A 72,089-nucleotide genomic window follows, 5' to 3' on the forward strand; every position below is an offset into this window, starting at 1 on the left:
TTCTTCTCAACAACATGTAATGGATTGTTGTATGAGCTTACTGCAGGCTCAATAATGCCCTCGTCAAGCATAGATTGTATTTCTTTTCTAACACGGTCTCTATAATGTGCCGGAATTACGTATGGTCTAACACAAAATTTAGTATGGTCACGAACACGAAATTGGTATTGAAATCCCTTGAATGTTCCTGTTTTGTGAGTAAAAACTGTGGAATGTGCTTGCAAAATCTCAAGAAGGTCTTGCCTATCAGTGTCATTTCAATTCTCAATTGTTTGAATTTTATTCTGAATTAACTCATTAGTATCAAATATGTCGTAGATATCATCCCTGTCAGTACTTGCAGAGTGGTTGTTAGTGTCAAGTTCCGTCGAAAATTCCGAACTGTTGTCTAACAGGAGGTAAAGCCGATTAATTTCTTCGTCATGGTTTGAGAGACAATCTTCAAATTTCAAAGCTATTGACTTCTTTCTCTAGACTTATTTCAGCATCGTGAATGTTTAAGATTGCTTTGTATTCATTCAAAAAGTCTGCTCCCAATACAATTTCCGTCGGCAATAATGGAACAATAAGAAAGTTCATAGAGAAGCTGCGGCTTTGACAAAAGAATTCTAAGTTGGTTTGTTGGGGTACATATACATATTTTCCAAAGATTGGACCTTGTAATTTAATCTTACGTAACGGAAGTGTGGGGCAATCGTTCGATACGTTGCATTTGCTAAAAGTTGTTTCACTAATTACTGAAATGGGACTTCCTGAATCAAGTACTGCCGTAAATTTTACGTCATTTACTGTAATGTGAGTCACAGGATATGCAATGTTGTTACGTTTTACGTCATCTTCCTGGAGTAAGATGTCCCTAATGTCTTCCATTTTTACGTAATTACTAGCTACGGCAGCTGCGTCGTCAGTTTCATAAGTACGTTTTGTGGCTGCCAGTGGTATGAGTCATTGCCTATTGTCACTTTGATGGCGCGGTCCTTATTGGGATTTGGAGACCTAACGTCTACAAATTCACCTTGTCGAGAGGGCTCTGCCCTGTTTGAATCTCGCCAGTTCTGATGCAATTCAGGTCTGTCGTTACTATCATATCGTCTGTCGTAATGTAGGTAGATTCCATAGTTTCTTTGTTGTCGGTCACGTGGTGCAGAATTTCTCCCTGAATCGTAACTGCACGCAGGACCGTTGCATCTATTCTGTCTCCCTTGATAATAATTATTTTGGTTCCCATATTGCCTGTTTCTCTGACTGTCTCTGTGATAGTCACTACCACGGAGAAGTGATCTTTCCCTGCAATTATTACTACTCTGCCAACGGTTGTCGTACGGGTGGTGTTTTGGTCACGATGTGTGTTGTGAGAATAGCCTTGTCGTGTCCAGTTATTATTTCTTTCATCGCGGAATTGCGACGGATGTGACCTGTAATTGTTGTGTTCCTGTTTTCGCGTTCCACGATTGTCAGTGTCAATTTCTAATTCTTGTAAGGGTCCATGAAAAGCTTCAATGTCGTCTTTGCAATGTCCTGCCAAAATAATATGTCGTAAATGTTCAGGTAATTTGATTAAGCAAATCCGGATGAGTTCTGACGGGCTGTATGAGTTTGACAGGTACTGATTCTTGTGTAACATGTCTCCAAAATATTTCACAAGACTGGAAAATTCAGATTGTTCGAAATGTTTCGTCATTATGATGCTATGTTTTACTCGGTCTTGTGTAGCTTGAGATCAATATGTTTAGAGAAAGGCATGTAAAATTCTCCGTCACTGTGACAATCGTGAATGACCGAACGCATTCTTTCAGCTGGTTCATTCTCTAAGTAGCCACACATAAATTCTAATCTGTGCTCTAATGCCCAGTTGGGAGGAAACCAATGAGAGAATTGATGGAGCTACGCTTGTGGATGAATGTAGTTGCCAGAATTCTTAAATGTTTTGAACTTATGTGTAGTAATGAACAGCTTATAGTCAAAATCATCGTGTCGGCGAGTAGCATATCGGTCATTGTTACGTCGTGTCGGCGGTTCCATCTCAAAATTCGGTGCACCTTGCCAATTTCTTTCATAATTTCCGAAATGCCCTGTGTTATTATTTTGTGGCTTTTCCGTATTTCTAAGTCCCTCTTCCCATGTTGGAGCGCGAGTGTCCTCTGAAATATGTAATTTTTGTATTACTTGTGCCAACTGATCTTGTTCTTCCCGGATTTCTCTTTTGTGTTGTGTATTAATTTGATTCTGATTTTGTTTGAATTTCTTAATTTGTTCATACTCTTCTGTGTCAGTGATGGCTACAGGTTTTGTGTCATTCAGATCATCATCTACCTTTCCAGATACGTTAGTGAACTGATCCGAAAGTTCAGCTACTTTCTCCGATAGTGTACTTATTTCCTCAGTGTGTTTTTATGAACCAAGTTTCAGAGTGTCCATTTGTGTTGAAATTGTATCTACTGTTTCGTTGTTTAAGTTTTCCTGAGTTTTTGCAAGTTGCACAACCGAATAGGTAGATGCAACTGAGTCAATTTTAGCTTGCAAGGTCTCATGATTTTCATGAACAATAGTTTGCAGCTCTTTTATGGCTGCTTCGTGATTCTGTAATGTATATTCATGATGCGAAAAAATAGGTTGGAAATGCTCACAAATTTGTGTTTTTACGTCACTACAGACTTTTTGACATTTCGATTCGATTTTATGTAACTCAGTATTTAAATCTTCATGTGTTTGTTCAAGCGTATATTCCACTGAGTCTAACTTTTGAAGCTTTTGTTCCATTGCGTCTAACTGTTGCTGTGTTTGTCTCTGGTGTTGTTCCATTGTGTCTGACTTTTGAAGATTTTATTCCATTGTGTCTAACTTTTGAAGATTTTGTTCCATTGTGTCTAACTTTTGTAGCCTTTGTCCTATTTGTTGCATTAACTGTAATAACAATGCACTGGTGTCTGAAACATGTTCCTCAGTTTCAAGATTTTAAACATGGCTGCAACAGCAAGTGTTGAAATTCTTCATGATAAAGGATGACAAACAAAAACAGTTGCAGGACAAAAATTTATTAAAATGGGTAATATGATTCCTTTCTATGCTCGTTCTGTTGATGATATAATATTTCAAGGGAGTGACCAAGATGTACTATAACTGTTTCATGTTTTCAACAGTTTTAGCGAGAAAATGAAATTCACAAATGAGATACAAAACAATGAGAGAGAACTCCATTTTCTTGACTTGAAACTTAAGTTATTGAGTAACACTATTAGCTTCGACATTTTTCGTAAAGAAACTTTTTCTGATAATATTATTCCAGTAGATTCTTGTCATCCTCAAACTCACAAAATCGCCTTCTTTCATTCTGCAGTTCATCGTGCTGTGAGCACACCTTTAGCACAGAGTTGTTTAGAAAAGAAATATCTTTATTAAAATCAATAGCTACTAACAATGGATACGACTCTAAATTAATTGACCAAATTGTTAAGAAAAAAACAGCTGTACAATGTTCAACATTAGGAGATAACAGGGCGAAAAAGAATGAGGGTAATAACTTTATTTCTATTCCATTTTTGGGGAACGTTTCATATAAGATAAGAAGACTTTTACAGAAACAATACGGTTACAGAGTTGCCTTTTCCGTAAATAATAGCCTGAAACAAAGAGTAACTCATACTATTGGAGCACGGGAAGAACTTGGCACTAAGTCCGGTGAATACAAAATTACTTGTAACGACTGCCCAAACTATTACATTGGACAGACAGGTAGACCCATTAACGTTAGGTATAAAGAACACATGTTAGGTAAAAATGGGGAAAGTGTATATAATTCCACGTTTGCCGAGCATCTATGGCTCTTACAGCATACGCCACGTGAATTCGACGACGTAGAGTTGCTTCATGAAGCGAATAAAGGTCTCAAACAGGACTTGCTCAAAGAATTAGAGATTTTCAAGCATCTGTCTCTAAAAGATGGTTTTGTTCTTAATGAACAGGTGCAGCTTAGAAACAAAAATTTTTTAGACAGTTTCAAACCCCTCCTTGCCTTAATGTAATATAGTCTGGCTGACTAGAAGTTAGTTTTCTTGCTTGTTGATGCCGGTGAAATGCGCCTTTTCTGTCTTGTTGGGATTTTACGTATTTTTGATGTTTGTTGTTTGTGATTTTCGATGTGTATGTGTGGTTAATTGACTAGTATGTTTTTATTCACAACGACAAATGGTTTCGTTTTATCATAACATTTTGGTTGTTTTCGCTAGTATGTATTTCACCGCCTACGTTACGCGAGATTCTCGCGCATTACACAAGTGTCCTCTTTCGTCAGATGTTCCATAGCGCAAGCTTTATCTGTTTGACACTAGGACACAGGTAAATTGGTTCTATATTTTCTATTTTACATAAATGTTTTTAAATGGTCTGATATGTTTTATTTATTAAGACAGAAAGTTTGAATTAACACAACTTTTAATAATTTTTGATGCGCTTATGTATGTATTCGTGGATTTTAATATGCGCGAGTGTCTGGCACATACAAGTGCCCTCTCTCGGCGAAACCATCTGCCCTAGTGCTTTCACACTCTTGTCTCGATAGTCCATAGGTGAAGTAATGATGCTAAACTGATCGCTTTGACCCTGTGCCCGTAGTCATGTTGTACAAATGGAGAAGATGTCTTAATTATTGACGACGCCTTTGGCTCAATTGTTTTATTAATCTCCATTGCATGATGTAATTTTAGTAAGTAACTAAGGATTTTGTGCCTGTATTACTCTGGTAATTTCGCTGTTACTTATGCCATTGTGTTTCTCGCTTCCGATGCTAAGGCTTTTCTAATGAAAGTGTCTTCCTGTTCAGGATTTTTTATCTCTGATGAAGGTATATTTATATGTACCGAAACATTGGTCAAGAATTTTAAAAAAATTTTATCCTGCAACTGTTTTTGGTTGTCATCCTTTATCGTGAAGATGTTCCTCAGTGCTTTTCGGCAGTGAAGTTGCACTGGCAACATTCACATTTTGACAAGCAGAAATTGTGTCTTGACTTATTTGAGAAAACGGTGAGGACCCAAAACCTGAATCTGCAGTATTTGGAAGATTGTGTTCTGTCATTCCCGATTCCTGAGGCGGGCTGTTGCCGACGGATCGAACGATAATCCTTCCCTGTTCACTAATTGTTTCACTATCTACACCATTGTTTGCCGCCCGCTCCATTTCCCTATGCACAATTACCAAATTGAACATTATTTAATTCATTACACAGTGGTGCTAACACACTGCTTTCGTCTTCACTGTCATTTCTCAGTTTACTTTGGAGCCTAGTATTACGTTTATCACACGCCATATTGTCACAATATTTCACACGATAACACAGAAAAGCACAATTTGAGGAGCAAAAATAAAAAAACACATTAACATAGCACTGTAAATAATATCTAGTTAATCGCATGCACAGCTGCGAAATACTTGGTACAAATCTACATGCATGCCGCAACTGTTTTACTGTACAACAATGAAAGACTGCAACTACAAAGGAAATTCTCTCTACAATTACGCGAAAGCAATAAACAATAGCTACACTAATTACACAAACTACAAGAAAAAAATCAGAAGATTCCAGTGAGGTATCCTCAGCTAAGGATCGACATACAAAACGTCCCCTTTGAACAATTATACATGACTGTGCTTAAACTGTCACACAATATTTTTAGCGCAACGCAATCTGACTTTCAATAATCCCTACAAAAGAATGGCCCTGACTAACATTAACCTATACCTTTCACAAATCACTTACCTCACAAAAATCTTTGTTACTCGAACTACTGCAATACAGCGAGAGCCACTACTGCCAGCTAAATAAAAGATTCTAACTACTGAAGGCACTAACTAGTGATGGGCATAGTTAGCAAATCAAAGATTTTGATAGAGAATAAACAATGTATTTACCTTAATAGTGTTCAAAAGTCATAATATATATATCAGTCCATGACATCCATTCTTACAAATGTACTGTTTCTGATGGACACACGTCCAGATCATCCGCTCTCTAAATTCCGTCATCTCTCTCCCCACATCCACCACTGCTGGCGGATCACCTCCAACTGCGCAACGCTACGTGCTGTTAACAGCCAACTGCCCAACGCTACAATGGAAAGTATTACAACAATGCCACCCAGCCACAGACTGCACACAGCACAGCCAATGATTGTCATACAGTCCGCTACGTGGCATTACCAATATAAAAACAGCCCACTTACAACAGGTACAGCTGTCCATGCAGGTTCAACACGGTACCACAGTTCATCAAAAGTAGTGTCTGACGTATTGTGATGAGCCAGTTCCTCGGCCACCATTGACCAGACGTTTTCAATTTGTGAGTGATCTGGAGATTGTTGTGGCCAGGGCAACAGTCGAAAATTTTCTGTATCCAGAAAGGCCCGTACAGGACCTGCAATATGCGGTCGTGCATTATCATGCTGAAATGTAGGGTTTCGCAGGGATCGAATGATGGGTAGACCCACGGGTCGTAACTCGACTGAAATGTAACGTCCACTGTTCAAAGATCCGCCAGTGCAAACAAGAGGTGACCGAGACGTGTAACCAATGGCACCCCATACCATCACGCCAAGTGAAACGCCAGTATCGCGCTGACCAATACACGCTTCCAATGTGCGTTCACCGCGATGTCGCAAAACACGGATGCGACCATCATGATGCTGTAAACAGAACCTGGATTCATCCGAAAAAATGACGTTTTGCCATTCGTGCACCCAGGTTCGTCTTTGAGTAAACCATCGCAGGCAGTGCTGTCTGTGATGTAGTATCAAGGGTAACTGCAGCCATGGTGTCCAAACTGATAGTCCATGCTGCTGCAAACCTCGTCGAACTGTCCGTACATATGGTTGTTGTCTTGCAAACGTCCCCTTCTGTTGACTCAGGGATCAAGACGTGGCTGCACGATCCGTTACAGCATGTGGATAAGATGCCTGTCACCTCGACTGCTAGTGATACGAGGCCGTTGGGATCCAGCACGGCGTTCCGTCTTAGCCTCCTGAATCCACCGATTCCATGTTCTGCTAACAGTCATTGGATATCGACCTACGCGAGCAGCAATATCGCGATACGAAAAACCGCAATTGCGATCGACTACAATCCGACCTTTATCAAAATCGGAAACGTGATGGTACACATTCCTCCTCCTTACACGAGACATGACAACAACGTTTGACCAGGCAACGCCGGTCAACTGCTGTTTGTGTATGAGAAATGGGTTGGAAACTTTCCTCATGTCAGCATGTTGTAGGTGTTACCACCAGCTCCAACCTTGTGTGAATGCTCTGAAAAGCTAATCATTTACATATCACAGCATCTTTTTCCTGTCCGTTAAATTTCGCGTCTGTAGCACGTCATCGTCGTGATGTAGCAGTTTTAATGGCCAGTAGTGGACTTAAACCTAGCTAACCTAGGGACATCACATATATCTATGCCCGAGACAGGATTCGAACCTGCGATTGTAGCTGTCGCGCGGTTCCAAAATGTAGCGCCTAGTACTGCTCGGCCACTCCGGCCGGCAAATCTCTGGAGAATGTGCAATTAGTTTCTAGTGGACACACTCACCATGCGTGAGTATTCAGTGAACCTTGTCTAGCAAGAATTCTTCTAATGAATGAAGTAGTTTGGAGGACAGCTACGCATTCAAGATCCTATAACGGTGTATGTCGAATGGCTTACATAAATGTTGGAAGGCTTACTCTGTCCGTCAAACCTCCGAGACACTCTTGTTAGTAAGACGCCGACTCTTACGTCTTGGACATAAAAGAATCTTGGTTTAAAGACAAGCGTACTCCAGCTCAAGATAAACATGACTTACGATGTGTGTCTTAAATTCCTCATGTAATCTACGAATTGTTTGGCAGGAAAAAATGGTTATCTACACAGGAAGCCCTACATTACACTCAAGCAAGCTGTCATCGTGAATGACGTCTTGCATGAGTTGCAGTATACATGTTATCGCGTGACGTAACAGTCTGCGTCTTAAGAAGAACAGTAGCTAGAAGGCGAAAATATACAGTTTGTCTTAAGAAACTTATGTAAACCTTTACCTGTTACAGACAAGAGTGGAGCACGCAATAGACAAGCGGTTTCAAAAATATTAAAATTATTGTTAATGGTCTAATGACACAGAAAAATTATATTACCAACTTATTAGTGTATGTTGTGAAACGTCCCCTTAGAAAAATTAGTGAATTACAGCGCTGATAAACCTCTTACATTATTTGCTGTTCAAACAACTGAGCAGAACTGAACGTACTCAGACATTACTCTCTTTACTTATTCTGATCAACACTAAACTGACGACCAATATTTTTAGCGCAACGCAATCTGACTTTTAATAATCCCTACAAAAGAATGGCCCTGACTAACAACAACCTATACTTTTCATAAATCACTTACAAAAATCGTCGTTACTCGAACTACTGCAGTACAGTGAGCGCAACTACTGCCAGCTAAATAAAAGATTCTAACTACTGAAGGCACTAACTACTGATAGGCATAGTTAGCAAATGAAAGACTTTGATAGAGAACAAACAATGTATTTACCTTAATAATGTTCAAAGGACATCATATATATGTATCAGTTCATGATATCCAATAATTCAAATTTACTCTTTCTAATGGACACACGTCTAGATCATCCGCTCTCAAAACTCCGCCATCTCTCTCCCCACATCCACCACTGCTGGCGGGGCGGCTCACCTCCAACTGCACAAAGCTGCGTACTGTTAACAGCCAATTGCCCAACACTACAATAGCAAATTTCAACAATGCGAACCAGCCGCAGGCTGCACACAGCACAGTCAGTGATTTCCATACAGAGCGCTACGTGGCGTTACCAATATGAAAACCTAAACAGCCTGCTTACAGTTGCTCGTACGTTACTGTCTCTGATACCTGCAATACAATGAAGATACAACGTGCACCTATTATAGTGCGTTGTTCCATCGTGGATATCTTATCCACCTTCGATTGCTCTGCATTATGGACACTCTAGGCGGCGACTTCCACATTCAAGTCCGTTTGGTATCCTCCAGTGGGGAGCAATATGCGGGGATAATTTCATAAGTAATGCAAAAGTTAGATCTTTCAACATCAACGAGTATGTTTCAGTTTAATTCTTGAGTAAGAAGTAAGTATTTTGTTTCGTTCACAGTGTCCTGACTTTTTAAGTATCCTGTTGCCGAAATAGAAACTTCTCGGGTGTTGCATACTGAGACTCATGAATATAAAAGATCGTACATTAATATCGAAATTCTACGAGGCATAAACACGACATAAGTCGACATTGGTCGAAATGAAGGTTGTAGGGAACTGACAATGGATTGTGGTACAGTTTATCGCTGGTGTAATCATTTTTATATTGGTAGCGTGGGAGTAAGCAGTGATCAGGAAGGCTGTAAACATCAACAGAGGAAGGAACTGTAAAACTTAAAACAGATGTTTGTGAAGAGAATCGTCATGCGACATATGAAGAACATTTAATGAAAAGTCGCTGCAGTTGCTTTTCTTTAGAACTTCATGAAGTTCACGCGACCGATTTAGGTCTTCACATTAAGCCGTTATAAAGTGCATCTCAAACTGTTACGTATTAATACATAATATGATGGCCATATACATATGTTTCTTTTCTAAAACGGAGATGAGAGACAATGCTTATACAGAGTGGTCCATTGATCGTGACCGGGCCAAATATCTCACGAAATAAGCGTCAAATGGAAAAACTACAAAGAACGAAACTTGTCTACCTTGAAGGGGGAAACCAGATGGCGCTATGGTTGGCCCGCTAGTTGGCGCTGCCATACGTCAAATGGATATCAACTGCGTTTTTTAAAATAGGACCCCCCATTTTAATTACATATTCGTGTAGTACGTAAAGAAATATGAATGTTTTAGTTGGACCACTTTTTTCGCTTTGTGATACATGGCGCTGTAATAGTCACAAACATATGGCTCACAATTTTAGACGAACAGTTGGTAACAAGTAGGTTTTTAAAATTAAAATACAGAACGTAAGTACGTATGAACATTTTATTTCGGTTGTTCCAATGTGATACATGTACCTTTGAAAACTTATCATTTCTGAGAACGCATGCTGTTACAGCGTGATTACCTGTAAATACCACATTAATGCAATACATGCTCGAAATGATGCCCGTCAACCTCAATGCGTTTGGCAATACGTGTAACGACAGTCCTCTCAACAGCGAGTAGTTCGCCTTCCGTAATGTCCAATGAATACCCGTTTATCATCTGCGTTTCTTCTTGGTGTAGCAATTTTAATGGCCAGTAGTGTAAATAAATAATAATATGGCACATAATTCTAAATTTTTATCTGGGTGTAGCAGCTGCACACCTAAATTGTTGAAATTAAATAAAAAGCATATGCACTGATATTGTGGAGGGATAGTGGAAAGAGGAAGTGGGGAAGTTGTGAGAGGAGGATGAGGAACTGAGAATAGGGGGGTGGACGTTGAAGGGTAAGCTTGATGGCGAGGTGGGGGAGAGAAGGAAGGACAAAGTTGAGGTAATCTGCCCCTTTAGATACGTTCCATTCGAAAACACTTTTATTCTTAATTACTATTCACATGATAATTTGGGTGCTGAACATAAATCTATACTTAGTACGCAAATACAACAAATAAAATAGAAAATACAGCACTTTTTTCAATTTTAAAGATTTAACAGTATTATTGATGAACATAATTTTTCATTTAACATCAAGGTGTTTCGCATGTTTGTATGAAATTTTAATTTATGTTCACATGGCCTGTAATTAAAAATGAAAAGATGTTATTTTTATTCCAAATTTTCATTTAGTAGTAAACATGTAATGCAAATAAAATTAAAAATAAAGTTGCTACCAGTGAGATTCAAACTAGCGACATCACATCATCAGATTGAGCCACTACGTATTGAGCTACTGTTGACTATATTAATAGCGTCGATATGACTTTTAATTAACACAGGCAATCTTCTAAGAATCGAAGGCGGTCGTCTGAGTTTATCTGATTTTAGAATTGTGTCGTACTGCTTGACGAGATTAATGTTCGAACATTGACCGACAAATTTTTAGATTTGAAGAGAATCGAAGAGAGCCAGTGTGTATGGCGCCCCTGTCAGGTGAAAACTCACATTTACACTCCAGGTGTAAAAGCTATGCAATCTACTATGTGACCGATGTGCGAACAGAACAGATACGGAGTGCGTAACATATCCGAAAATACGTAACTCAGGTACATTTCCACAAGCCTTGAAAACAGTATTCCAACACTGGAAAGCAGTGTGACGATATGAATGGAAGGATGCCCGTGTAAGGCACGTGGCATCGCAGGTTATCAGCGAGCCACGTACGATTCACCTATGGTCACTTTTCACCTCCATCGTCCGCTCGCATCCTCATTGACAGAGCTCTCATTCGGATGTCACGGGCAGACAGCAGATAAACCTCAAACTCCAACTCGTCGCGTATTCGCGGTGCTTACAAGCAGATCCCCATGGGAGGTGGTGTGAAAAGTGTTTAAAAAAAAGCCGTCAAAACAACTGAAATACGCATTCCGTGAAGACACACTGCGGTAATTTACCTACTTTTCCGGGTCATTTCGTTTAGTGACGTAGGTTTCTAATACATCAAGGGATTCCCTATGTTTTCCTGTAGCGTTTCCGTGCAGGATTTTAAAATTTTCATTCTGTTAATAATACTGAAGTTTTTTTTTATTACTGTGGTGCCCCAAAGCTGATTTTTTGTTTTTGATATTAACATCGAAGGAACCACCAGTTTGTACTTCTTACTCTTTCTCGCAATCTTGATACCACTCCAACTGCTGCGAACGCATGTGTCCTAGGTGTAATGTTACGCTGTAGTTTTAATTTTAGATTACTCGTTACCTTAAAAGCCAATCGCACGTTATTCTTATGTAGAATGTGTTCAGTTTTATCTGATGCAGCCCTCCTGTACCGTTCCAACAATTTTCTTTTTCTTTTCATTGACTTTATTTTGTTGAGATTTACTGAATTGCTCCCCTCTTTATTTTATTACATATGTGGTATTCTACTAAAAATATCAAGTTCTGCATTGTTGTCAGAGGTTTTAAATGCCCTGTTCTGCTTCAGTACTCTCATGGTGTCAGAGAATAACTGAATAACACTCCAGAAACACAACGGATACGACGGAGAGGTACAGTTGAGTACATGGTTTCGCCTCAGCATCTAACACCTGTTAGTCTCTTCAGTGTGAAATCCCGAAGGACGAAGATTATTGAAAGAGGCCAAAAATACTGAAGGCTCTACAAGAATACGTCAAATAGTCTAGAAGAGCCATCGTACCAGTCACAACGGCAGTTTTCTCAGAGGGCGACAATGCCATTATTTCGTTTCTGATGGTGGTCACTTGGATTACGTACGATCGCACAACAATGTCCCTGCACTTCATTTTTTCCAAAGACTTAAAGTATCAAAGGGTGATTGAAGGTCCTGAATCCTCCTTGAACTGCAGGAAACGTTGACGAACTACGCAACAGGTGAATAAAAAATTTACTACAAACAATATTTTGTAGCTGGAATGAAATAATTTATTGTGTCCTCACCATTTCCAACCACAAAGATGATATTTACAAAACAAATAGTATAAAAAGTTACACAAACAAATAACGGGAAAGACGGTTGAGAGTAACCAGTGAGATATCTTTTATTACTTCCTCTGAACTAGTTTCAGTTGTATACCAGTAGTAGACATCAGAACCGCGGACCATGCACTGTACTGAAGAGGCACCTTGGTTTCTTCACATCGGCGAACTTCATATTTGGACATCATGTACGCCAGACCGATCTTAGCCTGAAGAAGACCCAGCCGCATACCTGGAAGACAAATATTAGTCCAGCCGTATGAGTCACATTTTGATTTCCAGTAGTCTCGTGTATAACTAATCACGCTAAGGTTATTTTTAAAAATGGTTCAAATGGCTATAGGCACTATGGAACTTAACATCTGAGGTCACCAGTCCCCTAAACTTAGAACTACTTAAACCTAACTAACCTAAGGACATCACACACATCCATGCCCAAGGCAGGATTCGAACCTGCGGCCGTAGCAGCAGCTTGGTTCCGGACTGAAGCGCCTAGAACCATTCGGCCACCGCTGCCGGCGGTTATTTTCCAAAGGAAACATACATAAAGGGAAATAAGCGACTTCAAAATTACGATTATTACAAAACGAAACACAATTGTCTAAGAAAACGTAACCGGCGTTGGTTATCAAACAACTCTTTAGATGAAGCAGTTGTTAATAAAGAAATGCGTCACTTCAAAAGTGCTGCAAACTAACTATCGTAAATTTTTCGCATAACTTGTCTGCCGTACTCATAGTAAGAATCTGAGGACTTACCTATACAGTTCCGAGGGCCTTCACCAAACGGCATGTACACATATGGATGTCTCGCCGCTTTCTGCTCTTCTGAGAACCTCTCGGGATCGAAACGTTGTGGCTCTGGGTAATACTCGGGGTCGTGGTGGAGGGCGTATATCGGGATGAACACAGGCGTTCCTTTCTCAATAAGAGGCCCACCATCGGGAAGCTGGAAGTCGCGTGCGCATCTTCGGTCAGTGCCAGCTCCCGGTGGGTGTTTTCTGAGGGTCTCTGTGGAACGAAATGAATGTGTATAGGAAATGAAGTAACTGACACACTCAATAGCGATTACAAAATTATAATTTTCAAGATTTTCAGCGACTTCGCTAAAATGAAAACGAAGCGCTACAAATATTCATTTCCAAAATGTCTTTCTTACAGTTGCATTAAATTGTTTTATTTTGAAACTTTTCGGCCATCGGATGAAGCATGAACTACAGGTATCTCAGTTCTAGACCGGTTCGTTCTACGATGGGCGTTCAATAAGTGACGCTAAACATTTTTTTTTATTTTTTTTCTGACAGCAAGTTGGTTTTCTTCAGGATTCCAATACACCATATTATTCCCGACTGTTTTGACTATAAAATCCTATTTTTCAACATAATTTCCGTTCAATGCGACCGCCTTAGACCGGTATTACACTATCAACTTTATTTTGTCCAATATCTTTGTCAAATATCTTTGTCAAAGAAATTTGATGGTGTAATAGGGAACTTTGTCAAATGTCGTCAAATATTTGATCAAATCTAGGGACTCACTGTAGATTTGCTCAAAGAAGTCGCTTGTCTTCTGTTCACTGCAATGTGACGTGTTATCACGTGGTGCGCTAGCATCGCTGCAGCATTCTTTCATCTGTATTGCTTTCCTAACCATTGCCAGTAAATACAATTGGTGTGCACCGACAACCACAAAATTAAGAGAGATTTACGAAGCTGATGATGCGCTTTACAACTTGAGGCGCCCTGGATACAAAAACTATCTCCTGCAGCAAGGTATCAGAGTGTTACAGTGAGCCTGTCTTCTGCAGATATAGCAGTTCTTAAGTGAGTATTGTGCTTTGAGATATGAGGAATCACTTCACGGAGCACATACAGAAATATATGCTCATCCATTCTTAAGTAATTGATGTACGACTTGACGTCCTCCACTATCTTCTTCTTGTTCTTGTTCTTCTTCTTCTTCTTCTTCTTCTTGCGTTACGGCCTCTGTAGGACCACGGGTAGCCCCTTCGTGGACTGCATTTTCCTCTTCTTCTCCCGGAACCTCTTCATTCTTTCTCTTCTTCTCTCCCGCTCTTCTTCCGTGATCTTCAGTTTCCGCTTCTCCTGTCGGCTCCATGGTGACACTCTAATCTTTTCCTGTATTCTTCTCTGTCATAGATCTCCGGCATATTGGTCAGTGTATATTAGTTCCTCCAATTTTCCTTTCCTTCGACCTTGATCCCCAATTCCAACCAGTCCTTCCGAAGTTCAACAACCCTCCTGTTTTCTGTCTTTCCCCTTGTCCTCCCTGTTGTTTGCCACACTCTCTTTTCGTCGTTCTGTCCATACCCATCCTAACTACATGTCCAGAAAATCTTGCTCTTTTTAGTCTGATTTCCCCAGATATTGCTCTCATGTTCTGCTACAATTCTTCCCTAGGTCTCCGGATCCACCTCTTTTGGGACCTAGTATTTTCCTCTCTTCTTTCTCTAGTTGTTCTGCCCCATTTCTTCCTAGTGTCATCGTCTCAGCAGCATATAATACTGCATTCCTCACCGTTGCCTTGTAGTGGTGTATCTTTGCCTCTGTGGATATATTCTTTTTATTGTATATCTCTCTCGTCATGCAGAAGGCTGACCTCATCTTCTTTATCCTCTCTGTTATTTCCTCCTTGCTCCTGTTCCTTCCTGTTATAAATTCTCCCAGATATTTAAATTTGTCTACCATTTGTGCCTTCCGGTGTTTCCCAGTCTGCAGTGGTATTTAATGTCTTTGTTCAAATGGCTCTGAGCACTGTGGGACTTAACTTCTGAGGTCATCAGTCCCCTAGAACTTAGAACTGCTTCAACCTAACTAACCTAACGACATCACACACATCCATGCCCGAGGCAGGATTCGAACCTGCGACCGTAGCGGTCGCGCGGCTCCAGACTGTAGCGCCTAGAACCACTCGGCCACCTCGGTCGGCAATGTCATTGTCTTGTTATAGGCGATTCTCAGTCCCATCTTTCTGGCTACCTTACTTAAATTGTCGAATTGTGTCTTTGCGTCTTCTTCCGTTTCACTTACTATTGCTATGTCGTGTGCAAAGGCTAGGCAGTCCACTTGAGCCCTGTTGTCCTTTTTGTCGCTCACATGGGTCTTTGGTATACGCATTTCCTCGTATATTGCTCTCCACTGCCTGATCACTTCGTCCAGTGCTATATTGAACAACAATGGTGACAATCCATCTTCCTGTTTAGCACCAGTCTTGATCTCAAATTCTTCTGACAGTGCTCCTCTGAATCTCACCCTTGCTTTTGTGTCTGTCAGAATTTCTTTTATGAGTTCTTGTGTAGTTCCATCAAGTCCTCTGTTCTTCAGGATTCTAACAAACAAGAGTCTGCCAGTCGATGGAGTCATATGCCGTTGTGAAGTCCACGAAGGTTATTACTGTCTTTTTGTTTTTTAAGGCCCTATGTTCTATCAGTTGCTTCAGGATAAATATCTGTTCTATACAGCCTCTTCCCTTCCTGAATCCTGCTTGGTAGTCGCCAACTGTACTTTCTACTTGTTCTTCTACTCTCTTGAGCAATAGCTTTGACAGCACCTTGTATCCGACCTGTAGTAGCGATATTCCTCTGTAGTTGTTTGCATCTCTCTTGTCCCCCTTCTTATGTATTGGTATTACAATTGCATTTTTCCATCCTTCTGGCAACTTTTTTGTTCTCCAGATCTGGTGAATTATGTTTGTCATGTTGTATACTGCTTTGTTGCCTCCCCACTTTATCATCTCGGCTGCTATACCATCTTCTCCAGTTGCCTTATTATTCTTCAGATCGCTTATGGCATGTGCGACTTCATCCCTGGTTGGAAGACGTGTTCTCTCCTTCTATGTCAGTCCCCAGTTCCAGCTCTTGTTCAAGTGGTTCACAGTTTAGCAAGTCGTGAAAGTGCTCTGCAAAAATCCGACAGTTCTCCTTTGCACTAACAGCCAGCTCCCCTTTATTATCTCTTGTAAACAGTTCTCTACCCTTGTATCCAATCAGACTCTTTTTGAATTTCCCGAAAAAGTGTCGACTGTTGTTTTTCCTGAAGTTGGTCTCAATCTCGTCCAGTTCCTGCTTTATCTTCTGTCTTCTTGTCCATCTTATTGTCCGGGCCGCTTCCTTTCTTGCTCCTAAGAAAACTTCCCATTTTTCCGGGCCCTTCTTGCTGCTCCAGTCTCTCCAGGCTTTCCTGCGAGTCTCTGCCGCTTCCTCACATTCCTTGTTACACCTCCAGTGCTTCCGTTTCTTTTCTTCCTTTCCCCATAGTTCAGTCTGTTTCGCCATATTTGGCTTCATGTGGTGCCATTCATTGAATGATTCAATTCCTTCCTCATATCTGGATCGATTGTGTCTTAATATGTCTCTGTCTACCTTTATGTACTCTGTTCTTCTATTCGTCTGTGGCAGTCTGTCCCTGTTTGGAATCCAAAGGCACTTAACTTTTGTAAGATAGTGATCCGATTCTATTCTTGTGTTCTTCCTGACCTTGGTGTTCATGATCTGTTTAGCATTTGTCCAGCTGATTGGTATGTGGTCAATTTGGAATTCCTCCACTATAAGCTCACATAACAGGTTTTGTTGAATGGTTTTATCGTGTCGTCGTCAAACTCACGGCTTCACCCAGGTACGTTTCCTTTTTTTTTTTTTTTTTTTCCTCGCTTCTCTTCCGCATGTGCACACAGTGCAACTGGGGCACATGCAACTGCTGCAGTTAATAACAAGTTGTTGTTGTCAGCCGTCTTGAACTTTGACGAAGAATATGATGACCGTGTAATACCCCTTTTTAGCGCCACGTCAAAGATCTTTGTCAAATATATTTGACGAATATTTGATCATATCTTTGATCAAAACTTTGATAAAGAAATTTGATAGTGTAATACCGACCTTACGCCCACCTTAATGAGGGGGCCCGCATGGTACCACCGTCGGAGCCAGTGTCGCCGCGTCCTTACGATCAACCTCGTGACCCATAAGGAATTCGGCACGGATGGTTTTTCGTTGCTGCTTAGGCTGTTGTGTTAAGCGACGTGGAATTCAGCTGGCATGCACTTCTGAGTACCCAAATAGCGAACGAATGTGCCAGCAGTACCAACAAACGTGTCCAGTTGAGCAGCGAGGTGTTTAATTCCGATCCGTCGATCACCTCGATTCCCGCTTTTCACGAGCGATTACCTTTGCCGTTAAGCTATCTGAGCACACTTAAATGCCAGATCAAAACTTCCACATGTCGTCAATCATGCACTCGTACATCCATTATGAATATTCTTGTACAGGGGAAACATTTTAATTGAAAGCCGCTTGCTCGGTGCCGACGGATAAATACGACAGTGCCTGTGTTGTTCAGCAGTATGATGCAATGTTCATTCGGACTTGCAATTCTTCTGAACAACACAGTACTTCTGAACAACACAGGCACTATACTTGTAGTATGGAATGAGAGTGTCCGCACGTTCCAACATTGCAGGAGTCACAGCTGTGTGCCATCAGCCGGTGTTCGCTGCAATGTCTCCGGAGACATTCTGCAAGCGCTTATGAACACCTGCGATGCTCTGGTTTTCCGCCAAAAGAAACTGTGTCAGCTCTCTGCTTAGAACGCATGCCCTTCATACAGGCCATTTTGAAGGCTACGTGCACGGATGGCTACATGAACCTACAGGGGCTGCGGCGGTAAAATTCCATGATGACGCACAAGAAAGTCCGCATTATTTCAACCGAAACTGGCCGAGAAAAGTATGTGTGACACTGGCAATTGAATGCCCGTCGCAGTTATAAAACCGTGCTCGGTTTCGAACTAATGAATCTCGCACAAATTCTAATTCTACAGAACCAAAGGCGGAAATCAAGCGTATTGTTAAACATAATCTGTATTTGCTGTATCGAAAAAAAGTACGAATTCCATCCTCCCACAGAGGTTTAATTAACTTATTACAGAAACTCACCAAATGTTCATTTCCACAATCACTGCCCAATTAAACAGCTCTGCTTGATCTAAGTTTTTTCATGTATTTTGTTGTGATGAAATGTGTTATACATTTTCGCTGTTTCACTTTGCTTTAGTACACTACCTCGACGTTGCTATTACGAGTTGAACAAAATTAGATCATTACCATCTGCCTCGTAACATACCCTTTAAAGTGTGAAGTTCGGTAACAACTGTTCTAGGTTGCTTAGCTGCGAGATATTAGACATTAAGTCTCTTTCTCTGTTTTCCCCTGCTTCTGTATAATCAGTTAAGTATGTCATCAGCAGTTAATCAATTAACACCTCTTCATGGAACTCTGAATTCTGTGGAAACTGATACAATTTTGAAACACTTTCTAAAATATCACGAGTTCTTTATCAACAAGGGAAACAGCTACTGCCCCCCCCCCCCCACCCCCAGTTTTGTTAACCAATGTTTGTTCGTTATGCTACTTCCAGTAACCACGCTAATTCTAGTAACAGCGTTCGACTATACACCTTCTGTTTTATAGAAACCGTTAACGTCCCGTTGACATCAAGATAATATCGAAAACGATCATTTGCTGAAATCGGCTAGGAAGGCTATTCGTATGACATACCATTGTTTTTAATCTGGCCTGCTAACTGAATCTACAGACAGTGTATATCAGGTTTCCCGATGGAGATATGAACCTCGTTCACTGCGGACTACTTCAACAACCTCGTTGCGCTTCAGGTTCATACTTCACTAACACAATACCTGTGTCAGTTACAGTGATCAGGAGAGAATCTAGCAGATCTGTCATATAATATGCAATGTAGTAGATAGTATGACGACGCTAAAATGTACCCCACGGTAAAAATCACTGTGTTTCCATGCAACGACGCCTGCTTCCATCAAGTTGACAGTTATTTGACATTCTTAAAAACATTGGAAATATTATTAGCCATTGGTGTAGGATTGTTTTGAAGAAATCTACCGTCCTCGTTAATTAAGCTAAGATCGAGCTACTCTGATGAAAAATGGTAGGGATGTGAGGTTATAAATATTTGTGTCCCTTTTTTTCCTTTCTTGCTCCTTCTTTTAACACGCTAAGCGTGCCGCCAGTCCAGTGGAACTGACAGTGTACTTTTCATTTGGACGAAGGCAGTGCATGCGAACGGCAGAACCGGGGTTAAAAAACCAATGTCGAAATTTTAATGTTTATTAAACCATTCAGTACGAAGATGGGGTTTAGATTTGCACTTAGCAAGCACCTTTTAGTTCATTTTCTAAGTGGATTGCGCCCGAATGTTTTTATGTGTGTCTCGTAACATTCATAACAACATCTACAGATTTTATGTGCCTTTTCTCCCTCTGTTTCCGATTAATGTTTCCTTATTTTTGTATCGATATTCACTGGAGTTCCTCCACGTGCATACCGTGTGATCGTATCTGCCAACTGCTTCTAGAACATTGTGTCTGACGTTTTCCGTCCCGTCACATCTTAGAATACATACATCGCTAGCACACCAGCGGCCTTCAGAAAATGATCGAATGCTACCTTACGATACAATTTTACTCTCGTTCTTAATGGACTGTTATATACACTCATCTGATCAGAAAGGGTCAAAAGCAGTTTTTCCCTTATTACAATCTGTAACAATTTTTGGTATTCGATAAACCCCTCCTTTGGTTGTCTAGTTTCACATTTCACTAGCATAATTGATGTAAAGACCAGAAACGTCTCTTTTTGTCCTTACATTTCAGGACTGTAATTCCTTGACTGTCCTCTTTTGCAATCTCTTCGCCGAGTTTCTATTTCGTCGTTACAATTTCTTTGGGCCCTCTTTTGAGGTTTAGTCGAAGGGTACAAACCAAATGCGTGTTCTTTGTTATGAGTTTGTTTGCCAGATCTGCACTGGTATACCAATTATCGGTACATAATGTATGGACTTTATTGAATATATCTTGACATATGTTCATCACGACATTTGTTGGTATGTTATTTTGTTTATCAAGTACTTTGAAAGTGTAAATTCGAAAACTGTAGCAGTGTCCATTATCGCAACACAGTTTAAATATGCTGATTCTATATTTGTGTCTGTTTTGTTTCAAATATTCCTGGACATAATTCGTGCTCGTCGATACATAATATTTCAAGAGGATCGCAAAAGTCTTAAAATTTTGGTTCATTTCATCCACAATGAACTGAACTTTTGAGAGACGATCTAAAACGTCAAAGTTTGAATTACCTGCGAAGTACAGCATTCTCAGCGAAATTTCGAAACGACCTCTAATCATTTCGCGGGCATATCTGAGTAAACAGTGCATCCTGGGACCAACATAAATGGAGGTTGCATATATCCCATCTACAAGATCAATCCAAACAACCGTTTAATTTCGTTTTTGTTTGTCGGGACCCACTGATTCAAACGTTTGGAAATCATTGTCGCTTATGTAGTACAAATATTTCTTTGTTTGTTGATTTGTTTGAGTATTCATCTGTGATAAAAGGTAGACATAAATCATCAATTTTGATACACTTTTGCACATTTTCATCCCTCACTTTGGCTCCATAGGTAGTCGTAAAACATACAAAATTCGGCTGATTGCCTAGAGGATCAAATGACATACTTTGATCATTTACTGAGCCATCAGATGAGTTCTCACTTTCGTATGATGGCAGCATCGTACTGCGACGTATACATGGTACAATTAACGCACATAAGAAATCACGGTCTTCTCCTTTCAACGTTCTTGCTACTATGAGGAACAAAATTTTCTGAATGTAATTGCTGTGAAACTAGTCCCAATGTACATGAATGTGACTTTCTCTAAATGGCCGGTCCCGCGAGGCTGTCTTATTGTCATACCACGACTTTTTATACTTCAACTATGGATTGCGGTTATCGCAGATAGAATCGGTTTTCGATTATATCGATTTTTTCCACGCCAGTTTAACCTGATTGTCAAAACCACTCAGAATAACCGGTTTCTGAAATAATCGCCTTTCGGTTTTTTATTCGCACAATTTCCTGTAATAAACTTAGAACTTTAAGAAAGATTGAAAAAAATTCGACTCCCTCTCTTTCAAAATACATAGACTCAAAATGTTAAATTAAATAGAGAAATAAACAAAAACTAAGTCCGTCCACCGTTCACTGTTTTTTTATGAAAGTGACAAGTGGTTGAATACTGAAAAAAATCACCAGTATTCTCCTACTGATTCTAAATTTTTGAAGCTCTGCTGAAAAATCATGATGTAATTGGGGACCATACCACTGTTTTGGCGTTACGTATAGTGAGTAATAAAGGGTGAAAACTGGGGTTGAAGAAATCTGTTTTTGGTGTTAATTCGTCCGTTTTCAGGGGCTACTAGTAAATAAAGGCGTACTTTGAGGACACAGGCAGCAGCGGAGCTACTTTCTGTTCTTATTGTATAGTATTGTAAGTAGGCTGTTTAGGTTTTTATGTTGGTAACGTCACGTAGCGCTCTGTATGAGAATCACTGGCTGTGCTGTGTGCAGTCTGTGGCTCGTTGGCATTGTTGGAATATTCGCTATTGTAGTGTTGGGCAGTTGGAGGTGATATGACTTTCGAACACTATGAAGGTAAATAAATTGTTTGTTCTCTGTCAAAATCTTTCATTTCCTAACTATGCCTATCAGTAGTTAGTGCCTTCAGTAGTTAGAATCCTTTATTTAGCTGGCAGTATTGGCGCTCGCTGTATCGCAGTAGTTCGAGTAACGAAGATTTTTGTGAGGTAAGTGATTCATGAAAGATATAGGTTATTGTTAGTCACGGCCATTCTTTTGTGGGGATTATTGAAAGTCAGATTGCATTGTGCTAAAAATATTGTGTCAGTTTAGTGATGATCAGAATAAGTAAAGAGAGAAATGTCTGATTACGTTCAGTTTTGCTCAGCTGTTTGAAAATCAAATAACGTAAGGGGTTTACCAGCACAGTCATTTTTAAATTTTTTCTAAGGGGAGGTTTCATATGTCTGACGGACACACGTCCAGATCGTCCGCTCCCAAACCTCTGCCATCTCTCTTCCCACATCCATCACTGCTGGCGGCCCACCGCCAAGTGGCCAACACTACAATATTCCATGCCAACAAGCCACATACTGCACACAGCACAGTCAGTGATTTTCATACAGAGTTCTACGTGACGTTACCAACATAAAAACCTAAACAGCCTACTTTCAGTATTAATGAGTTATAGTTAGTTTTTAATTTATTACTGTTGCCGTAATATCTTCCCTCTATTATTATTTCGCAGGCCACGGTGGTCTAGTGGTTCTAGGAGCTCAGTCCGGAACCGCGCGACTGCTACGGTCGCAGGTTCGAATCCTGCCTCGGGCATCGTTGTGTGTGATGTCCTTAGGTTAGTTAGGTTTAAGTAGTTCTAAGTTCTAGGGGACTGATGACCACAGATGTTAAGTCCCATAGTGCTCAGAGCCATTTGATCAATTTATTATTATTTCATAGAAATGGCAGACAAATCTTTAATATTTTAAAGCAACCGAAGCATTGTACTTCTCTGCTACGTCACGTCGGAGAAATACTTCCACACTAGGGTTGGTGCCATTCTGCAATACAATGGATGTCCAGCAACGACAGCGAGAAGCTACCGTATACACCATGTGGGGCCAAGTCTTGCACAGTGCACCTACATACGTACCTTAAGCCACAACACACGGCAACACGGACACTATTGTCTCAGCAATGCTGTACAAATTTTTATGCCATGTGATCGTTGTTCGTTTCTGTCGGCATTGTTATTAAAGTAGCACTGATTGCATTTTCCATTTTCTGCAATAACGCAATATTTCAAACCAATGTAAATTTTACAAATAATAACTACTTCATTTTCAAAAAGAGGTTCCTTAAAAACGAAAAACTTTAGGGCTCTCAGAAATTACGATTTTTTACACAGTTATCAGTAAAAAATAAAATAAATCTGAGACCAAACAAATACCGAAAATACCGTTTATTCCAGAACGAAAATCCCGGTATCGGTTTAACCGGTCATTTTTTTCCAAACTTAATTCCAACTGAACAACCCTGAGATGGAATATATTACATTTTGTTGACTTATCCAGCACGGCGGCAGTTCAGATGGTTCAAATACGTAGCTCTAAGCACTATGGGTCGTAACGTCTGAGTTCATCAGTCCCCTACACTTAGAACTACTTAAACCTAGCTAACCTAAGGACATCACACACAACCATGTCCGAGGCAAGATTCGAACCTGCGACCGTAGCGGTCGCGCGGTTCCGGACTGAAGCGCCTAGAACCGCCAAGCCACAACGGCCGGCATGCTTGATTCATTCAAATAGTAAAATCTTGTTGTCGAGGGATTTTTTTCCACGGTAAGGCCTGTCTCCTAGGCGGTAATTACTGAGCAGTCGTCGGATGGGTTGCTGGCAGCAGGCGCAGCATGACACATCCCTTTATACCCCAACTCAACACAAGTGATCGCCGTCAAGCAGCACTAACGCCTCAGCGAAAAGCCCAGTGAAATCAGTTCCGCACTCAACGTGTTGATTTCTGTTTGTCTGGGCACGTACCGCGCGTTGCCAGCTGTCTATAACTCTTTGCACTCCAATAAGGCACTTGGTAACTCATGCGAGCAGCAGAAACGACAAACGTCGGAACAAGGTTACGACTTCTGACCGATGTTTACTTGTTTCAGATAGCTACCAACGTCACTCCAGCAAATAACCTTTATACACTGGCACTGTCGCCTCTATTTGTGTGCCGTTAACTCCACGTGTCACGCCTGGTTTTCTACAGAAAAGCAAACGCCAATCTTAATTCGCCTACCTACGTAGTCAAACTATGTTTGTAGCGAGGTAAACTTCTCAGTACACGGCGAATTCCCTCGATTTGTGTTGTCTCAGGTAGCCTCCATGAGGAAACTGCCTCGAGTTCTTCAAGCAGTGCGCAAGTAGTAGTTACACTGGGGAGAAAATACGAAACACCAACATTCGCAGTTAAGATGACAGGTTTTCTTACGAAGTGATTGGCGACTAATGTCGGATTTCAGGAGTGAGTATTTAACTGGCTATGGTCAAAAATATGAAAAATGTTTGGGCCGTTAGCTATTCAGATGATTTCTTTGATAATTAAAGATTGTTTGGCCTCAGGACCACGAGACAAACAAAATTTATCCGAAATCTGCGGAAAAAATTAATATTCTTGTCAACATTTGTAAAACTCTAATTCCTCTAGCTCAATCCACACCCTACAGGGAGAGAGGAAGAGTCTTAGTTTTAGCGAATAAAAATTTACGAAGCAAATAAGTTTTTTATCTGTCCGTGACCATTTTGCACGCAAAAACGAGAACATGGATTTTTTTAATCACAGCGCGAACTATCAAGAATCAAAAGAAATGTTTAAGCAAAACGTAAGTAGTTTTTTTATATAGAATCTGATTCTACAATAAGAAAAGGGGGATCCCATTTGAAATTTTGAAGTCCAACCACCCCAGCCTCATTTTAGCACCAGCAGATGCCCCCCTCGAAAATAATCAACTTCGGATTCTACACATTTTTTTCATGTGAAGCTTATTTTTCGAGCTATTCTGGTTTGTCAACTTAAAATTTACGCCCTGTATATATAGACAATGAAAAAAGCGCCCCTTTTCACGTAAATAATCTACAAAGACGTCTATGTAATGAAGCTTTCTGATCAGTACTCAAACATCGACATGTGTCATTTTCTAGCAATTCTAATTAATTCATTCGGTATAGGGAGGTCTGTTTGGGCGTCCGTATCTTGTACACAACTTAACTCTGCCACTAAATTTAACGGCAGCATACAATGAGCTACAGAGATAAAATTATTTTAGGGTAGTTCCGTGGAATCTGTTGTGGTCCTACAAATATAGATTGCCTGTGTGAAAATGAAAAGAAGGCAGTCACTTTAGTTGTGTCGGTTTATGTTGTGCTGGTCTGCAGAAACTCACCTGCGACGACCTTGTCCAGATACTTCATGCTGGAAATGGCTTCGTACGTCAACTGTCCTCCGTGCTCTTTCAGCGTCGCGTCCACCTCCTCGTGCAGTCGCTTCTGTACGTCTTGATTGAGAGCCAACTCATACAGCGCGAAACTCATGGTTGTCGACGATGTTTCGAATCCTGCGGCGTAAAACAGGATCGACTGTGCTGTCACGTCGTCGATCGTAAATTCTGTGAAACGAAATCGTGCCATTAGTTCAATTACTGTATTTGATAATAGTTAGTTCATCCCACTAACGTTGTGTTCTACCAACGAAGTACCGCATTATGTCGTAGGATGAGAAAGGCTCATTGGTTGCTAGACGGTTTTGTTAGAGGAGAAGCAGCTGGGATCTCACTCAATTTTTCTATGGAGCTGGCCACTCAGGAAAGCCTGTGAGTAAGTCTAAATTTGCAGAATGTATATGTTTCTTCTTGCCAGTTTTTTCATTGTAATTTTTATGATATTTAGGGACTGTGTATTTTCTAAAATCCAATAATCATCACGTGGTAACTTACGTTTATCGTTGTGTCTTAAAACAGAGCAGCACAAGTCGGTGCTCTATAATAAGACATTAACTGACAATGTTTTCATCAGATAAGAACCAATAGCCGTTAAGTACTTTAGAAAATGCAGCTTAAGCATCCTCTGTTTTATTTAATTTGGCGTGGTTAAAATGCATTTTCTGAATTAACTGACAGTAATTCTAGCAAACATTTTGTTTGTCTGCTGAACGACGACCTGTCAAAATTAATGGTAGATTTCCTTGGTTACGGAGGTAGATCCGTGGTTTTGAGTGTTGTGGATGTCGGTAATTACCGTCTCTTAAGATCTTACTACAAAAGATGTATTTTACAGACGTTATATTGTGAGTAACTCTTTTCCGCTGGTCTTAGCTACATTTCGGGTAGGACGGTTTTTGAAAATGAGTAACTTTGAATTTTTACAATCAAGAATGAATCTACATAAACACTCCACAAAACAGCGTACAGTGCATGGCGAAGAGTACTGAATACTGCTACTATTGATTCTCTCTGCTGTTCCATTCTCGTAATGAGCGAGGAAGAAATATCTGTCTAACCGAGTCTCTACGTATCCATTCTCTCTTATATTTTCCTTATGATGGTTACGAGAGACAAACCTTGGTAGTGCCATAATGGGAACACTTATCTTCGATATTTCTTCTTCCCAGTCTATCTTAATCCACTGCCGGATATAAGTCTTTTTCACACTTTTCTGTCGTCTTCGATTTGGAGCCACGAGGTACCATAGCGTTCCAGCCACCAGCTTCACGTCATCAAGCCATCTCTTTTGAGGTCTTCTAGTGCCTTCTTGTGATCCCATGGTCTCCAGTGAACAATTCCAGGGCTCCACTTGCAGTAACCTTGTCGAGCTACGTATCCAACCCGTTGCCACTTCAGTCTTGCAACTCTCTCTGGGACATCTACATATGTTCTACTTCTAATGTCCCCTGATCAAATCCTAACCCTGAGGCTGACTCCTAGCATCTTTCCTTCTATGACTCGTTGTGTACGTTGTAGTTTATAAGCAGTTGCCTTAGTTCCTTAGAGTCATAGGTTCCAGACCGTTGGTTGTAACTGGCACTACGCACATGTTACAGACATCATTTGGGACATCCTCGATGGTCAGCATAAATCTTAGTTTCAGGAATGTTGTCCCGCTTTGTCCCACTCTGCGAGGAATTTCTGCATTTTGATCGTTTTTCCCTAGTTTAATTTTGTCTCCAAGATAGGTGTATTCATCAACAACATCTGTAGACGCGTTTCCTAATATAAGTGGTTGATTGTCTGGGTTTACAATTTTTATTTCATTGTCAATGTTTGAGAAGGCATGATTTAGCAATTCGATCACAGTCTTTAGTTTTTCTAAATCTTCATTTATGACAACATCATCGTGAGATGGTTCTGATATGAGCCACCGTTTTTATTCCTCTGTTACTCCACTCTAGTGATTTGGATACATCCTTCAATGCGAGGGTGAAAAGTTACGAAGAGATGGTATCAGCTTGGCGAACTCCCTTGCCCACTGGGATCTTACTGGTAATAAAGTCTTCATCCACTCTGTCATTGCTGTCCGAATTTCATTAGGACAAGAAGAGAATAGAAGCTTTCGAAATGTGGTGCTACAGAAGAATGCTGAAGATTCGATGGGTAGATCACATAACTAATGAGGAGGTACTGAATAGAATTGGGGAGAAGAGGAGTTTGTGGTACAACTTGACAAGAAGAAGGGACCGGTTGGTAGGACATGTTCTGAAGCATCAAGGGATAACAAATTTAGCATTGGAGGGCAGCGTGGAGGGTAAAAATCGTAGAGGGAGACCAAGAGAAGAATACACTAAGCAGATTCAGAAGGATGTAGGTTGCAGTAGGTACAGGGTGATGAAGAAGGTTGCACAGGATAGGGTAGCATGGAGACCTGCACTGAACTATTCTCTGGACTGAAGACTACAACAACAACAACAATCTCGTAATTAGGCACTATCCTGTTCTTTCTCTTTGTGATGGTGTGTGGGATATTCACATTGGCTCCATCGTATGAATATCATTTCCGGTATAACAGCGTAAAAATAATAAAAACTATTTATGCGATTCGCGCCTTCAGCTGTTTCTGAATAAAATAACATTCCAGATACTTGTTGAAGAAGTGACAAACTTGTCTGACCACACGTTCTTTGAGTTATATGTTCATACTTACTCCAGTTATCAATTTCTTGGGATCCTGTTTTGCTTTGTTCGTCAATGAAACCCTTGTTCTTGAGCTGTATCATCAGGTGCAGGAAGTCATTGCGGACAACGCTGTGTTGTTCGCGGTACTCCACAGTACTCTTCACCACATCCCGAAAGTATATTATGACGTCTCTAGCGCTTCCCTTTAACCTGAAAATAACGGAAACAAATGTACATTCAAAGTCATGAAGTAAGTAGTAAGGTTACATCTCAACCAAAGGAAGGTACTTTCCTCAACTTTATTTGATGGTGCTCAATCGATAACAATGGCCACCGATCGTTTTTGTAGTATTCAGAATTCGTTAATCAATAATACATGAAATTTGATGTAATGCACACGTGGTTGTCAAAATACACTACACATAGCCAATTTTCTCTTGGGTAGAAATGTTTTTAATAGTATATGCCAAACAGTGATGACCCAGAAGACATGCTTCGATGTGAACATACACACACCAGAAAAACTTTTGCATCACCCCGGTTCCCATAACCCCTGGAGATAGGCATTGATTGTGATATTGTATCACGGATACAGTCCCTTTGATTGTTCAGAGATGGCAGTAAACCCGCCCAAAGATGTAAACAACCATCGAGTTCCAGTCATTCCACCAGGAAGGAGGTACACGGCTCGAGTTGTCTGTAGTTCAACCATGCCTAGACCGCCAATAACGCGGGCCGATTGGGTCCGCATTGTTACTTTGTGCCAGAAACGGACCTCAACAAGGGAAGTGTCTACGTGTCTCGGAGTGAACCAAACTGTGCCCAATAGGCTGCATGGTGCGCAACTTCGCTCCCTACGTCTATGGCGAAGACCATCTTTGCAACCATGACACCATGCAACGAGGTACAGATGGACCCAACAACGTGCATACAGCACGTTGTTGGCTGCTCAGGATTGGCATCACGTTCTTTTCACCGATATGTGTCGTGTATGCGTTCAACCAGACAATCGTCGGAGACGTGTTTGGAGGCAACCCGGTCAGGCTCAATGCCTTAGACACACTGTCCAGCGAGTGCAGCAAGGTAGAAGTTCCCTGCTGTTTTGGAGTGGTACTATGTGGGGCCGACGTATGCCGCTGGTGGTTATGGAAGGCGCCGTAACGGCTGTACGATACGTGAATGCCACCCTCCGACCGATAGTGTAACCATATCGGCAGCATATAGGCGAGGCAGTCGTCTTCATCCACACCAATTCACGCCCCTGTCGTACACATCTTGTGAATGACTTCCTTCAGGATAACGACATCGCTCGACTAGAGTGGCCAGCATGTTCTACAGACATTAACCCTATCGAACATGCCTGGGATAGATTCAAGAAGGTCTATTTATGGGCGACGTGACCCACCAACCACTCTGAGGTATCTACGCCGAATCGCCGTTGAGGGTTGAGGCAATCTGGACCAACAGTGCCTTGATGGACTTGTGGATAGTATGCCACAATGAATACAGGCATGCATCAATGCAAGAGGACGTACTACTGGGTATTAGACGTACCGGTGTGTACAGCAATCAGGACCAACATCTCTGAAGGTCTCGCTGTATGGTGATACAACATGTAATGTGTGGTTTTCATGAGCAATACAAAGAGCGGAAATGATGTTTATGTTGATCTCTATTCCAGGTTTCTGTACAGGTACCGGAACTCTCGGAAGAGAAGTGATGAAAAACCTTTTTTGATGTGTGTAACTTCATCATACACGCACATGGGTATGTAAATGATTAGAGTTGCAATTCTCAGTGACAAGTAGAACGAGTGAATTAGTCTTGTTCATATTTAGTGTTAACAGGCCTGGTAGGGAATACAGTGGTGGAAATCAGTATAAAGGTATGGATATTTGCTGGAAAATTAACATTGTCCATTGGAATAGTTGTACACAATGTATTTGGAACAGTATGAAATTCCATATACCGACAAATACAGTCAAATGGTATCGCATTTCACACCAGTTGTACAGTATATGAGAAGACATCAACGATTCAGGTGGTAGAGGATGGAATTAGGTAAAAATGCAGTTGGCTCTATGCAGTGTTAGTGTTTGCGTACATGCCTTTATTGCAGATAGTAAACATACGCCATTAGTGACTATGCATTTTGTGTACATAAATCACGATTGTGACTGTGCTACGCGGAAAATAGTTATCAGGTGACGAAAAAGCAAAAATCTGTACGTACAAGGAAATGGGACTCTCTAACCGTCAAATTGACAAGTTGAACTGGTCAGACCCGTTGGGTAATTTAGGTGAGATTGGGCGCACGATATGGACAGAACGGACATAGCCCAGATTTTGAGCCTCGTGGAAAATCTTTGGAGAATACTTGCAAGCGTGTTTATCACAATGGAAGGCAATCTGAGGCTGTATGTAAGCTGAAAGAGCGATACGACAAGAGTAGTCGACAATTTCAGTGCAAGAACTGCAACCCCTGACAACATCAGTGCCGAAGAAATTTTTTTAGATAATTAGGTAACTAAGAAGAGCGGAAGTTGCCAAAGTACTAACAATGTAATAACACAGGAGCACGGAGAGTGCCTTTATATCAGTTTCCTACCAGGAAATGCAAACGCTTTATTGTTTTACTTTTTTATGAAATAAACTATGTAACTCGGTCATGATTATTTATGTCTTATATGTATATGTATTCATAGTAAATTCGGTAAGTGTGTGCTTCAGACTAGAACTGTTGATCATTTTAAAAGTATCAGGAATCCGATACATCGATATTTAAAAAACGTATTATGTTGACCATCGATGTAACTAAGAAAGTATCAATACATTGACAAATAGTATCGACGTACAGACCTAGAAACATATTGGCTGCACGTTATAAATATACGGCCGAGTTTAGAGCTGTATATTTAAGTCCTGATTTATTATTAAGTATTCTGCAGGTCAACAAGCTAGTAGCCTGAAAGGAAAACGATGCTTGTTTACGCTTGGCGATAACCACTTTGCCAAAAATGGTAACTGCATGTAAGTGGCGCAATTAACAGGTGTCCGGTAGGTCTGTCGTTCGGCTTCGTCAAACATCGGATTTGTCCGGAACACTTCCTGTCAACTTCTCTGTTTTTTCATTTCTGCAAACGCCAGCGACCTAGCAATTGTAGTGTCAAAGTTGCATGGTGCAGTTAAACGTTGCACTTTCTGCTGGAAGCGCGGAGCGCCGATTACCTCAGCATTTCTCCAACCGCCGTCATTTAGATTTTTGTTCATCATTTTGAGCAACTGATTTTAAAGAACGCCGATCGGAAATTTTATTATTCTATTCACACACCCGCTTCCCCGCCCCCCCCCCCCCGCCCCACCCCCGCCCCACCCCCGCCCCCAGCCCCCCCCCCCCCTTCGCCGCAGTGGATCGGACTTCATTGAGACAGCTATATTAGCTTCACTCAGTCACAGAGAAAGACTGGACATGATGAAAGCTCAAAAAGTAGTAATACTGCTTCACACAGTGAAAGTAAACTTATATTCCACTACAATTTCAAATATTTGCTGAAAATTGCGGAAAATATATAACATAAAATAAAAATATCGGCATTTGATATTGCTGTTTCGGTGTCGACATATACATATACTTGCGTATCTACATTTCTTGTAAAATATGTCGATACATCGAAATTTTATCAAAAGTCTTATTTCAGACCCTTTCGTGGAAGCCTGCGTTTATACTGATTTCCAATACTGTGTAAAAGGTGTGAATACCGTCCGGTGTTGAGTGATCATTATCAAGTACACGGCGATGTCGCGAACTTGTTTTAGACAGGAATTATCAACATCTGACAGTGTTTGAAAGGGGCCTCATTGTCCGTCTTCATTTGCCCAGCTGTTCGAATCGTTCAACATGTATAATAATGGGGCCCAGTGTTGGACTGTATGGGACTACGCGGGCAGGCGTACACCTTGTCAATGTTCCCATCGACCACGTCTGACCACCACAAGGGAATATCGCCGGATTGTGCCTCGAGCGCTTCGCAATCCCTTTCTCTTCTGCATCTGTTGTCCCAGAACAAGTAACGAACTCCCCGTAGCGTGCTGTGCTATTCCGTACAATTGCTGTGAGAGCAGCAGCAGCCAGGTTACTGAATTACCACCCACTGCATAGGCTGCCTTTAAGACCAGAACACAAATGACTGCGTTTGTAGTAGCGGATCCAAGTACTGCTGGTGAACGGCATCGAATTATGTTCATCGATGAATAGTACTTCTGCATTACCCCGGATGACTATCATCGGCGAGTGTGGCGGTGTCCTAAGGAGAGGTCTCATTCTTCCAATGTTTTGGAGAGACAGAGCGGTATTATCCTGGCGTCATAGAGTGGGACGTCCTGAATGTTCATGTGCTATCTCTCCTGTGGTAGTATCGTGGTGTCATTTTACAACAGGACAATGCTCATCCAAACATGGCACGTGTCTCTATGAACTGTATGAGTGATGGTGAGTCACTCCTGTGTCCAGCAAGACCTCCAGACCTGTCCGCAATAGATCACGTGTGGGACCAGCTGTACATCAATTCTGTCCCAGTTCCAGTATCCAGGATGTTAAGGACCAGTTACAAAACTTGAGGGCTAGTTTGTCTCTGGAGAGCATACAACACTTTCATGACTACCTTCCCAATAGAATCAATGCATACATCTAGGCAAGGGAAGATACAACGCCGTGATGATAAGCGGGCTCCTGCTGCTAAATTCGTAAATTAGACTCTGCACTGTAATCACTGAACAAACATCATATACCTTCCCAAACCGTGAATCTTCGTTTCGTTTGCTCCTGCTCTTCTGGTCGCAAACGTCTTAAATGAACTTTTCTTCTCAGGCATTATCTTTTGAGGCGGAAGTGGGAGTGTACCATACCGAACGAATTAAGATTAGATATTGAGCTGATCTATGTACTAGAAAACCCTATCAGTATTAGAACGAGTAGGGGAAGCCACTTTTTAGACTCAACATACAAAAACAGCCAATATGAATACAGAAAACTGCAACCAAATGTTTTCTTTAAATACTTTTTTATTCCATATGCCGGTTTCCGAACCTTTTCAGGCTCATCTTCAGATGGTGCACAGTATATTACATGATCATTTCATAGTGTAAGAGGATGGAACATGCTTTTGGCAAAGACAACAGCACCCAGCGTCATTGTTGTTGGGGAGACTAGTTTGATGCAGCTCTCCATGCTACTCTATCCTGTGCAAGCTTCTTCAGCTCCCAGTACCTACTGCAATCTACATCCTTCTGAATCTGTTTAGTGTGTTCATCTCTTGGTCTCCCTTTACAATTTTTACCCTCCACGCTGCCCTCCAATACTAGATTGGTGATCCTTTCATGCCTCAGTATAAGCCGTACCAAACTATCCATTTTTCTAGTCAAGCTGTGCGACAAATTTCTCTTCTCTCCAATTCTATTCAAAACCTCCTCGTTAGTTATGTGATCTAATCTTCAGCATTCTTCTTTATCACCACATTTCGAAAGCTTCTATTCTCTTCTTGTCTAAACTATTTATCGTCCACGTTTCACTTCCATAGATGGCTACACTCCATACAAATACTTTCAGAAACGACTTCCTGACACTTAAGTATTTCGATGTTAACAGATTTCTCTTCTTCAGAAACGCTTTCCTTGCCATTGCCAGTCTACATTTTATATCCTCTCTACTTTTACCATCACCAGTTATTTTGCTCCCCAAATAGCAAAATTCATTTACTACTTTAAGCGTCTCATTTCCTAATCTAATTCCCGCAGCATCACCCGATTTAATTCGACTACATTCCATTATCCTCGTTTTGCTTCTGTTGATGTTCATCTTATACCCTGCTTTCAAGACACTGTCCATTCCGTTCAATTGCTCTTCCAAGTCCTTTTCTGTCTCTGACAGAATTACAATGTCATCGGCGAAGCTCAAAGGTTTTATTTCTTCTCCATGGATTTTAATTCCTATCTCCGAATTTTTCTTTTGTTTCCTTTACTGCCTGCTCAATATACAGATTGAATAACATCGGGGATAAGCTACAACTCTGTCTCACACCCTTCCAAATCACTGCTTCCCTTTCATACCCCTCGATTCTTATAACTGCCATCTGGTTTCTGTACAAATTGTAAATATCCTTTCGCTCCCTGTATTTTACCCCTGCCACCTTTAGAATTTGAAAGAGAGTATTCCAGTGAACACTGTGAAAAGCTTTCTATAAGTCTACATAGGTTTGCCTTTCCTTAATCTATTTTCTAAGATAAGTCGTAGGGTCAGTACTGTCTCAAGTGTTCCAACATTTCTACGGAATACAAACTGATCGTCCCCGAGGTCGGCTTCTACCATTTTTTTCATTCGTCTGTAAAGAATTAGCGTTAGTATTTTGCAGCCGTGACTTATTAAACTGATAGTTCGGTAATTTTCACATCTATCAACACCTGCTTTCTTCAGGATTGCGTTACGCTATGAAATTGTGATGCAACCCCCTGTGCACCATCTAAAGATGAGCCTAAAAAGGTTCGAAGACAGGTTTGTGAAATCAACAAGTATATCAGAAGAAGTTACTGGTTCTAGTATTCTGCACTTATATCGAATAAACAGTCACAGGTTCTAAACATCAGTCACGGATAAAAAAACAGCTGTTTAGAAAGCTTATCTAATTTCAGAAACAGCTGTACTTTGGATTATGAAGAAGTGCTCCTTAAGAATCCCACAGTCAGCTACCAATAAAGTGTTTGTGTGCAAGTAAAAGGAAATGAGCTAAGCTTTTATGATCTATCGACGTGAATTTATTTACAGAAAACAAAATTGAGAGGTATGGAGGAAAATCATTATGGGTTTGGTTTTGGGGAAATTTAGGGAAAACACAGTAAATGTAGCTCTTGATGGCCAGAATGGGATATTATGAGTGGTTCACCAGACGATGAGTTCAGTTGGTGGAGCTCGGCTGTTGGAAACACTGAGTGAAAAGAATATTGCAGAAGGTATATTGCTTGACGTAGGTGTGACGACAGGCCGTTCAAAATGGTTAAAACGGCTCTGAGCACTGTGGGACTTAACATCTGAGGTCACCAGTCCCCTAGACGTGGAACTACTTAAATCTAAGGATATCACACACATCCATGCCCGAGGCAGGATTGGAACCTGCGATCGTAGCAGTAGCGCGGTTCCGAACTGAAGCACCTACAACCGCTCGGTCATAGCGGCCGGCCGACAGGCCGTCCGGATGTTCAATAACAGGGCTCGCGGGACGGATAGCTCCTTTTGCAGAATCTCTTGTGGTTTTGCTTCTTTTAGCTGTATTGCACGAAAGGTTTTTATATTGCCCTATTCATTCTCCTTCAAAAGCTCTTCGGATCTGCGTTCATCATCGGGAGCACAATGTAGTTGGGTTGGTGAACGATGTTATCATCTCGAACTACAGTCCAGTATTAGCTGGTTGAGGATAGCGAACGTTCTGTTTCCACTTACGGAACACTCAGAAAGCTTGTAAGGTGTCAGGCAAATCCAACACCTTCCATGAAAACCCTGACATGATAAGCAAATCCACTAGTATGTCACGTAGCTCCGAATAAATCGTGACATTAAATTAACCAAAGTAATACGAGTAACGAGTGAGCAAATGGTATACCACAGACTAACACAAGAATGCCTAAATGCATGTCGTACCTTCCCACCGTGAGGCAGACGCACTTCCGAGGGGAGAAACGAGAACAGAAGCCGAGAGTAGAACCGTGTTAAGCTAGAAGGCCCTACGATAAGGGACGGGCTAGACACCCACGTCGCCAGCTAAACACTAGGGCTCACCACCCGCACGTTTTAGCGTGAGACTTTTTCGCGTCTCAGGTACATCAAGGACCACCCCCCAGCCCATGTTAAATGCTAGAGCCCTCCAGAAAAACAGTATAGATCTTACGATAACACAAAAAAGGGCCACTACCACCCGCAAGTTTTAGCGTGAGACTTTTTCGCGTCTCAGGTACGTCAAGGACCACCCCCCCCCCCCCCCCCAGCCCATGTTAAAAGATAGAGCCCTCCAGAAGAACAGTATAGATCTTACGATAATGCTAAAAGGACCACAATAGCTGCAGGTTTTAGCGTGAGACTTTTTAGCGTCTGTTACGTTGCAAACTTTAAAAACATTGCCTCACCACGAAAAGTATAACGTTTCTCATTGGATAGACAGAATTTTTGTAGGCGGAGCTTAAGGTTAACATTGAGACCCTGATTGGTCAGATGAAAACACAGCCAGGTAGTTTTTTTAAACCAACTTCGGTAAATTGTAGTAAGGAGAAGTTAGAGGACAGTTAGTTCCGAGACGGCGAGCTGGATGGCTGGTGCGCCGGCCGCTGTCGCCCTGACGCTGCCTAAACACCGACAAGGTAATGAACGCACGCGATGCCGCCTTTTTGAACGCATAAGGCTTCACTCAGAACTGCAGAAGTCACTCGTCTGTTACACCCCTTTTTTGCGTAATACTAGTGTCGATCGTTAATTAAAACTCATGGTGTTCACATTTGCCACTTGAAGAACAGATCTGGAACGCGATGATTTTTCTTTTATATGGTTATTGAGAAGCCACATCAGCCACTGTAATTTACGACAAGTTAAATAAGTAATTAAAGATAATTGAGGGTCACTGTAGACCATTTTGATAGTTTTATCTTTTGTGAAATTTAAATTAAACCTAGATTATAGATGTGATATGGCATAGGTCATCCTTCGATCGATTGTAGAACTTGGAAACCCATTCAGGGAATATTCGTTCACATTTTGGTTTTTACCATCCTGTATTAAAACATTTCCTTTTATCAATAGTGCAATTTATAAACGATGTTTTGTGAGTAGAATAAAATTTCCAATGGTAAACTTAACTGCTTTTTCGACGTTATTTTACCAGCTAACTAAAAATAGGAAAGCCTTGAACCCTTTCCACTAAATTTAGTTAGTATTAAGATTCTTTTACAGGGAGTGCAGTGGAGCTGACGCTGAGATCATTTAATATTTGGTTATATCATCGCTAGTCTCACTGAACTCTTCTGAATTCTACATGTCATGTGTGGTCTGGCGTCTCCTTACCAGCAACAGGTCCCAGGTTCAAACTAGTCAATTCCCTAAAAAAACACGCTCAGAGCGTCGTTGCGCTAAAGTGGTAGGGAGACACGATATAGAACAAACAGACACCACCATGAATGTTTAGAAGCTAAACTGTCATATTCAAGTGACGTTGAGTATGGTCCCATTTATTGTGATTGGATAGCCAGAATGATGTTGACTAGTTTTCTATAGGCCTTCACGGCAGTCCCAACATATTTTTTCAAGAGACAAATTCTCAATGAAAGCTATAGTATCTGCGACCAGTCTAGGTCAGTCTTTGACATTATCGAGTGAGGCACTGGTTCCTGTGAAACGCAGAGATGGCATAAAGACATCCTGAGACAGAAGTTTCGATTACCAATTAAGATAACCGGAAAAATACCAAAGAGATCCTCGTCCAGGCTATGAATGCCCAAGGGAAGGAGCAAAATATTAGCCAACTCCTAAAAAGAGCACACTAGTCCCTTTCGAATATTCTAGACAGTTTAGAACAGGTACGAGGTATTTGTGTGATCCTTCACCGCTGAAGTAGGTGACAGTAGCTGTGGCGCACCGACCATATTCAGTCACAAAGGCAGTACAAAGGAAGTAAATTACAGCAGCGCCAGCCAGCTGCAGGCGAGTGTGGATGTTATGCCTTATAAAACACAACGCAGCTGTTCCACGTTCCAAGGCAAGCCCATTAAAAAAAAAGTGGAGCATTGAAGCGCGTCGAAAAAAAAGGAAAAGAAAAAAATAATAATAAAAAAGTCGTCAGTGCGACAGAATGTCAATCCTAAGGACCCGGGTTCTCGGTTCCCGGCTCGGTCGGAGATTTTCTCCGCTCAGGGACTGGGTGTTGTGTTGTTCTAATAATCATCATTTCATCCCCATCGACGCGCAAGTCGCCTAAGTGCCCTCAAAACGAAAGGCTTGCGACCGGTGTTCCTGACAGGATGCCCTAGTCACAAGACATTTACACTTTTGGCTAGATGTACAAAATAAACCTTTTTGTGTGGAAATTTCGGACATTATTTTCCAGAAGCCGATCCATTTCTTTACCGCCCGATAAATTTTTTAATGACAGTTTTTCTACAGGACATTATTTCATTACCAGAGTTGCGCGGCGTCAGTAATTGTAGGTATTAGGTGGTGTTTTTTATCAACGCTGCTTTTAGATCATTTTCTAAGTATCTACGTTGCAAAGTGGAGTGACATGGAGCAAACGCCGTCCTGAGCTAGGAGAATTCTAATTTGCAGCCTGCACACGACAATACTGAAAACCTCTACGCCGCAAGGCGAGGTGTGGAAATAGTTTAGACAGCAATGATTAATATACATGCCGCAAGGCAAAGAAAGGCCCGAGCAAGTGCAGCCCGTGGGCATATAAACATCTAGCTGCATTTGTACTGAAATCGTGTTTTGTTAGTATCGCACAACTATCGCCGTGGGGCTGTGACACTTGGAGCGCCATCCAGAATGCTGCACGTTGTCCGTAGTTGGATGCCACTGCGCTTCTGCCGTGAGTCACGGCGGTGCGACGTCCGTTGCTCCCAGCCAGGCAGGGCCGCAACCATCAGCTACACGTCGGTCGCCACTGACGAGTCTGGGGAAGCCACTGACAGAAGCAGTGGCGCTATGTCACCGATCGGCCAGGCTGTATTCTACCAACACTGCAGGATATCACGCACACACAAGCGGCCAGGCAACGGTGCTGCCGCGGCTTGTTATGAATCACCTCAGAGAGCCGTAACAAAGGCATTCGAAAATTAACAAAACAGTCTCTCTGCATCCGGCCTTCTTCACAGTGAAATGCGCGTAGGTCTTATTCAATTGTACGGAATAAGACCACAATAACATGGAGTAACGTGGAGACGTGACTGGATGACATCTACATCTACATTTATACTCCGCAAGCCACTTTACGTGCCACTGTCATTACCTTCCTTTCCTGTTCCAGTCGCGTATGATTCGCGGGAAGAACGACTGACGGAAAGCCTCCGTGCGCGCTCGAATCTCTCTAATTTTAAATTCCTGATCTTCTCGGGAGATATAAGTAGGGGGAAGCAGTATATTCGATACCTCATCCAGAAACGCACCCTCCCGAAACCTGGATAGCTAGCTACACCGCGACGCAGAGCGTCGCTCTTGCAGAGTCTGCCACTTGAATTTGCTAAACATATCCGTAACGTTCTCACGCTTATCAAATAACCCTGTGACGAAACGCGCCGCTCTTCTTTGGATCTTCTCTATCTCCTCCGTCAACCCGACCTGGTACGGATCCCACACTGATGAGGAATACTCAAGTATAGGTCGAACGAGTTTTTTGTAAGCCACCTCCTTTGTTGATGGACTACATTTTATAAGGACTCTCCCAATGAATCTCAACCTGGCACCCGCCTTACCAACAGTTAATATTACATGATCATTCCACTTCAAATCTTTCCGTACGCATACTACCAAATATTTTACAAATGTAACTGCTACCGATGTTTGTTCCGCTATCATATAATCATACAATAATGGATCCTTTTTTCTATGTATTCGCAATACATTACATTTGTCTGTGTTAAGGGTCAGTTGCCACTCCCTGCACCAAGTGCCTATCCGCGGCAGATCTTCCTGCATTTCGATGCAAATTTTTAATGCTGCAACTTCTCCGTATACTACAGCATCATCCGCGAAAAGCCGCATGGAACTTCCGACATTTTCTACTAGGCCTACAAATTCTAGAAACGTATGTTTACCTTTCCTTAATCTTTCTTCTAAGATAAGTCGTAAGGTCAGTATTGCCTCACGTGTTCCAGTATTTCTACGGAATCCAAACTGATCTTCCCCGAGGTCGGCTTCTACTAGTTTTTCCATTCGTCTGTAAAGAATTCGTGTTAGTATTTTGCAGCTATGGCTTATTAAACTTATTGTTCGGTAATTTTCACATCTGTCAACACCTGCTTTCTTTTGGATTGGAATTATTATATTCTTCTTGAAGTCTGAGGGTATTAAGCCTGTTTCATACATCTTGCTCACCAGATGGTAGAGTTTTGTCGGGACTGGCTCTCCCAAGGCCGTCAGTAGTTCCAATGGAATGTTGTCTACTCCGGGGGCCTTGTTTCGACTCCGGTCTTTCAGTGCTCTGTCAAACTCTTCACGCAGTATCGTATCTCCCATTTCATCTTCATCTACATCCTCTTCCATTTCCATAATATTGTCCTCAAGTACATCGCCCTTGTATAGACCCTCTATATACTCCTTCCACCTTTCTGCTTTCCCTTCTTTGCTTAGAGCTGGGTTTCCATCTGAGCTCTTGATGTTCATACAAGTGGTTCTCTTATCTCCAAAGCTCTCTTTAATTTTCCTGTAGGCAGTATCTATCTTACCCCTAATGAGATAAGCCTCTACATCCTTACATTTGCCCTCTAGCCATCCCTGCTTAGCCATTTTGCACTTCCTGTTGATCTCATTTTTGAGACGTTTGTATTCCTTTTTGCCTACTTCATTTATTGCATTTTTATATTTTCTCCTTTCATCAATTAAATTCAGTATTTCTTCTGTTACCCAAGGATTTCTACTAGCCCTCGTCTTTTTACCTACTTGATCCTCTGCTGCCTTCACTACTTCATCCCTCAAAGCTACCCATTCTTCTTCTATTGTATTTATTTCCCCCATTCCTAACAATTGTTCCCTTATGCTCTCCGTGAAACTGTGTACAACCTCTGGTTCTTTCAGTTTATCCAGGTCCCATCTCCTTAAATTCCCACCTTTTTGCAGTTTCTTCAGTTTTAGCCTACAGGTCATAACCAATAGATTGTGGTCAGAGTCCACATCTGCCCTTGGAAATGTCTTAAAATTTAAAACCTGGTTCCTAAATCTCTGCCTTACCATTATATAATCTATCTGATACCTTTTAGTATCTCCAGGGTTCTTCCATGCATACAACCTTCTTTCATGATTCTTAAACCAAGTGTTAGCTATGACTAAGTTGTGCTCTGTGCAAAATTCTACCAGGTGGCTTCCTCTTTCATTTCTTAGCCCCAAACCATATCCACCTACTACGTTTCCTTCTCTCCCTTTTCCTACACTTGAATTCCAGTCACCCATGACTATTAAATTTTCATCTCCCTTCACTATCTGAATAATTTCTTTTATTTGATCATACATTTCTTCAATTTCTTCGTCATCTGCAGAGCTAGTTGACATATAAACTTGTACTACTGTAGTAGGTTTGGGCTTCGTATCTATCTTGGCCACAATAATGCGTTCACTATGCTGTTTGTAGTAGCTTACCCGCGTTCCTATTTTCCTATTCATTATTAAACCTACTCCTTCATTACCCCTATTTGATTTTGTGTTTACAACCCTGTAGTCACCTGACCAGAGGTCTTGTTCCTCCTGCCACCGGACTTCACTAATTCCCACTATATCTAACTTTAACCTGTCCATTTCCCTTTTTAAATTTTCTAACCTACCTGCCCGATTAAGGGATCTGACATTCCACGCTCCGATCGGTAGAACGCCAGTTTTCTTTCTCCTGATAACGACATCCTCTTGAGTAGTCCCCGCCCGGAGATCCGAATGGGGGACTATTTTACCTCCGGAATATTTTACCCAAGAGGACGCCATCATCATTTAATCATACAGTGAAACTTCATGCCCTCGGGAAAAATTACGGCCGTAGTTTCCCCTTGCTTTCAGTCGTTCGCAGTACCAGCACAGCAAGGCCGTTTTGGTTATTGTTACAAGGCCAGATCAGTCAATCATCCAGACTGTTGCCCTTGCAACTACTGAAAAGGCTGCTGCCCCTCTTCAGAAACCACACGTTTGTCTGGCCTCTCAACAGATACCCCTCCGTTGTGGTTGTACCTACGGTACGGCTATTTGTATCGCTGAGGCACGCAAGCCTCCCCACCAACGGCAAGGTTCATGGACGCGAGCAAAAAACGTCTTCTAAAATTCTACAACAGATCGATGTCAGAGATATAGGGCTATAGTTTTGCGCATCTGCTCGACGACCTTTCTTGAAAACTGGGACTACCTGTGCTCTTTTCCAATCTTTTGGAACCTTCCGTTCCTCTAGAGACTTGCGGTACACGGCTGTTAGAAGGGGGTATGTTCTTCGCGTTGGTATCTGGTAAATTTAATGACTAGAGCTTCAAGTACGCTGAAACATCATTCTCTTGGAACCACAGTTGCAGGACTCAAACCTTATGATAAGGACTACTTGGTGTTAAGCACATAAAATCTTTATTGCTGAAAACTGAGACTGTAATTATGTCGGTTTTTATTAGTTTTGGACTATTCAACTAATAGGCTAACAAACAAGTCAAAACCTATGTTTATGACACCATACTGCCTGAACTACATTGTACAAATGGAAATGTCGTGTCGCTAGGGCGTTCCGTCGGGTAAGACTGTCGCTTAGCGCAAGTCTTTTGAGGTGACGCCATTACGGCGTCTTGCATGTCGATGGGGACGAGATGATGATGATAGAGACAACACAACACCCAGTCACTGAGTGGCTTCAGGTGGATGTGCAATTCCTGAAGAAAGGCATGGGTTCTCTTCCTCCTAGGTCTTTATCAAGTTAGAAACTGTGTTACACCATTTTAGGAAACCTCATGCGGCTGACAGATTTTCCTCTGGTATCATTACAATGTGATACGTTTTACAGGGTAAAGGAACTATCATTTTTTAACACGCCCGGGACAATATGGTTAGTGAAGTTGCTCGATCTGGCGGTGTATCAACGCTGACAGTCGAGTGTGTCTATAAGGAACTGTCTATCACTCGCAGCCATGTAACAAGGCATGAGAAACAGATGCAGTTTCGAGGGGAGAAACGAGAACAGAAGCCGAGAGCAGAGTCAGAGTCATGTAGGCTGGTTCAAATGGCTCTGAGCACTATGGGACTTAACTTCTGAGGTCATCAGTCCCCTAGAACTTAGAACTACTTAAACCTAACTAACCTAAGGACATCACACACATCCATGCCCGAGGCAGGATTCGAAACTGCGAGCGTAGCAGGCTCGCCGTTCCAGACTGAAGCGCCTAGAACCGCTCGGGCACTAGCGGCCGGCACGAGGTGACAGCTCAGCAGCACCAGTCAGCAGTCGCCACCAGTTCACTGACCTAAGTCAGTGCCAGCGAGAAGAGTCTGTCAAGCTACGCCATGTACCAAGATCAATAAAGCTCTTTCTAATTCTTAACAGCGTTTGCCCCATACCTCACTGCCAGTCACCACCACTCACTCGCCCCCGAGCGTCCCCAGCTCGTTACACTTATAATGCCATGGAAAGTGACTGGCTTCTTTTTAAACAGCGGCTGTAACTCACCAGTCAACTTCCCCACAATTGTTAGTTACTGGTTCTAATCGTCAATGAGTGGCTTCAGGTAGATGTGCAATACCTGAAGAAACTCATGGATTCTCTTCTTCCTCGATCTTTATCACGTTAGAGAGGGTGTTACACTGTTTTAGGAAGTCTCATGGGACTGACAGATTTTTCTCTGGTATCGTTACAATGTGATACGTTTTACAGAGTAAATGCACATTTAAACTACTCACCTTAGAGCTTTAGCCACAACTGGAATGAACTTGTACATGAGATTGGCAATCCTCGACTTAATCGAAAATTCGAATAATTTTCGTCCCCAGCGGCGGAACTCTGCGTCCGGGTTTCGTTGAGAATTACTCTCGAGTCCGAAACCGACGGAGGCGATGATGTCGGTGGTGAACCTGGCGGCTATCTCCCGCATCTCCAGGATCTGGCCCTTCTTCGCTGGCTCCTCCAGCACCTCCACCAATTGGCTTCCACAGTCCTGCATTGTCTGCAAGGAAGAAGAGACCATTGATTATAAAGGTTCTCATACAATTTTTTCCGATATTCAGGACGGTTAAAAAAATGTTTACAATCCGACATGGTACATCAGGCATACAGTAATCATACACGAATCGGCGGTCGCAAAGATCATCCGCGGCTACTAAATTGCGTTGCATTTGTTTAGTCAGTGTGCTACAAATGGATGCCCACTACAGGAGATACTCAAAATTTGTTAAGATGCGTCGAGACACGCCTGACATCGATGCTGCATTTAACGGCGCACCCTCTCAAAGACACCTCGTTTATCTCGAAGACATCCTGCTGCCACAACAACCCTGTCCACTAGGTGCTCCGACGATGTAACATATGACTCATACACAAGGTTCTTCAGATACCCCCCCCCCCTCCCCCCGGAAAATGTCAATTGGAGGCAGACAGGGTGATCGTGGTGGCCACATGACTGACCCACCGCGACCAACCCAGTGGCTGGGAGAGATCGCCTACGGATGTGCCCTCACTTGACTGCTGAGATTCGCAGGGGGTCCATCATGCTGAAATCGAATGCGGTGACGAATAGGCCGGAGAACATCAATTAACATGCATGGCATAACCTCTCGAAGGAATTCTATATACGTGTGACAATCAAGTCGGTCTGGAGGAATGCACGGCCCAATTAAACAGTTTCCGACGATGCCAGTCCACATGTAACGGTGGCGCCCTCTCGTGCCGTTTGCGAGCCCTGCTTACTATATGATTACAGACCGCAGTTGTGTGCCCAATGTGCCTTATCAGCTTGTAAACGTTTTTTTCTGAATCGCCCTGTATACTTAACAATACAGCTATAATCTGGCTACTCAAATTTGCGTCGTACATTAACAAATATTTGTGAAAATGGAAATGCTCAGAAGGAATTAACCGAGTGAGTCCATTTCGGATAGTATGTGTATAGCAGTGTATCAGCAGTAAGTGGTGAAGTTCACATACAGATGGTGTACACTTAAGCACGGCTGAGCGCTCTCTTGTGTGGGTGGTCAAAAATGTATTTATTTCGAAACACACCTACAATGAAGTTCAATCAAAGGAAATGGAAGCTTGGAAGAAATATACGTATGCGTCGTGAAAGTAATAGAGCGTCTGAATTAATCAGAATGATGCAGGGTGTTCGGCCACCGGATTATGTATCTTTCGGCTCGAAAAGGGCACATTAGCTGCAATGGTAGTACGTATGGGGTTACAGTGAACAGAAATGGGTTATTCCCAGCGATGAGCGGGTAGTGGGTGATGCAGTATGGCAACAAGAAAGGATTATCGAGATCGGATTTGTATACTCATAACGAACGTACTGCTACACCTGTGATGTAGACAAGGAACTGGTGTGAAGCAAACGAAATGACAATTGCGTAAAAGCTACAACCTGCCTAAAGGTAATTATCTGTAAATCGAAATGAACCATTTCAGTCATGCAACAATTACACACGGTGTTCATTTTAACTCAAGACATTGAAATATGTCGAAAACTACACATCGGATCAAAAGAGGTATAATTCCAATTCCTTTCTGTTAGAGAGGATCATCCAACTACCTGAAGAAGGCAAGATTACTCTAGCTGAAACCGGGGTAAAGACCAGTAACATTTAGGAACTGAGGCGGATTTTTGACATATTAATTTATCACAATTGCTGACATAGCTGCAACATGTTAAAAATTCCTGGAAATGGAATACCTCTGTGCTGCAAACGGCGCACACGTTTAAGGTGACCTTCAAACCCCCGACCCTCATTTTCACGTGACATTCATGATAATTCTAGCTGTGTCCTGAGTTTTTTGAAAAGTAATTCGGGACACCTATTTGAGCCGTATTTAACAATTGTGAAACGATTTATCCCGAATTATATACAGTCATTTAATCTGTATTCGTATGCTGTTACTGAAAGGGTTTTTTCTCAAATGAGTGATGTATGGAGCAGTGACAAAACACAGATTGTTGTAGAAACTACGAAAACAATGTTAGTGACTAGAGTGAATTATGAAAAACCTTGAGCCGATTGTTTTCATTTGGCACTAGAAAATATGACCACCTTAACACAATGAACTCTGTTAAGCGCTAACTTAGGTGTGTATGAACATTATGCCGCAAACCGCGCTTTTCTACCTATTCACATTTATGATATACACTCCTGGAAATTGAAATAAGAACACCGTCAATTCATTGTCCCAGGAAGGGGAAACTTTATTGACACATTCCTGGGGTCAGATACATCACATGATCACACTGACAGAACCACAGGCACATAGACACAGGCAACAGAGCATGCACAATGTCGGCACTAGTACAGCGTATATCCACCTTTCGCAGCAATGCAGGCTGCTATTCTCCCATGGAGACGATCGTAGAGATGCTGGATGTAGTCCTGTGGAACGGCTTGCCATGCCATTTCCACCTGGCGCCTCAGTTGGACCAGCATTCGTGCTGGAAGTGCTGACCGCGTGAGACGACGCTTCATCCAGTCCCAAACATGCTCAATGGGGGACAGATCCGGAGATCTTGCTGGCCAGGGTAGTTTACTTACACCTTCTAGAGCACGTTGGGTGGCACGGGATACATGTGGACATGCATTGTCCTGTTGGAACAGCAAGTTCCCTTGCCGGTCTAGGAATGGTAGAACGATGGGTTCAATGACGGTTTGGATGTACTCTGCACTATTCAGTGTCCCCTCGACGATCACCAGAGGTGTACGGCCAGTGTAGGAGATCGCTCCCCACACCATGATGCCGGGTGTTGGCCCTGTGTGCCTCGGTCGTATGCAGTCCTGATTATGGCGCTCACCTGCACGGCGCCAAACACACATACGACCATCATTGGCACCAAGGCAGAAGCGACTCTCATCGCTGAAGACGACACGTCTCCATTCGTCCCTCCATTCACGCCTGTCGCGACACCACTGGAGGCGGGCTGCACGATGTTGGGGCGTGAGCGGAAGACGGCCTAACGGTGTGCGGGACCGTAGCCCAGCTTCATGGAGACGGTTGCGAATGGTCCTCGCCGATACCCCAGGAGCAACAGTGTCCCTAATTTGCTGGGAAGTGGCGGTGCGGTCCCCTACGGCACTGCGTAGGATCCTACGGTCTTGGCGTGCATCCGTGCGTCGCTGTGGTCCGGTCCCAGGTCGACGGGCACGTGCACCTTCCGCCGACCACTGGCGACAACATCGATGTACTGTGGAGACCTCACGCCCCACGTGTTGAGCAATTCGGCGGTACGTCCACCCGGCCTCCTTCATACCCACTATACGCCCTCGCTCGAAGTCCGTCAACTGCACATACGGTTCACGTCCACGCTGTCGCGGCATGCTACCAGTGTTAAAGACTGCGATGGAGCTCCGTATGCCACGGCAAACTGACTGACACTGACGGCGGCGGTGCACAAATGCTGCGCAGCTAGCGCCATTCGACGGCCAACACCGCGGTTCCTGGTGTGTCCGCTGTGCCGTGCGTGTGATCATTGCTTGTACAGCCCTCTCGCAGTGTCCGGAGCAAGTATGGTGGGTCTGACACACCGGTGTCAATGTGTTCTTTTTTCCATTTCCAGGAGTGTATATGTGATAAAGGCCGGCCTCTGTGGCCGAGCGGTTCTAGGTGTTTCAGTCCGGAACCGCGCTGCTGCTACGGTCGCAGGTTCGAATCCTGCCTCGGGCATGGATGTGTGTGATGTCCTTAGGTTAGTTAAGTTTAAGTAGTTCTAAGTTCTAGGGGACTGATGGCCTCAGATGTTAAGCCCCATAGTGCTCAGAGCCATTTGAATGAATGAATAATTCAAGCGATACGTATAACTACAACCGAATGAGTCGATTGTTTTCCAACAACAGAATGATCTATTGCTTTCATTCAATTGTTCCCGTCACTGGCGTAGACAACTTATTCGCCATTGTCTCCTCCAACTATGGTTGCTGCAGGCACTCATGTATAACGTTCCTGTATCAAGTGGGTACTTCATACCACACGTAATTCTGACAGTCAGACATGTACTGCTCTTCAGTCCTATTTGTGTTGTGTAGGGTATCTAACCTGTGCTGGAAACTTCATTCAGTCACATCAATGGTTTGCCGTGTTACTATATTGACAAACGTTAGATTTCAAGTTTACGTGCATCGCTGTTTGAAAGCAACGTAAATCATTACAAGTGTCTCAAACAGAATGGGAAAGAGCCCATACCAGGACATGTAAACGTTTACATCTACATGCATACTCCGCAAACCATCTTACGGTGGAAGGCGGCTGGTACCACGTACTACCAGTCATATCCTATCCTGTTCCGCTTGCAAATACAGCGAGAGGAAAACAGTCGTCTATAAGCCTCCGTAGAAGCCCAAATTTCTCTTTCCTTCGTAGTCCTTGCGCGAAATGTGCGTTGGTAGCAGTAGAATCGTTATGTAGTCGGCCTCAAATGGGCGTTCTCTGAATTTCCGCAATAGTGCCTCGCAAGCGTCATATTCCTTTCATGGTTTCCATTTCAATTCACGATGCATACCCGTAATATATGCGGACTGATGATCGAACCTACCAGTAACAAAGCACGTCTCTGAATTGTTTCGATGTCTTCCTTTACTTACTTTGCTTCGATACGAAACACTCAAGCAGTATTCGAGAACCGGTCACAGTATCGTTCTATATGCCGTCTCCATTTATATTTGCGATGCATACCCGTAATATCTGTGAACTGATGATCGAACCTACCAGTAACAAAGCACGCCTCTGAATTGGTTCGACGTCTTCCTTTACTTCCTTTGCTTCGATCCCAAACACTCAAGCAACGGGTCACAGTAGCGTTCTACATGCCATCTCCTTTATAGATGCGTTGCAGTTTCCTAAAATGCTGCCATGGACGAAATCGACCATTGCCTTCTCGACTACCAGCCTGACGTGCTCATTACATTTCGTATCGCCTTACAGTGTAACACCTAGAACTTTAATCGATGGGACTCCATCAGGCAGCCCACTACTAATGCTGTATTCGAAAGTTACAGGGTCGTCTTTCCTGCTCATCCGCATTAACTTACTTTTTTTTACGTTTAGAGTAAGCTGTCCATCACAATTAGAAATTCTAAGTTATTCTGTTTCTCTCTACAGTCACTCAGCGACGACATCTTTCCGTGTACCACAGCCTCATCATCAGGTAGATTCGTAAAATGCTTTTCACCTTGTCCACAGGTTCACTCTGCTGTTTCAGATTACACGCTGACAATTCACGGAGTGCCAGTGATGGAGTTTCTGCCACGAAGGTCAAGTCGTGTTCAAATAGAAGGTTTTGGTGTCACGGAAATACTAATTTGACGCCTCGACTGCCCATATGAGATTACTGAGGGTTCAACCTGCCCCGTGCTAGACAGTCATGTGTGTGTATGTTCTCCAAGGAGGCATTCATAAACTAATGCTTGATAAGCGCTTTTCCGTTCAAGAGTCGTTCCAGTGATGAGGGCGAAACCTTTCAAGATTCCATAGTGATCCTGCGGTCAGTGGATGCATGTTGCGTAACTATGTTACGTTCAGCTATTCTATGGGCAGAGGGAGAAACGGGATTGAGTATTGTACGAAAGCTTTCGCCAATAAGCTGAAAGTCGATGTTGACACTGCCATGCGTATGAAACACATTACTGCTTGTGGGTCTTACTTTACTAAACTAAAAAAGACTCCGTCCGAACAGGTCTCGGAAGACCCAACGGTACCGACTAGCCGTCGTATCCTAAAGGACACTTGGTGCTGATATAGAGGAGCATGTAGTCTCCCAGTCGTTGACAGCTTTCGTGTCAGAAGCCGCTACTTCTCAGTCAAACCGCTCCTCAACTGGCCTCTCAAGGGCTCAGTCCATTACGACAACAGTCAAACTGCATAGGAGCTTCAAGGGTGACAGGTTTTTCTGAGTGATAAGTTTAGATACATGACTGATTGCCTCCAAACTAACTATTACGGCACACTGCTCAACTATATATATATATGATGACATAATCTGACGTCCTTGTGTGTTCATCGTCACAATATTAGGGTTTGGTGATACTGAGTTTCCACAGTTGCAGAGTTAACGTACTACGATGTCCGTTAATAAATTGTATAAATTTCACTGCTAAAACAGAAACTCTGACTGATATTTTGGCCTAGTGAATATGCCCTTTGCCGGCCGAGGTGGTCTCGCGGTTCTAGACGCGCAGTCCGGAAGCGTGCGACTGCTACGGTCGCAGGTTCGAATCCTGCCTCGGATATGGATGTGTGTGATGTCCTTAGGTTAGTTAGGTTTAAGTAGTTCTAAGTTCTAGGGGACTGATGACCACAGCAGTTGAGTCCCATAGCGCCATTTGAACCATTTTTGGATATGGCCTTTGTCCAGTGCCTCTTCCAGATATGTGTAGGTCATACTCTTCTATTTGAATCCCAAATAATGTGTCACCATTTACTTAGGAGAATATGTCTCAAATTGGATACTTTGTGTAAAATTGTAATTGTTACAAATTCATTCTTGGACTAAATTGTTTATGACAAATAGGGAACTGCGCATACTATTAGTTTGCAACTAAGTACAGTACTTTAAGGAAATCAGAGGAGTGTTAGTGAGCTGTGAACAATATCTATCTATAATATGGACAGTTCCATGTTACTTACTTGGCACATCATTTTGAGCTTTCCTGTCGTAAAGGCAGGCGACATCTTAGCTCGCAGTCTCTTCCATCTGCCTCCGTTTAAGTTGAATAAATGATAACTCAGTGGGTCTTTCTCATCGAAATGAACATTTCTGTGGGAGAATGCATCAAACTCCTTGACTAGCACCAGTCGGATGAGGTCTGGGTCGACCAGCAACAGAGCTGGTTTGCTGAAGAGATATACTCCCACGTACCTCTGATCTGAAATGTATGAGACATTAACAGTGGGTGAAAATACATTCTGTATTATCAAATAAAGTTACAATTAAAATTGGAAACAATATAAAGAGAAGGCAGTTCTGACAGGCATTGCTCCATAATACCTCGGAAACGCTTGTAGAGCTCTTGGAAGATGAATTCCAGACGAGTCAGTCCAAGAAACACTCTCGCGATGTTGCCAAATGGGATCACGGTTGGTGCCTGCGATACCCCCTTCTTGGTCCAATAGCTGTAGCGGTGAGAGTACCAAGTGTAGACAGCCGCCGCCGCTACCAGGGCTACTGCCAGGAATTCACTCAGCGATGATTCCAGAAACAGGCCCATAGCGAAACCGAGGTTATCTACAACTAGGGTTATGTGGTAGTCGTCGGAAACGTCCAACCGATCTGTTAAGAAACAAGCAAAACAAAGAAACTGAAAATAATACACTACACCATTAGGCATTTAGCGGACCTATATTTATTTTCTGTGACACAGTTGTCTCAACCTAAGTTCTTCCAGACCCCTTTCGGTAGGCGGTGGTATAAGAGATCTTCTCTGGCGTAATATAACAGGATAGAAGTGAAGAGGTGCTGATTGCAATCCCTGGTCAGTACAGGTCTACTTTGTGCTGTAAAATAAGGTGCCGTTGGTAGTGGAGACAATCCCTCAGTGTCACTATTGGAATTTATTACTTGCCAGCACTGGACTTTATTTTTTACTGATTTGTTTGGTATTTGACTACATCCATTATGGTGTAGCATGTACGTGGTCCAAATGACTCTAAGCACTAACCTAAGGATATCACACACATCCATGACTGAGGCAGGATTCGAACCTGCGACCGTAGCAGGCGCGCGGTTCCGGACTGAAACACCTAGAACCGCCCGGCCACAGCGGCCGGCATGTATGTGGGGGCAGATCTTTGAGGATTGGGAATTAAGAGGTGGTAAGATATCAGTCGGGCAGGAAGTGCTTGGCTTGCAACCTTGACAAGGTATGAATACATGGTGCAGATTACAGCTGGTACGGTGGGTGTATTTCAGGACCAGTCCCGTGAAAAATGGGTGGTAGACGGTTAAATCGCCCTTAGAAAGTTGTTTGGAGAAGAATGGAAGATTTAAGTGATAGTATAGGCGCCGCAGAGACTATAAGGGCCGGCCGATGTGGCCGTGCGGTTCTATTCCCTTCAGTCTGGAACCGCGTGACCGCTACGGTTGCAGGTTCGAATCGGGGAATCCTGCCTCGGGCATGGCTGAGTGTGATGTCAGTAGGTTAGTTAGGTTGAAGTAGTTCTAAGTTCTAGGGGACTGATGACCACAGACGTTAAGTCCCATAGTGCTCAGAGCCATTTGAACCATTTTGAAGATTATAAGGAATAATTTGGTGTGTTGTGACCTGTAAGACCAATGAAGATTTTGTACCTGGATTATTATATTCTCAGATCCTTTGGACTAGTCACAAACACCTGAAATTATGCAAGAGTCCAGAAACTATTCGTTCAAATTAATTGAGGAGATAGCATCAAAAAATATGATTAGTTACTGTGCATATGTTCCCTGTCGTCAGTATATCATGCTACGAACGATTTACACAGAGGTAGTTTAGCACGTCAATTACAGCAGTGGCATTCACAGGAACTCTAACTGAATACGAAAATATCAGGCAAGGCCTAGCTTTGACTTTCAACTACCAACTGAAATGCACAAACATTTGGCGTTATTATTTACTTTTCGTACTAAGCTTTTCGGAAAATTTGACCTCCATCTTCAGAGGGATTTATTGAACGTTGACGTAACATGGCGGTTTTACTACTGCCATTAATTGAGCAACCTGTGACACTGGTTTTCAGTGGTCAGCGCCATCTTCTCCAAACCTATTTACGTCACGCACTTCACTTTTTATGAACTGATATGAGCAGGGAGTACTGTAATTCCGCTGTCATGTCAAAATCATTGCTTTCTGGTACGTGGGGAATTTAATGTTTTGCCAACAACGAATTTAAAATACTTTATTGTTGAAATGATCTGTGCAGTTTAAATAACTGACGAATATAGCTTGAATGTAATAAAATGAGTAACTCTACACTGGCTCCGCATGTAGCATCGTCTAAGCCAGCTATTACCGAAGAGGTCTGTATCGAACCGCAGTGGTCGACTTCAAATGCAAGGGGGCCGTATCAGCGAAAAGAAAAGTTCGAGGACCACGAAAGTGGGCCACATTTAGACACATCGCAAACAAATTCCGAATTGCAAAATTCCGAATTATTCTCATGTGCTGAAGCTCCCTCTTGTGTACGCTACTGTCAGTCTCATCGATTAAAGACAGAGTGTGGAGCAACTCTGTATTTTCAGTCTCCTGCTCGCAGCATTCAGCGACATCATTAGTCATTTTTCTAGGTCCACTCCGTAAAGTACTACGCCTTGTCCTTCGTTGGAGAGTGAAAAGGTTTCTGGTGCTGGCCATGATGGACCAGAAAACGCTTCGTCATTCATCAGGAGATGTATTAATTTGCGACACAACAGTATACAACACACAATCACTTTGCACCAGCTATGTGAGCAGGCTCTCTAACACGTTAGTATGATTGGCAATGGCTGGACACAAAATATGAGCGGGCCAAAGCCGACCAACTTTTACAGACTTCCACCACTCCAAAACTAGGGAGCCCTCCAGTCAATGTTGACAACTCTTCTAAATGAAGTAAGCTAAATGTGTCTACAAAAAAGACACAAAAAAGCTGAAATAAAGAAGTGTATAAATTGTGCACATTTATTTTTCCAATAATCATACCGTGTGGGGTATTTAAGAAGAGGGGGGATAAGGATTGTATACGAAAAGCGATAAGGTAGATATTGTTAGATAAGTCCGTTTTTATGAAGAACAGTTAGACCAAATGTTACACACAGACAACCCAAAATGTAACCAACAGTGGAGTTTGTTTGATGGGACTTTTTATCTTTGGATTCACGTTTCTGAAATATAATTTACTCACATCTACTCGTATCAGATATGTCATTCAGTTTTGTTGCTCTGCTTGGAACATAAGACTTTATAATTGTGAAGTTGCGATACTTTGTTAATGTCAGCAGTCTAATAATATATTTTGATGGAATACTGAAGCGTGTTTTTATCTCCTAGTCCAATGCAAACAATTCTCCTTTAATAAACATGGATTTTAATTCTTTCCTACGGTCAAGAAAAAACTATAGAAAAGAAGCCAAGTAATTGCGAAAAAAGCAATGCTTCCGGATGCTAGCTAAATCACTCATTTGCCAGCTAAATGGTATTAAAAAGAAGCCAGAGATAGATCTAAAAATTTTATTTGACAACACTGCCTCCAGCATTAGTTTCTAATCATTTCCCGCCTCCCCTCTCCCTCCGCCCCCTTCCTCCGAAAGCCATACAAAATCACTGGTTTTTGAAAACCTGTGACAAAATTTAGAATGGTGAAATCATTTTTTACACTCTATGCTGTTCATTTTTGGAACATCACCTACGACCAGCTTAGAGACAGAAGTGAAGACGCTTCCTGCAGGACCTGACCATCAGTTTGCTGGACAATGCTCAAGCACGTACAGTGCAAGCTGTTACTGATTTGTTTGACTGATACGGCTGCTAAGTGGTATACCACCTACTGCACTCCCCTGACTTCAGCCCCCGTGTGTTCAACTCGATTTCTAAACTGAAGGAAAAGCTTCACGGCGTTCGCTACAGAACTACTACAAATTCGTCGGGCAATAGACCACGCCGCGCGAATTGTCAACACAACTGGAATTGCTGACAGCTTCCACATCGCTGGCAACGGGTTATGCACAATTCTGGTGACTACTATGAAGGTCAGTAAAACTTTGAAACACTTATCTACTTTGTACGAGCTGTAAATAAATAGTTGCCACTATTAAAATTCCAACCCTCGTATTTTTCAGAACATAATTTAATGATTAATTACGGAAGTATTTACCTTCAAAAGTTCTCCTGATGCACCGATTCATATCTTACCTACGAAGCTAAGTACGAATGTATGCCACCTGTACGCAACGTTTCCAGGCTTCCAAACATAAAGCTAGGAATGATCGGTATCTCCTTACCTATTATGTATTTGCATTACAACTAACTGTACGGATTTGACAGAGACAGTCCACGAAATTTCTGACAAAACATCGTTTCAGAACAATACCCTATGAGAGAATGTAGGCACGTGCACGTCTCCACAGCACAAAATTTTCTATTCTCATTTAGAAGGTGTGATTGCTGACATGTTTTTACTGTATTCTACCCAACTTAGAAGTGACAACAGTATCAGCAGTACAGCGACATTACGGTATGTCAGCGATCACTGCACATATGTGGAGGAAATTTTCTTACCTCTGTAGCCGATGGCGAAGAGGCCAACCACCCTGGTACCTGTTGCCGTCCCCTCTCTTATAAGCAACAGCATCTGATAAGGCGCATCCGTAAATACTGCGTGAAAGACGTAACTGGGCATAAGGAGAGATCCTGATAAGATAATCGACAGAAACGCAGCTTGTCAAGATTCAGCAGCGTTGGTAATTAAACCATAAACTTCCGGTGCAAATGATTCACAGGAGTGTACTCTCGCCACCTTTTCGTGACATGTAATTTCGTTTGTGATCCGATTACATAATTGCCTACGTACTTTCTCCTTGATTCTTTTATGAGTTTTCTTATTTAGGCAAGAATGTTCATCTGCCTGAATCTATCTCAGTTTTGAAATTAGTACACAGCACAGTACTGTTGCTCATTTTCAGCGGTTGCGAATTGATACTGTCCTATTAAATTGTATTATGTGGATCTCATTATTGGAAGAGAACTCAGATGAGAGATACCTGAAGCTAAATATTGATGGAGAGAAATACTAGAAAGGAACTAATTGTGTTAACATTAAACTGTCGTTAAAATGCTGTATACTGTCTTGCGCTTAGTCAGGCTGTAAGCAAACACACAAAAATGAAGTAGGAAGCACTTCTCCAAAAGAATCTGATCTTAACTCGTTCATACTCAGTATCTGCTACTTTTTTTATCCTCGTGTTGAGCGATGGGATTACGTAACACATTTAATGTCTCCTCTTTCTTTAATGTTTCCTTTTTTTTCAGCACTTAGTCATGTTCTCGCAGTAATCCATCATCTTCTCCTCACATTGAATTTTTCTTTTTTCCGGCCATATTGTCTGAGCGTTCTTACTTCTGTGTTGATAGCCTTGTAAACAGGGAGACACATAAAAACGGGAACATTTCAACAGTCCAATAAAACTAGAAGTGACGAAGGAAAGAAATTGCATTCATAGTAATTGAATCCTTACAACTTTGCCATTTACGAAACGTTAATGGCATTTATCTTTTTTTTTTTTAAACGTCCTTTGCATGGCGTCCTCCTGTACGAATACATTCGTGAAATATGCTCTTAAGATCCCCCATTGACCGCTGCAACATCTCAGCTGGGATACTATGAATTTCATCCAGAATTCTCTGTTTTAACTCATTTAGGGTTCTTGGTTGAGTCGTGTAGAATTTGATCTTGGGGTAGTAGGGGGTCAGGGGATGTTATCGAATCGTGTGATCACACGGTTGCCAAACAATTCTCGCACATATGCCATTGATTGCCGTGCAGTGTGTGATGTCGCTTCGTCCTGTTGAAACCTGGCTTTTTGAACGCTTGGGAAATTGTCAATTCATGTGTAACGAAAGTTCGTAACATATCCACGTAACGATCGGCATTGACAGTTATTGTGTTTCCCTGTTCATTTGCAAAAAATACGGTCCGATAATCCCAAATGATGTCACTTTACTAACGTATAAAGGGCGCTCATGAACGTCATTAGGATTTGTGTTTGCCCAGTAACGGTAGTTCTGTTTATCCACATACCTGTGAGATGAAAATGTGCATCTGACAGCCACAACTTGTTTAGAAATTCATTATCATTTTTTTTATTTTTGTTATCGTTTGTTGGCAGAATCCTAATAGTAACCGGTAGTGGTTGTCTTTCAATTGTTGCACCATCTGTAGTTTGTAAGGATGAAACTTTAAATCAAGATGAATTCTGCGGACAATTTTACGGTACATTCCAGCCACTGCTGCTTGTTTATAAGTTGAACGCCGTGGGATCCGTTCAGACAGACTCGCGTACAACATCAATGTTCTTAGTCGTCCTGTTGGTTTTTTCTTGAGGGCAGATCCAGTCTCTACAAAGTTTTTAATCCAAAATTTTGTTGCGTGTTTCGACTGAGTGGCATCATTACGTCCTAAATTATAAAAACGTCGAAACTCCCTCTGCGCCAGTACTAGCGTTGTTTTTATAAAACATTTTTATGGCTAACACAAGCTCTTGTCCGCTCCACTGATCCATGGTTACTGAAATGGCGTATTGTTTACTCGCTGTCACGAACGTGCAGTGCTGCCACCTGACCACAGCTGCCACAACTCATCTCAAACATTCCCATTATTCTGTGTCACCCTGTATTTTATTCTTTTGTTTCTTTTTCTTACAGTTCTCTGATTTTGTTTCTCCCTAGTTCATTCTGTAATCCGTGCTATTATTGACTTCTTTTTCCATGAAATAGGACGAATATTTATTTTGTTGGCTATTTTATCTAGAATATTTGAGTTTCTACCTCTGTCAGATTTTCCAAAAATATTGCAAAACCGCCTGCAAAAGCTAAACCGTTCACTTTAGTTCTCTTTGAAATCTTCCTAGAATTACTGGTTCAGTTTTGTGTTTCACATGTCCAGTTGCAGATGCTTATAATCTTTTCTAAAACAAACATAAACAGTATATGTGAAAACAAGAAAGTGGAACTTTGTTAAAATGCCCTTTTTTTTAGATATGTTAAACGTATCCTTAATTTGAATGCGAATCTGCAAGATTTCCATATTTGTGATTGAAACGATACAGTTTTATGTTACCCTTTTTAAAATTAATTCGTACTTGTAGAAATAATTGCTTTTATGCCATTTTGATTATTAGTTATTGTTTTATTATAATTAACAACATTAAATGTCGCCATGAAAAGGGGGTAACAGTAGGTAAAGTTTTTAATCGCTTGTGTTTACTTGGCATCCTATCATATATTACCTCCTTCAAACTAACAATGAATGCCGGAGTTTTCGTTGTGACATTGTGGTGCAACATAGCTAGTAACATCCGAAGATGCCCACCGTTTCTTGACTATAGAAAGCGTCTAAATATTGTTCGTTAATTCTTCGTGGGACGATTTTTCGCCCTATAACAGGGCCTTTCCGTAGCTGTGTGTTTCCTAATGAAGAAATACAGTGCTTTACAATTTCTACCTTACCCTGAGTGCCGAGTCGTTTGAAGTCTCCGAAATATTAGAGGGCTTTAGCTGTGGCTCCTACACCAAGAAAAAAACGTGTAACGAAAATCTGACTACCAGGTTCCAGAGCGACGGATCAATGATCGAATTTCACTAAGTGCATCCTAGTCATTCTCTCTTACACATACATGAAGTCAGTGATCATAGGAGGAACACTGGCATATGAATACGCACATTGGAAAAATTTAATTAACTAAATTGAAACTAAGGGGACATTTATTAACGAATTGGTTCATACTCCTGAACTGCATTAAACATGGAACACACATAACACTATGCTTGCGCAACGGCAACAGTATAAATCATTATTATTCATGATTGGCTGGGTAGGTGGCCACAGTTTGGGTGCACGTAAGCTCACACACAAAGTCTCAGACATCCACAGTACTATGGAAGGTAGTATACACCGTATTATTGTCAATGTTAAATCGTCAGAACTGGCCTGTGCGTATCATATTTCTTTGTCAAAGTTGATATGTCAAATATTTATGTCAAATAAATTTGATGGTGTAATAGGGAACTTTGTCAAATCTCGCTGTCGTCAAATAAATATGATCAAATCTAGGGCCAAATCTTGGAGCGCTGGCGTCGCTACAGCTATTTGATGTCTCTGTAGTGCGTTTGTAAACATGGCTTCAAAGTTGGTGTATTCCTTCGACTCATATTAAATAAACTCGTTTCGACTAAGGTGGAGGGTGAGCAAGGGGCACTGTACATGGTATTAATTGTGTGTTATTAGGCAGGTGGAATATTCTGCAGGCGACTTCATGTCCACAATCACAGCTACAGCCATCCACCTTTACATCTGGAAACATCCAGGTAGCTCTTTTCAGCTAGCCAGAATATGGGAGGTGGTCATACTCTAAAATAAAAAATTCTTTCTTAGCTTTTGTGGCGTTCGCTGTGTTATTCAGTGGTTTGGTATTTAACTAATTTGTAAATGAAAATGATAATCTTATTTTATTACAGAGAGTAATTAGTAAATAATTTTTCTCCCTGCTAAAGATTTGTTCATTAAAATGAGTTCGGGACCACCGATGCACATTTATTTTTACACATTTTTATTACCTTCAGCATTTATGTCTGCAGAGTTGGGTAATTTGAATTTGCCGCTGAGATAATTGTTAAGATGGCGGCAGACAATTGATGGAGACTTTCTATTGTTAGACCAATTTCGTTTTGACAGGATAAGTATTTGAAATGCTTATTAAACTTTACTTTCATATTGTGCACTATATAAATTAATTTTCATCAAGCAAACCTTTGATTCTTTCGTAAGAAACACACATAAAAACGCGATACAAATCGCTATCATCAATGGCTGCGCTCCTTGCAGCGGGAAGAAGTAAGTAACACTTCACATAATTATTCACTCATATTTATAATAATAATGAACTCTATTCTCGAGTAATAACTAACAAATGATTACAATTTCTGAACAGACCTCAGTTTGATATGCGGCTTGCGTCCGCAACCTACAAGAACCAACCAACAAAAGGTAAAAACAAAAGAAGAAAAACGCAGATCATAAAAGGAATTTACAATTATCATTGTCTTTGTATGATACACATCGATATGTCCAATTACAGCATAAAATATTATATAAATAATTAATATTTATCATCGTTTTATTTCAATTTTTTCATATGTCGGATAGATAATGTTTATAGCTGTTAGAGGCGTAATTTCCTCTCGTCGCAGTGTAGCTAAAATTTATCTCGTTGGATGTTACACTTTCCATTCTACTTTGTCTATGTTTAAAAGCTGGATGCAACAACTTAAAAAGCGCTTCATCTGTTTCATACTTTTTATAAATTTTTTTAGTTGTTGGAACACTAATTCCATTAATTAAATTATTCAAAAATAAAATTAGTTCTTATTGGCCATATAGTGTACTAAACATTTATTTGCCTTCACATAGGCCCCCTTTAGTGCTTTCTAAATCGCTTCGCACGTTTCTGGAATTCTTTTGCTTAATGTGCAATGTGATATTCGAAAGCTGTGTTGTAAATTAGAGTATCTCTCTCCTGTATTAAGAAATAGTAGTGTTCCAGTTTGCTGGTCTTCTGCACATATATCATTTCTCAAGAGAGTATTCTGTTTCGTAATATGAGAAGCCACTTTACTGAACAAATACTTAAATACCCTCTCACCCATTCGTAAGTAATTTATATGTTAAGACTTGACTTCCTCCACTTGCAGCTCTCGAATCAAATTTTGCTGAATGCTTTTACTATGTTGAAGTAATACCTATGGGTTAATCGAAGCATACTTCCTTTATTCCGCCGTTTGTGTTCCAAATACACACACAATGCAATTGTGGTATTAGTAACTGCTGCGCATAAAACACAAGTTGTTGAAATTTGACGAAAAGTATGATGAAAGTGTAATACACCAATTTAGAGCCACGTCAACGATCTTTGTCAAAGAAATTTCACGAACATTTATGAAAGAAATGTGCTAGTGTAACACCGGCCTTAATCAGAATCATAATATGTGAAGTGGATCATTAGCAGTTAAGGTTTTGATATCACTGGCAACATTAGGAGGTTTATTTTTTTTTAAATTCTTTTAGCTAGGACTGGCCCTTTGTGTGTATGGTCCATAGTTTCGCACATACTGATCCACATAATGTATTCTCATCCGCCAACAAAATTTTCTTCTAAATCTACGTCTACATCTACATGGTTACTCAGCAATTCACACTTAAGTGCCTGGCAGAGGGTTCATCGAACGATTTGCATTCTACTACTCTACCATTCCACTCTCGAATTCGCGTGGGAAAAAGGAACACCTAAATCTTTCCGTTCGAGCTCTGATTTCTCGTACTTTATTGTGATGATCAGTTCTCTTTACAAAATATTTGCGCATTCGGAAGAGAAAGTAGGTGACTGAAATTTCGTAAATGGATCACGCTGCAAAGAAAATCGCCTTTGTCTCACTGACTGCCACCCCCACTCGCGTATCATATCAGTGATACTCTCACTCCTATTACGCGATAACACGAAACGAGCTGCCCTTCTTTGCTCTTTTTCGATGTCCTCCGTCAATCCTAACAGCAATGTTCCAGCAGAGGACGGACAAGTGTAATGTAACCTGTCTCTTTAGTGGGTTTGTCGTTGTCGCGTCTTCTAAGTGTTCTGCCAACAAAGTGCCTTCCCCACAATATTATCTATGTGGTCTTTCCAATTTAAGTTGCTCGTAATTGTAATGCCTAGGTATTTAATCGAATTGACAGCCCTTAGATTTGTGCTATTTATCGTATACCCAAAATTTATCGGATTTTTTTAGTAACCATGTGGATGACCTCGCACTTTTCTTTGTTTAGTGCTAATTGCCACTTACCGCACCATACAGAAATTGCAATTGGAATTGATCGTCTGATGATTTTACTAGACGGTAAATTACGGCGTCATCCGCAAACAATCTACGGGGGATGTTCAGATTATCACCTAGATCATTTACATAAATCAGGAACAGCAGAGGGTCTACGACACTACCTTGCGGAACGCCAGATATCACTTCTGTTGTACTCGATGATTTACTGTCTATCACTACGAACTGTGACCTCTCTGAGAGGAAATCACGAATCCAGTCACACAACTGAGACGATACCCTGTATGCACGCAATTTGATTAATAGTCGCTTGTCTGGAACGGTATCAAAAGCCTTTTGGAAATCTAGGAATATGGAATCGATCTGAGGTCACTTGTCGACAGCATTCATAACTTCATGGGACCTGACCGCAGCGACGCACGGATGCACGCCAAGACCTTAGGATCCTACGCAGTGCCGCAGGGGACCGCACCGCCACATCCCAGCAAATTAGGGACACTGTTGCTCTTGGGGTATCGGCGAGGACCATTCGCAACCGTCTCCATGAAGCTGGGCTACGGTCCCGCACACCGTTAGGCCGTCTTCCGCTCACGCCCCAACATGGTGCAGCCCGCCTCCAGTGGTTTCGCGACAGGCGTGAATGGAGGGACGAATGGAGACGTGACGTCTTCAGCGATGAGAATCGCTTCTGCCTTGGTGCCAATGATGGTCGTATGCGTGTTTGGCGCCGTGCAGGTGAGCGCCACAATCAGGACTGCATACGACCGAGGCACACAGGGCCAACACCCGGCATCATGGTGTGGGGAGCGATCGCCTACACTGGCCGTACACCTCTGGTGATCGTCGAGGGGACACTGAATAGTGCACGGTACATCCAAACCGTCATCGAACCCATCGTTCTACCATTCCTAGACCGTCAAGGGAACTTGCTGTTCCAACAGGACAATGGACGTCCGCATGTATCCCGTGCCACCCAACGTGCTGTAGAAGGTGTAAGTCAACTACCCTGGCCAGCAAGATCTCCGGATCTGTCCCCCATTGAGCATGTTTGGGACTGGATGAAGCGTCGTCTCACGCGGTCTGCACGTCCAGCACGAACGCTGGTTCAACTGAGGCGCCAGGTGGAAATGGCATGGCAAGCCGTTCCACAGGACTACATCCAGCATCTCTACGATCGTCTCCATGGGAGAATAGCAGCCTGCATTGCTGCGAAAGGTGGATCTACACTGTACTAGTGCCGACATTGTGCATGCTGTGTTGCCTGTGTCTATGTGCCTGTGGTTCTGTCAGTGTGATCATGTGATGTATCTGACCCCAGGAATGTGTCAATAAAGTTTCCCCTTCCTGGGACAATGAATTCACGATGTTCTTATTTCAATTTCCAGGAGTGTATTTAAGTGAAGTGTGGACTGTTGCGAATTAAAATTTCTGACTGTACAGGTAAAACTGAAAGTAAGTGATCGCATAGATGATACATGACTGCCAACATTTCCTTCTTTGTGGTCCAGTAATTGCATTCTGCTCTGTTTTGCTGTTGAGATACGTACACTACAGGATTTTCTTTACCATATGTGTTCTGACTGAGAATGCAAACAAGAGCATTATTGCTAGGATCACAGGAAAGGATTAAATCTTTGTCAGACATTAGGAAACACCACCACAGTGTCTTTGGTTAATGCTTTTAGCAGTATCTGAAAGGCACACTCATATTCAAATTTAATGTCTTTTTTCAGTGATCTATTTAATATGGATGAGCAATTTATGCCAGGATTGTGACAAATTTTTGGTAATGGTTACAGAGCCCCAGAAAAGCCTGTAACTGATTCGTTGTGAGATGGGTTGAAAATTCAGATATTTTTGACACTAAACAGGGATCGGTTCATACATCCCTATACTAATAACATGGCCCACATACTTGATCAGAGTCTGTACAAAATTTCATTTTCCAATACTTAGCGTAAGGTGTGCTTCCCATGGTCTATGGAACACTTCCTCCAACAGTTTTACACGTCCATTGATATCCTCAAAAAACCATAATGTCATCAAGATATACGATGCATCTTCCAGATTTTAGGAGTCGCTAAAACCCACATAGCAATCATCGGAATCTGGCTGGTGCACTTTTAAGCTCAAATGGTATCCTGAAATATTGAAACTGCCCCCAAGGAACTGAAGAAGTTGTTTAGATTTGTCCTCTGGCAGTACATCCAAGTGGTGGTAACCACTGCATAAATACAATATGAAATAGTATTTGCATCTGCTAAGTTATCAAGTATGTCTGTAATATTAGGTTTTCTATAGACCTCGGTGGTTGTTCCAGCTTTCAGGTACCTACATTCGTAACAAAAGTGATATGTCTTGGTGTCATCTGTCATTTCTTTCGGGATCAGGACCACGAATGTCCACCAGGGACTATCATTAGGTTCTATGAGGCCATCTACCAGCTGTCAAATGATGAATTCTTCCATGTGTGGTTGCAATTGTTTGGTATACAGTATGGTTCCCATAAACTGGGGCATTATTTCCAGTCAGAGTGTGGTGTAGGGTAATCAGGGTCATAGATAAAGGACCCTGTGCATTAAACAATTATAACAGTATTGCTTCTATAGCTCTCTGCTCACTGGCCACGAAAGACTCACTGTTTCACATACGCACAATCGTCGACAGTATGCTTTTGGCTGTGATCAGCGCTTGACCTATCTATATAGCCTCTTCATCCACAATATCCAATGTGATAACCATTAAGCCCTTCGGTAGGTTCGTGTATTCCATATCGAAATTGTCCAGGTTAAGTGAAACCATACATTCAATAACCACGTTACATATAAATGCGTCTTCTGCCTACAAAGCACTGCACTGTACCCAAATTCTCGTTTCGTTCACAAAGACCCAAACTAATTTCTGTGTATGTTGCACTACATAACATGGGTACCCATCTTTAGTGTGCGTGTGTGTGTCGACAGAACAAACGGCAACAGCTTTATGATCAGTATGTTTTGTGACACTTCTTTGCTTGTGACGGTGTTACCAGTGGAAACAAAGTCAATCCAATCTCAACTGTATGTCGCGAAAGATCAAGTTCAGCATGATGTTTAGTAAGCAAATGAAACCCGAGAATTGGAGAATATCAGTATGTTTTGTGACACTTCTTTGCTTGTGACGGTGTTACCAGTGGAAACAAAGTCAATCCAATCTCAACTGTATGTCGCGAAAGATCATGTTCAGCATGATGTTTAGTAAGCAAATGAAACCCGAGAATTGGAGAATACCACTCACCAACCTGTGGCAACACTTCCTTTTGCTCAGAAAAAGACTTCGCCCCAATGTTAAACTTGAGCAGTCTTGTCCCCAATGGGCGTATTTCATTATTAACCTGTAATGTGGAGACCTCAGTCTCTTTCTACCGAAGAGATCAAACACGACAACTGATAAATGTAACTCGGTATCTTCTAAAAACCTATGTTCCTTGGCATTAACCAAACTCAACAAGCAGCATTCCGTGTCTGCATCTGTCCATGCGGTACTACACTTTAATGGGAACTTTTTCCGATGGCTGACACATTCCCGTTGACGTTTCTGGAACGCTTGTGCTGATACACATTTTCCCGCTTCTTGCTCCTGTGCTCTCGTGCTACGTGACCCTCTTGTCCACACTCGTAGCATTCCAGCCGATGACAGCGTTGTTAGATGTGAACCTCATTTCCATACTGTGACATTTTGTTACTGAAGCAAAAACATGGTAGTCTCTTCCAACTGTGTGGCAATCCTAGTAGCTGTGGCAAAGCCACATGGGTTCTCCATCCTAATTCTACTGCACATTTCAGCGGGAATACCGCATAAAAATAGTTCGAGAGCCGTATTCTTGCTTCTTTCCAAATTCCACATCAGTTCGTACTTTTGGACTTTGATCTTTCGGATGCTGTTCGTGGATGATTGATCGGACTCGTTATACATCTGCGTCGACTTACTCAAGTTCTCTCCGAAAAAGACAGTGCTGTTCTGCTTTCGATACTGCAGTCATAAACATTCAGCTGACAGCCTGACAGATTAAAACCGTAAGCCAGGCTGAGACTCGAACTCGAGACTTTGGCAGACAGGTGCTCTATAAACTGAACTACCCAAGCACAACTTACGACCCGTTCTCATAGCTTTACTTCCACCAGTATCTCCTGCCTTCCAGACTTCACAGAAGTTCTCCTGCACAACTCGCGGGTCTAGTGCTTCTGGAAGAAAGGATGTAGCGGAGACATGGCTTAGCCACAGTCTAGAGGATGTTTCCGGAACGAAATAGTCACTCTACGTCAGAGTGTGCACTGTTATGAAACTACCTCGGAGATTAAAACTGCTAATCTCGCAAGTTTCGTAGGAGAGCTTCTGTGGAGTCTGGAAGTTAAGAGGCGAGATACTGGCAAAAGTAAAGCTATGAGAGTAGACTTGGCCACTGTTTCTATGTTTCGATACAGTGTATCGAAACGTGGAAGTGTTTCGGAACGGCTGTGGTTCACTGTTTCGAAACAGTGGTGTTTCATTCCGCCCCTGTCTCGGATAACCGGACCAGATTCGATCTCGAACCAGACACAGAAACTGTATCGTTGTTTCAAAATAAGGCTGTTTTAGTCCACCTGTGCTTGGAACGGACTAATTGTATCGAAACAGTGATGTTTCATTCCGCTCTTTGTCGCACTAGATTCGGGCTCGTCACAGGTACTGAAAAACAACGTACCACTTCATGAAACACTTTCGTCGAAATCGTTTTGACAAGCAATAGCATGAAGCTTAAGATATCCGAAAATAAAGATTCGTTTCTAGAAGACTGTCCTATTCCGAAATGTCGTAACATCTGCTTTATAAATACTAAAAAAAAAAAAACGCATGCTATTCACATTCAAAATAATAAATATGTGACAATCATTCAGTTAAATTACGCTTTTCTGTTCATGTGCAGTAATCATGTTAAGAAATGCAAGTAAGCCTACAACATTTTGAATAAAAAAGGCGTAGAGTGACAGTTATTAGACATATACATAAATTTGGTGTAGGTATAATTGCAAGCAATCTGTTTGACGTATCACTGATAGTGTAATGGTGAACGGGAAGGGCTGGGAAGCATGGTGAATTTATATTAACGGTTCGAAACACCTTGAAACACAAAATTTTTTCTGTTATATTTTGTTATTTATTCGAATTATTTGGCGTTTTTTGTATGTCTATAGTCACTGTGCCTGTTATCCACAATGATTCCTTTGTGTGCATGGAATTAGTATGGGTATATTACCCATACTAACGGAATGTGGGAATGCCAGTAGCATATGCGTTTCTGCAGTTTGCTCCAGTTCCGTTCGTGGTGGTTATTCTGTCTTCAGCTATGGCTGTCCTCAGCCAATTGAAAAGTATGAAAGTCACACGACACAAAAGCAGCGCATTTGCTGCAGGAAATACGAAACTGCCAAGACGCCTAAGTCATAGTTTCATACTTTCTGAGATATGATTAGCGCTCTCGTACCTCATTTGTGTTTATGTGGACATACTTATACAGTAGACATTCAAGATGATAAAATGTGTAGGTTTATTAGATTACAAAACACAAACTGTTTCACTGTTTCGAAACACCGTATCGAAAAATTATATTGTACTGTTTCATTTGTTTCGAAACAGTTAGGTGTTTCAGTTTGCCCATCTCTATATGAGAGCAAGTCGTGAGTCGTGGCTGGGTAGCTCCGCTGCAGTTCCGTCGCTGGCGCGGCCGAAGAAGGGCGTGTTAACGAGCTTTCCGGCGCTCTCGCCGCCAGAGTTTACTGCACAGCGAAAATGCTATTGTCAGTACATTGATTGATGAGACCATGGAATCCAATATTTTCAAATGCCCCTTGAACGTTGCGTTCTCATACGGTTTCGAACTTCCAAAACTGTCCCCATTAGATTAGTGGTTTCACGAAAAGATCGGTTTGTGTGACAATGAAATGCTTGGTTTTTAGTATAATTTTGTATGAAACGGCCCATGTGTTAAAATATGTGATGACGAAACCTGTGCTAGAATTATGGATAGTACACAACGAACTGCGGACTTTATGCATACAAACGGAGAGATCAGCAAGGTGACTATCATCACTCCGGAACAACAGGAAGCAGCACTGGTACAAAGAAATGCCGTAACAAGTAGTGAGATGCTTCCGGTTGCCCCAGGAATTGAAATTTCTATATGAACAGTGGACACCATAATGCGTGCGTCCGAGCGGGAACCAGAAAAAGTGCAACACCCGTCTCTCTGCAGTGCGTATCTCTGACTAGTTTCGTCACAGTTCGTGGATTTCCGATCAAGTTTGTTAATGAACGGGTGTGAATTTTAACGAGGCAAAATTATGATAAATCGTTTTAAACATCCAGAGGCTCCTCCTAGTATTCATGTTGTCATAAATGACTTTAATTATTAAATAAAAATAAAGAAATTCGGTGACTTTGGCGCCAAGATGGCGGTACTTCCCGACATGTATATTGCCCAGGCTGACTCTTGTTGCTACGGTCCAGCGCCGAGCCCCACTCCACTACGCGCGACATATGGTCGCTTCGTCACCTAGCCAGCCAGCGTGGGAAATGCTCTCCGACTCATAGTCGGCTACGGACTACAGCACTTCCTAACTATCGTGAATAAATCAATAAGAGACAATAATTTACTAAAACTGGTAAAAATGTCTTCCTCACATAAGAGGCACCTTACAAAGGGCAGGAAACAGAGAAAATTGCAACGATTGACTCGAATGCACTATCCAGAATTGGCCTGCGTACATTGGAGGCTAAACAACTTCACTAAATCTGCAGTAGAACACTTGCCGCCATTCCTTATGATGTTATTTAGTGTCTATCTACCAGTTTAGGTGCTTCAGTGCGCCATCTTCAGGCCGTAGTTGATACTGAAGGGGTTAAAACGATCCATATATACCATCATCAGTGGCCAACATAACTGTATTATGCAGACTATCAGTAAATTTTGGTGTCAGCACTTAAATTATCAACTGCCACCTGACTCAGTCCTTTTTACTAGGCAGATGTTCTGACCACCAAGCCATCCGGACATAGTTCTCGGCGCAACTACATGGCTGGCCGCTGTGGTCGAGCGGTTCTTGGTACTTCAGTCCGAGCTACCGCTACGGTCTCAGGTTCGAATCCTGCCTCGGGTAAGGATGTATGTGATGTCCTTAGGTTAGTTAGGTTTAAGTAGTTCTAAGTTCTAGGGGACTGATGACCTCAGAAGTTAAGTCCCATAGTGCTCACAGCCATTTTGAGCAACTGTACGGGCTACCCTAGCACACCTCCCGTCGGACCTAAATTCTCAACTTATCCACCAAAGTTTACAGATATATTGTCGATTCATCCGGGTATATATGGATCGTGTTAACCCCTTCAGCATCAACAACGGCCTGAAAATGGGGCATTGAAACGCCGAAACTGGTAGCTACACACTATATAAGATCATAAGGACGGCTGTAGCCGTTTCATTTTCTTACGATAGTGAACGGCCGTGGTCCCCGAGACCTACAATCAAAAGGATGGACATACAAGAATATGCGTATGGTGTCCATTCGCTCACGAAATACACTCCTGGAAATTGAAATAAGAACACCGTGAATTCATTGTCCCAGGAAGGGGAAACTTTATTGACACATTCCTGGGGTCAGATACATCACATAATCACACTGACAGAACCACAGGCACATAGACACAGGCAACACAGCATGCACAATGTCGGCACTAGTGCAGTGTATATCCACCTTTCGCAGCAATGCAGGCTGCTATTCTCCCATGGAGACGATCGTAGAGATGCTGGATGTAGTCCTGTGGAACGGCTTGCCATGCCATTTCCACCTGGCGCCTCAGTTGGACCAGCGTTCGTGCTGGACGTGCAGATCGCGTGAGACGACGCTTCATCCAGTCCCAAACATGCTCAATGGGGGACAGATCCGGAGATCTTGCTGGCCATGGTAGTTGACTTACACCTTCTACAGCACGTTGGGTGGCACGGGATACATGCGGACGTGCATTGTCCTGTTGGAACAGCAAGTACCCTTGCCGGTCTAGGAATGGTAGAACGATGGGTTCGATGACGGTTTGGATGTACTGTGCACTATTCAGTGTCCCCTCGACGATCACCAGAGGTGTACGGCCAGTGTAGGAGATCGCTCCCCACACCATGATGCCGGGTGTTGGCCCTGTGTGCCTCGGTCGTATGCAGTCCTGATTGTGGCGCTCACCTGCACGGCGCCAAACACGCATACGACCATCATTGGCACCAAGGCAGAAGCGAATCTCATCGCTGAAGACGACACGTCTCCATTCGTCCCTCCATTCACGCCTGTCGCGACACCACTGGAGGCGGGCTGCACCATGTTGGGGCGTGAGCGGAAGACGGCCTAATGGTGTGCGGGACCGTAGCCCAGCTTCATGGAGACGGTTGCGAATGGTCCTCGCCGATACCCCAAGAGCAACAGTGTCCCTAATTTGCTGGGAAGTGACGGTGCGGTCCCCTACGGCACTGCGTAGGATCCTACAGTCTTGCCGTGTATCCGTGCGTCACTGCGGTCCGGTCCCAGGTCGACGGGGACGTGCACCTTCCGCCGACCACTGGCGACAACATCGATGTACTGTGGAGTCCTCACGCCCCACGTGTTGAGCAATTCGGCGGTACGTCCACCCGGCCTCCCGCATGCCCACTATACGCCCTCACTCAAAGTCCGTCAACTGCACATACGGTTCACGTCCACACTCTCGCGGCATGCTACCAGTGTTAAAGACTGCGATGGAGCTCAGTATGCCACGGCAAACTGGCTGACACTGACGGCGGCTGTGCACAAATGCTGCGCAGCTAGCGCCATTCGACGGCCAACACCGCGGTTCCTGGTGTGTCCGCTGTGCCGTGTGTGTGATCATTGCTTGAACAGCCCTCTAGCAGTGTCCGGAGCAAGTATGGTGGGTCTGACATACCGGTGTCAATGTGTTCTTTTTTCCATTTCCAGGAGTGTACATAAAGAAGGCGTGACGGCCAATGATCCCTTCAGTGCAGATGCACATCACTGGGAATCGGCGAAAAACCGCGAGTAATGAGGTTAGTGGAAAGGGGCACTACGTCAGTAGTGTGTGGAGAAGTTTAGATCTTGGGTCCGACTTGAGCGTTCTAGGGTAGCCCGTGCGATTGTGGTGAGCACTGTGTCCGGATGGCTTAGTGGTCAGAGCAACGGTCTAGTAACCAAGACACCCGGATTCAATTCACAGTCCGTCACAAACTTTCAACTTTTCCCGCTGATGAAAATCAATTCCCATTACATAGCTATGTGTCGTTCACTCCTTCAGTAAACAGTTGCGGTAACATCATGGTTCAAATGGTTCAAAAGGCTTTGAGCACTATGGGACTTAACATCTGTGGTCATGAGTCCTCTAGAACTTAGAACTACTTAAACCTAACTAACCTAAGGACATCACACACATCAATGCCTGAGGCAGGATTCGAACCTGCGACCGTAGCAGTCCCGCGGTTCCGGACTGAGCGCCTGAACCGCTAGACCACCGCAGCCGGCGTTAACATCATGTAGGATTTTAAAATTGCGACGGGAAATGGTAATAAAATCGAGTCGTGTATTCAAATTAAAGGATTAACAGATTACCTGTATGCTGTGGATTAGGGCATCATCTTTATCCAGGAAGTAGTGTCCTATAAAATCGCCTACGTCGTAGGATACGACGCGGTTTTAGATACTGGAACTGGAAGTGGCACAGCTTTTTTAATCAAGCAAGCCACAGAACCCAAAAGACACGAAAAAAGTAGTTTATCAGACCACACACTGTTATACTACACTCATGCTCATAAATTAAGGATAATGCTGATGCATGGTGAAACAACGCTCTATGGGCGGTTTTCGGTTTAAATCACCTCGTGGTATGACCATGCGGTTCATTTGACCTGCTGTCGTCGCACGGTGGCGCTGGCAGCAGTCCACATACGCAGAGGTGTGTTGGTGCGTGTCAGAGTACGGTGCAGCGAGTAAGAGAGCAGACGTTTTCAGACGTACTAATGGTGACTGTGTTTTGAAAATGGTTCCAAGGACACATACTGATGACGTTATGAGGGGTAGAATACTAGGGCGACTGGAGGCTGGTCAAACACAGAAGATCGTAGCACGGGCCCTGCGTATGCCACAAAGTGTGATCTCAAGATTATGGCAACGATTCCAGCAGACAGGAAACGTGTCCAGGCGCTACAGTACGGGACGTTCACAGTTTACAATACACCACAAGAAGACCGATATTTCATCATCAGTGCCCGCAGACAGCCACGGTTTACTGCAGG

The 72,089-nt window shown here is 42.3% G+C and overlaps 1 protein-coding gene across 1 annotated transcript; it reads right to left on the reverse strand.

Moving 5' to 3' along the window:
- Positions 1-12,192: 12,192 nt before the first annotated feature.
- Positions 12,193-55,448, reverse strand: LOC126273057 (cytochrome P450 6k1-like). The gene is made up of 8 exons (XM_049976463.1): positions 55,433-55,448; positions 51,190-51,471; positions 50,829-51,067; positions 43,922-44,184; positions 28,298-28,479; positions 25,549-25,770; positions 13,400-13,651; positions 12,193-12,873 (listed from the first exon to the last, which is right to left on the reverse strand). The coding sequence occupies exons 2-8, from the start codon at positions 51,407-51,409 to the stop codon at positions 12,707-12,709; spliced, it is 1,545 nt and encodes a 514-aa protein (XP_049832420.1). The 5' UTR covers positions 51,410-51,471; positions 55,433-55,448; the 3' UTR covers positions 12,193-12,706.
- Positions 55,449-72,089: the final 16,641 nt, after the last annotated feature.

This window comes from Schistocerca gregaria, chromosome 5 (genome assembly GCF_023897955.1).
Source record: "Schistocerca gregaria isolate iqSchGreg1 chromosome 5, iqSchGreg1.2, whole genome shotgun sequence".
NCBI classification, from domain to species: Eukaryota; Metazoa; Arthropoda; class Insecta; order Orthoptera; family Acrididae; genus Schistocerca; species Schistocerca gregaria.

What these genes read in the sequence shown, in the direction of transcription:
- LOC126273057 (XM_049976463.1), bottom strand. Translation starts at nt 51,409, where the DNA reads ATGGGCCTGTTTCTGGAATCATCGCTGAGTGAATTCCTGGCAGTAGCC. An exon ending in GTTGTGGCTAAAGCTCTAAG is followed by an intron (nt 28,480 to 43,921) that starts GTGAGTAGTTTA and finishes CGTTATTTTCAG; the next exon opens with GTTAAAGGGAAGCGCTAGAG. An exon ending in TCTGGACAAGGTCGTCGCAG is followed by an intron (nt 13,652 to 25,548) that starts GTGAGTTTCTGC and finishes TTCGTTCCACAG; the next exon opens with AGACCCTCAGAAAACACCCA.